General features: G+C 32.6%; 11 protein-coding genes across 11 annotated transcripts in view; 2 read left to right on the forward strand and 9 right to left on the reverse strand.

The window, feature by feature from the left end:
• Positions 1 to 15,387: 15,387 nt before the first annotated feature.
• Positions 15,388 to 15,993, reverse strand: LOC133295130 (pathogenesis-related protein PR-1-like). Its single transcript, XM_061493927.1, has one exon. It carries the CDS (start codon positions 15,991 to 15,993, stop codon positions 15,388 to 15,390), a length of 606 nt encoding a protein of 201 aa, XP_061349911.1.
• Positions 15,994 to 17,778: 1,785 nt separating this feature from the next.
• On the reverse strand, positions 17,779 to 18,384 carry LOC133295136 (pathogenesis-related protein PR-1-like). Its single transcript, XM_061493932.1, has one exon. The coding sequence runs from the start codon at positions 18,382 to 18,384 to the stop codon at positions 17,779 to 17,781; it is 606 nt and encodes a 201-aa protein (XP_061349916.1).
• A 1,787-nt stretch (positions 18,385 to 20,171) lies between these two features.
• Positions 20,172 to 20,777, reverse strand: LOC133295135 (pathogenesis-related protein PR-1-like). Its single transcript, XM_061493931.1, has one exon. It carries the CDS (start codon positions 20,775 to 20,777, stop codon positions 20,172 to 20,174), a length of 606 nt encoding a protein of 201 aa, XP_061349915.1.
• Positions 20,778 to 26,383: 5,606 nt separating this feature from the next.
• On the reverse strand, positions 26,384 to 26,971 carry LOC133295125 (pathogenesis-related protein PR-1-like). Its single transcript, XM_061493922.1, has one exon. The coding sequence runs from the start codon at positions 26,969 to 26,971 to the stop codon at positions 26,384 to 26,386; it is 588 nt and encodes a 195-aa protein (XP_061349906.1).
• Positions 26,972 to 32,349: 5,378 nt separating this feature from the next.
• Positions 32,350 to 33,581, forward strand: LOC133295098 (pathogenesis-related protein PR-1-like). Its single transcript, XM_061493894.1, has one exon. The coding sequence runs from the start codon at positions 32,659 to 32,661 to the stop codon at positions 33,259 to 33,261; it is 603 nt and encodes a 200-aa protein (XP_061349878.1). The 5' UTR covers positions 32,350 to 32,658; the 3' UTR covers positions 33,262 to 33,581.
• Positions 33,582 to 35,795: 2,214 nt separating this feature from the next.
• Positions 35,796 to 36,395, reverse strand: LOC133295131 (pathogenesis-related protein PR-1-like). Its single transcript, XM_061493928.1, has 2 exons — positions 36,293 to 36,395; positions 35,796 to 36,241 (listed from the first exon to the last, which is right to left on the reverse strand). The coding sequence occupies exons 1-2, from the start codon at positions 36,393 to 36,395 to the stop codon at positions 35,796 to 35,798; spliced, it is 549 nt and encodes a 182-aa protein (XP_061349912.1).
• A 4,183-nt stretch (positions 36,396 to 40,578) lies between these two features.
• On the reverse strand, positions 40,579 to 41,152 carry LOC133295124 (pathogenesis-related protein PR-1-like). Its single transcript, XM_061493921.1, has one exon. The coding sequence runs from the start codon at positions 41,150 to 41,152 to the stop codon at positions 40,580 to 40,582; it is 573 nt and encodes a 190-aa protein (XP_061349905.1). The 3' UTR covers position 40,579.
• Positions 41,153 to 47,500: 6,348 nt separating this feature from the next.
• On the reverse strand, positions 47,501 to 48,257 carry LOC133295129 (pathogenesis-related protein PR-1-like). The gene has a single exon (XM_061493926.1). The coding sequence runs from the start codon at positions 48,252 to 48,254 to the stop codon at positions 47,748 to 47,750; it is 507 nt and encodes a 168-aa protein (XP_061349910.1). The 5' UTR covers positions 48,255 to 48,257; the 3' UTR covers positions 47,501 to 47,747.
• A 7,532-nt stretch (positions 48,258 to 55,789) lies between these two features.
• On the forward strand, positions 55,790 to 57,432 carry LOC133295108 (flavonoid 3-O-glucosyltransferase-like). Its single transcript, XM_061493905.1, has 2 exons — positions 55,790 to 56,288; positions 56,579 to 57,432. The coding sequence occupies exons 1-2, from the start codon at positions 55,790 to 55,792 to the stop codon at positions 57,430 to 57,432; spliced, it is 1,353 nt and encodes a 450-aa protein (XP_061349889.1).
• Positions 57,433 to 61,364: 3,932 nt separating this feature from the next.
• Positions 61,365 to 62,799, reverse strand: LOC133295139 (transcription factor MYB36). The gene is made up of 3 exons (XM_061493936.1): positions 62,664 to 62,799; positions 62,345 to 62,474; positions 61,365 to 62,181 (listed from the first exon to the last, which is right to left on the reverse strand). Exons 1-3 carry the CDS (start codon positions 62,797 to 62,799, stop codon positions 61,365 to 61,367), a joined length of 1,083 nt encoding a protein of 360 aa, XP_061349920.1.
• Positions 62,800 to 69,328: 6,529 nt separating this feature from the next.
• The window catches only part of LOC133295055 (uncharacterized), a 12,460-nt gene continuing 9,699 nt past the window's right edge, over positions 69,329 to 72,089 (reverse strand). The window contains exons 4-9 of the mRNA XM_061493834.1: positions 72,059 to 72,089; positions 71,780 to 71,927; positions 71,541 to 71,663; positions 71,361 to 71,448; positions 69,717 to 70,219; positions 69,329 to 69,626 (exon numbers count right to left, since the gene is read on the reverse strand). The exon at positions 72,059 to 72,089 is cut by the window's right edge and continues 133 nt beyond it. Of these exons, the coding sequence (XP_061349818.1) occupies positions 70,053 to 70,219; positions 71,361 to 71,448; positions 71,541 to 71,663; positions 71,780 to 71,927; positions 72,059 to 72,089 (557 nt within the window). The 3' untranslated portion in view covers positions 69,329 to 69,626; positions 69,717 to 70,052. The remainder of the gene's footprint in view (positions 69,627 to 69,716; positions 70,220 to 71,360; positions 71,449 to 71,540; positions 71,664 to 71,779; positions 71,928 to 72,058) is intronic.

Here is a 72,089-nt window from a genome sequence, read left to right on the forward strand (position 1 = left end):
TTCAAAGTTTGATAAACAAAAAGAGAACTGGGCTTCAAAATCTCTAACTTAGAGGATACGATCAAAGTTTTCGCGGTTCACACACATACACACAATTTGTGGCTTAGTCAAATACTCAAATATGTTTGTGGTGGTAAAAACTACTAGAGAGCGGGGTACGTAAATAAACTGCAACGAAAATTAAGGTGAAGTCACGCATACGTATATTTTGGTGTTTAGTCAAATATGTTTGTGTTGGTTAAAAACTACTTAGAGACTGGGGTACATAAATTAGCTGTCACGAAAATCAAGGTGAAGATTTCAAATAAATTAGCATTATATGCAATTAATAGAACTAATAATAGGTCTAAAACTTTTTAAATTTACACAATCATACCCCTCTCCACACAATTATATATTTTGGGAAAAAGACTTCTCATGTTGCATGAGAAATCTCCTCTCCTATCACTCTCACTTCGATGTCCGTGCCAATCACTTTTCTATTTTTTATTTTATATTTTAAGGTGGGCCCACCTCTTTCTCTCTCTGTAGGAAAACTTGCATTTCTCATGCAACATGAGAAATTGCAAGCCCATATATTTTTTATCTGATAATTTTTTCTTCTTCAAAATCTACGATTAAATTGAGAGTTTCTATCATATAATAAAATATTATATTAATATAAAATTATTTAGTAATTCATTAATAAACATTAAAATCAACATAATAATACTATTGAAATATATAAAAATAAGAATTATTTGATTATATTATTATTTTTATTTATTTTTATAAGATTTGATATAAAAAAAATTAAGAAAATGAATATTTATAACTATTAAACTACATTTTATATAGTTAGATTAATAAAAATTACATAATCTATTGAGCATGGCATCACTACTTTACTTCATTGTTATTGTTAATTTGTTACATTGGAATGTCGAATGTGGACAACAGATTTTGGACATAAGTGACTTGCTTCATGAGACACGTGGAATTTTTCTGGAACGTACTATGGTGGGCACTAGCATCCCATAATGTGGACAAAAGAACTCACGGGCACAACGGAGACCAAAAACTCACGGGAGAACCTTCAATCATCGATCTCACAGAATAATGCAAAATTCCCCCTCCTTCATCCCTCTGATGCGTTTCACTTACGCTCAACAGACCCACAACAACAACCTGATACATTAAAATATTAATCCCTCACTTATCTATTGGCGATTGTTTCTCACAGCATCTAAATTGCAAGTGATTTAACTCTCCACAACACTCAGCCAGTCTCCAACCACACATTCTTGAACTAAGTTCACATATAAATTAAGGTGCAAACCTAAAAATTCTGTGCCACACACAACACTAGGTAATCAATCTAGTTCGAGTATAGAAATGAAAGCCTATTTGGTCATTTTCTTGTTCCTCATGAGTCCTTAGCAATAAGTATATTGGTATAAATTATACGAATGGATATACCTGTGGGAATTATGATCTCCATATTCTTGAAAGGAGAAGAGAAAACTCAAACTTATGTATTTCTGATAGGTACAGAAGCTTATATACAAACTACAATTGAAGGTACAGAAAGAGTAACTAACTAACAGTATTAATAACTACTTTAACTGTCTAATCTATAAGAAGCTACTTCATATAAGTGGAGGTGACGTGGCTTCTTCTATATGTGACTCCAATATCCCCCCACAAGCTGGACTAAGAATGTTTCGTAGACCAAGCTTGCCAATAAGAAGATGAAACTGAGAAGGATGCAGGGGTTTTGTGAAGACATCAGCAAGCTGAGATGAAGATTGAATGGGGAGCAGATGTATAGTACCATCATTGATGCGTTCTCTAGTGATATGGCAATCAATCTCTATATGCTTGGAGCGCTCATGGAAGGCAGGATTCTTAGCCAAGTATATGGCTGAGATATTATCACAGAAAACGAATGCAGGTTTAGAAACAGGGATGTGAAAGTCTTGTAATAAGAATTTCAGCCATTGTATTTCACAGGACATCGAAGCAAGGGCTCGATATTCAGCTTCTGCTGAAGATCTAGAGACTGTATTCTGCTTCTTTGATCTCCATGATACCAAAGAAGTGCCCAAAAAAACGCATAATCCTGAAACTGAACGCCTTGTGTCTGGGCAACATGCCCAATCGCTATCTGTGAATTCTGATAATTGCAATGTATTGTCAGATGGAAAGAAAAGACCTTGTGCTGGAGATGACTTGATATATCTCAAGACACGATGTGCGGCTGCCATATGCAAAGTAGAAGGTGATGAAACAAATTGACTCAGTTTGTGTACTGCAAATGATAAGTCAGGTCTGGTGGTAGTGAGGTATAGCAATCGACCAACCAGCCTGCGATATTCTGCTGCATCTGGAATAAGATCAGAAGAATTATCAGCTTTTCGAAGTTTTTGAGAAGGCTCCATTGGGGTGGTAGCTGGCTTACAACTGAGTAGTCCACTATCAGACAATAATTCAAGGGCATATTTTCTTTGATTTAGCACTATTCTCTGAGCAGATTGAGCAACCTCCAAACCAAGAAAAAATCGAAGGTTCCCCAAGTCTTTTATTTTAAACTTGGAATCCAAAGATGCTTTGACATGATTAATTTCATCCAAGTCGTTTCCAGAAAGAACAATGTCATCCACATAGACTAATAAAGCTGTGAAGGATGAGTTGTTGCTTTTGATGAAAAGAGAATGATCAGCAACAGATTGCTTATAACCCAGGTCAATCAAGGTACATGACAGCTTCGAGTTCCACTGACGGCTTGCTTGCTTAAGCCCGTAGAGTGACTTCTGAAGTTTGCATACTTTGGGAGGAAAAGATTTAGCAAATCCATTGGGAAGATCCATGTAGACTTCTTCATTAAGGTCTCCATGTAAAAAAACATTATTTACATCCAGTTGCATTAAGTGCCAACCTTTTGAGGCAGCAATGCTAAGAAGAATACGCACTGTGGTCATTTTAGCTACTGGTGAGAAGGTCTCCATGTAATCAACACCTTCTGTTTGGGTATATCCCTTGGCAACTAAACATGCCTTATACCTTTCAACACTGCCATTAGCCTTGAGCTTTATTTTATATACCCATTTGCATCCTATAATATGTTTATCAGATGGACGATCAACAAGTGTCCAAAGTTTTGTTGTGTTCCAGTGCATTGATCTCAGTTTGCATTGCATCTCTCCAACATTCATGTTTGGCAGCTTGTTGATAGGTTCTTGGCTCAGTTTGAGTCATGGAATTGCAACAAAACTGAGTAAATTTAGAAGAACATGCATTATAGGATAATACCTCTGACAATGGGAATTTAGTAGAAGATTCTGCAGTTGAGGCAGATGAGAAATTGCAGTGGAAATCTTGTAGATAGTGAGGTTGACTTCTATTACGTGTGGATCTCCTTAAAAGTTGAGGAGGATCACAAACAATGGCTTCTTCATGTGGCTGAATAGGATTAGCAGGATTGGCAAGTGCATCTTGCTGTGGAATCTCATAAATGGGAAACTCAAGTAATGCTTTGTCAGGAGAAAGTTCAGAAACATTAGCTTTATCCTTGAAAGGAAAATATTCTTCATAAAAGACTACATTTCGTGAGACAAAAATATTATGTGATAACATGTCATAGAGAACATAGCCTTTCATACCTTCTTGATATCCAATGAAGGTGCATCTTCTGGCCCTAGGAGAGAATTTGCTTCTTTGTGCAGTCAGAGTACTGGCATAACACAAACAACCAAAGACCCTTAAATGATTGATGACAGGAGGCTTATTGTAAAGCATGGAATAAGGGGACTCATTATTCAACAGTGGAGTTAAGAGTCGATTAATCAAGTGTGCAGCTGATGTGCCTCTGGCATATATGGTTTTCCAAGACAAAAATATTAGATTTTAAGTCTATTTGTAGTTATTTTTACACATAGTTATTTTATATTTTGATTTTTATTATCTCAGTTTTATTTCTCACTTTTTATTTATTTTTATATAGGTTTTAGCAAGAAAATACAAAAAAAATCCAAAAAAGAGGAAAACTGATCGTGTCATGGGCCATTTTCCAGAGAAGCCACGCTATATCGCGTGGACCATCGCGTGGTACCGCGTGGCCAACCCAGAATTTCCAGATCAAGCTATCATACATTGACCAGAGTGCCCACACGATGGAGCGCGGGAAGTACGAAAGTTGCGAATTTATGAGGGTATTTTTGGAAAAGTGGAAGAAATGAGATAAATGTTATGCTCCATTGGTGTTTGGCGGCAAACACACATGGGTGGAGGCTAGGTTTTGGAGAGTATTTCAGAGAGAATTCATTCTTCTTCATCTTTTTTTTTTTTATCTAATTTCTATTTTATGTTGGATTCTTGTATAGCTACCATGTCTATGGCTAGCTAAACTCCTTTGTTGTGGTTAGGGTCACAAGCCCTTGTGAACCCCTGATACGATGGATTGAGTTTTTATACTTTTATATATATCTTTTATATTTCGTTTCTACTCTGATCGTATTGATATCATTTTTATTAGAATTGATCAATCTAGTAGTTAATGGTAATTTGGGGATTAGGGCCAACAAGAGGAATCTGCGGCTTTTAATCTAGAAAGGGGGTAGAACGATGGTATGAATGCGTTCTAGGGATAGACGTATTTTGTATTGCAGACGTTTAATTTATCGATCTCTATGCTTAATTTTATATAGAGAACCTCAAGGAATTAGGGCTCCATATGGGATTAAAGGGTTAATTCATCAAGGAATTGAGGGTTAACTATTGATATTTTATCTGATAAATTGTCTGATTATATTTATATATATTGGTATTTGAAATCAATCCGGAGTAAAAGGCGGGGATCATCGGTGAGTGTTCTCTAACTACAGCGTTTTCTCTCATATTCTCTAAACCTTTTTCCTCTGTTAATTCCAATTAATAGAAAATCAAAAATACTTTTTAAATTGCAATTCAATTTCTACACAAATCCTGACATTCGTGTCAAAACGTCTTGAATCTTTTCATTTTAAAAGGATAGATTTTTTTCTGATATTAGATACACTCCTTGTGGGTTCGACCTTTTCGTATTACTATATTACTTGCGCGATCGGTACACTTGCCGAATAACGCCAGCAGCATGTTTGACAACAAAACTCCAAAACTTAGGGGGTAAGTGTGATTGGAAATATAGAGCCCGTGAGACATTCAAAACATGTTGATGCTTTCGTTCAACTCTTCCATTTTGCTCAGGTGTGTCTCAACACAACTGTGTTGGTGTATAATGCCCTTCTGATGATAGAAATCTGGCATATTAAACTCACTTCCATTATCACTACGCAGCACCTTTAGTTTAGTATCAAATTGAGTCTCTATGTAGGCAATAAAATAATGCAGTTTAGTTCGGACTTCTGACTTTGTCTTTAACAAAATAATCCACACATATCGAGAGAAGTCATCTACAAGAGTTAGAAAGAACCGATGACCAGATTCGGAAGGTACACTATATGGACCCCATATATCCACATGTAAAACATGAAAAATTCTATCACTTTTACTGGTACTGATAGGAAAAGGTAACTTTCTTTGTTTAGAAATATGACATGTGTCACAAGGTTTTACATCATTACATGAAATGAATGGAAATACAATAGACATTTGCCTTAATGCTTCATGAGACAAGTGTCCCAAACGAAAATGCCATAATCTTGCATCAGCAATTTTCTTGGCTGAGAAAGCTCTTTTATTCTGAAAGCTTTTATTTGAAACTGAATTTGGAATTGAACTCGAAACAGAATGAGTCTTCAAGCATGGTTGTGGTTGATCAATCACATATAATCCTCCCCTGAGTTCAGCTGTACCAATCATCTTCTTGGTATTGACTTGATTAATCAAGCATGAAGACTTGAGAAAAGTTAAGTAGCAAGCTGTGGTTTTAGCCAATTTGGAAACAGAAACCAGATTAACTTTGAATTCTGGAACATAAAGAACATCAATCAAGTGCAATGAATTGGGCAATAAAACAGTGCCACAAATAGATGTTGTAACTTGAGCTCCATTTGGTATCATGATGGAAATTGGGGCTATTTTTCGTAATGAGCTAAAAATAGGCTTTATTGAACAGATATGATCTGTTGCTCCTGTATCCAAGATCCATCGAATATATGCATTACCTGAACAATCATGAAATGTGAGTGTTGAAGAAACTGAATTCAGATTAGAAGCAGATGCTGTGGTAGCTAGATTGCTAGAATGAACTGACTTATCATCTTGAAGTTGAGTGTTCTGCAAGACGGTAAGTAACTTCTGGTACTGATCTTGTGATAAAGAAACACCAAGATCAATTTCATCATTGGACCCATTGTTCTCATTGGAGAAATCATTATCTTGCTGAACCAGATTGGCAGCTCCTCTTGGCTTCATACTAACTTTATATCCCGGAGGAAAACCATGAAGTTGATAGCAAGTTTCAATGGTGTGGTTATTTCGCCCACAATGAGTACAGATTTTGGATCCACGCCCTTGGCCATGAAAATTTGGAGGATTCTGTTTTCTTTTATCTGCAAAATTCCTCCTAGTAATATTTGACATGTTAGGGAGAACACGAGATAACAAAGATAATTCACCTTGTGAAGAACCTTGGGAGTTGGGTTGGAATTGTCTCTCTTGCTGAGCTACTAAGGAGAATGCTCGAGTAATGTGAGGCAAAGGGTCCAGCATCATAATCTGAGACCTGACATGAGAAAACTGTTCATTCAGTCCCTTCAAGAACTTCACTGTTTGATCTTGGTCTCTATGGTTTCTTATCTGCTCAAGAAGACCACAATTACACCGAAGATTACAGCGGCATACGGGTAATGGACGAAGATTTTCAAATTCATCCCATAGAGTTTTCAACTCAATAAAGTAATCAGTAATATTCATTTCTCCTTGTTGAAGCTTATTAATGTCTTCCTGAATATCAGAAAGTCTGAAAATATCAGATTGGCTGAAACGATTCCTTAGATCGATCCAGACATCTGATGCACGATCCATCCAAAGAATAGATTTCACGATTGATTTGTTGATGGTTCTGTGAATCCACGCAAGAACCATGATATTGCAGCGTTGCCATGCTGCAAACAGAGGATCATCATTGGCTGGCTGAACAATGGTGCCATCAATGAATCCAAGCTTGTTCTTGGACAATAACGCCATGCTTATCGCTCTTGCCCATGTATGGTAATTCCTTCCATCGAGTGAAGGAGTGACGAGAACAATTGATGGATTCTCGTTTGGGTGTAAAAATAAGGAGTGACCAGGATTAGTCAAATATTCTGGAATGGGATTAGCCATTGTTAATGCAAGCAAGCTAGAAACAATTGGCAAGAAAGGAAAGAAAGAGAGTTGCAGCAGAAGAATGGATATCAGAGGCTAAAGCTCTGATACCATATTACAAACAGGTAATCAAAGAAGGAGAAAGAATTATGATCTCCATATTCTTGAAAGGAGAAGAGAAAACTCAAACTTATGTATTTCTGATAGGTACAGAAGCTTATATACAAACTACAATTGAAGGTACATAAAGAGTAACTAACTAACAGTATAAATAACTACTTTAACTGTCTAATCTATAAGAAGCTACTTCATATAAGTGGAGATGACGTGGCTTCTTCTATATGTGACTCCAATAAATGGGAATGATTATGGGTTTGGCTTTAATCATTAATCAGTTCTTGAAACAATAAGTTAAAAGTATCATGAAAGTAAAGGGTATCATTAGTTGGGGACCGTTGCTGCTTGAGGTTATGTTGGTTAATTAGTTGAGTCGAGACTGAAATAAAATATTTATCCTCCCATGTGAAATATATCTGATTGTACAATATGCCGGCTTGAGTTGTATGTATATGACTTGTTTTCCAGGTAGTCTTGTTTATTTACCATAATTTGTGGACAACTGATTAATTTATATATATATCCTCAAACTCAGTCCATTTTTAGATCCATTTGTTCCCATCTTTTGTAAATGAATAAAGTTTACCTACCCATAATGTGGACTAGGACTACACTAATATATATGTTCCCTGAAATATTTGAGACTACATATCTTCTCGTACACTTTAAAATTAGTCTCAATTTAAACAAAAATCCTTTTTAACAGCGTAGGTTTACTTTTACCTCAGGAAATATGGGGCTTTTTTTAGCGTTAGGGTAAAAAATCCAAAAAAACGCTTCAAATTTATTTATCGATTTTTTTTATACATGAAAAGAAATAAAAGACAAATCAAAAAAATAAAGACATAAAATAAAATACTAGCACTTTCTTTTCTGAGAATGAGAAATACCAGTCACATGCGCATGGAGAAAAAATTTCAACGAGCTAGGACCGTTCGTCAAAGATAACAACATATTGTAAATCAGAATTATTGAAGGAAAAATTGGGCAAAAAAATTAATTTATTACTTTTTTAATAAAAAATTACGAATAAGTAGTCGTTTTGCAAAATATTACGAATCTATAGTACCCAAACACGCCCACATGGGGCGTGTTCTCGTGGAGAGAGACACGCCTATGTGGGGCGTGAGCTACTGAAGGGGACACGCCCAATGTAGGGCGTGAGTGGCAGGAAAGAGACACGCCTCTTATGGGGCGTGAGCTGTGATGGTAGACACGCCCAACATAGGCGTGTTCCACTGGAAGGTCACGCCCAATCTGGGCGTGAGTGACTAAACTGCAGTCTATTTAAACACCCACCCCCTACACACTTTTCACAACTCTCTCATTGTTATGTTTAAACTCTCTGATAGTTTGCACTCGTTTACTCATATTTTGTTTTATCTTTTTAAATTTTGATTTTGAAAATGAGTGCGAATTCTGATACTATTCGTGTTGTTCTATATTTTAACGGTAGGAAAGAAGAAGGTCGTGGTGGTGTTATTTTTGTAGGGGAGAAAAGGCCATCACGTATTAAACGGAACTCAACGGTTGCTGAGCTGCATCAGAAAATACGTCAAAAATTATGTCTTCAAGACAACCAATCGATCACTCTAGTCACGACAAGATTATGGCAATGTGAACAATACATTAGCTTGCAAGTGGTCGATGACGAAGACATCAATATGGTAATGGAAGAGTTCTTGAACCAGTCCAGAAAGGATTTCTTAGAGTTGTACGTGGATACTACCACCGCGGAGGAAGTTGTTATACCAATGAGGTCAGTTAGGTCTACTTCTCCTCTTAATGCATCCTCATCTGCTGCTCCTGCTGTTAACATGTATGAGGAAGATGAACATGACCCTACTTGGGTTATGGATGAGGAGTATGACGAAGATGATGAGGAAAATATTGCAATGGAGGATCGTCTTCTTGCAGAGGATGCGAGTGCATCAGACAATGACGAAGAATGTGGCAGGTCTGGTACTGAACTTCAACCATGGCATGATTTGGGGGAGTCTCGTATCGTTGTACATCATGACACAACATCGAGTCAAGTACCAGAACATCCTGAAGGTATGCTATCAATTAATATACTGACAGTTTGGTTGTTGCAATTTTTGATTAAGAAAATAATTCAATTCTATTATTATTATTACGTAGTACATGTAGGCGATGCACCTGTTGATCCTTTTTGGTCAGAAATTCCACATTACACATATATTGATTGAGATTATCCGAGTGAGGCACAATCATGGACGCAGAGTTCGGGTTCAATCCAGGGTCCATGGAAATTGGGAGAAAAGTTGTTTGTTAACCAACAATTTACATCCAAAAAAGAGGCTCAGATGGCAATCAAGCGCTACCTCATGAAGGAGCATCAAGAAGCAATTGTGGTTGAGAGCACTCCCACAATTATACAAAGTCCACATACGGTAATATAATTAAGTAATTTAAAAATTACATACCTGAATATGACTCATACATGCCACGTGTATGAACCCAGCCTGTGTCAAATAGTCAGCGACAACGTCTCGTATATCATCATGATGGGGTCCCCCCTGAAGTTTCCCTCGCCTCGTCTTTAACCCCCTGACCTTATCCTCGTTCCACACAACTTGTGAAACGTGACTACGTTGTGTCCTCTTACGGAGTACCTCCCACCTATATGAGCCAGGAAGTACATGCGTACAAGGATCGGATGGCTCAAGATCACCATCGGATCCAGAGCGCGAGGACTCTGATGAAGACGAATGGGCCATAATAGAATACTACTACAAATGAAAAAGATGTACCCAAATTACTATTGATATTATATTAATTTACACTAAATAAAATTTAATTGCACTTAAGTAAATAGCATTTAACTAACTTCAATTGTTATATTAATTTCAATTAAATTAGCATCATTGACAATTAATTCATTTAACATTAAATTATTCTAAAAATATATTTCAAAACATTAAATAATTCAAATTCAATTTAAATTAATATTGCATACGGTATTCTTTTTTTACAAACCCTAATTATAATGTGGTTAATTGAAAGGTCAGTATGTTTGCAAGTGTCATTCATAAAAAAATATTTATTGTCACAAACTAATTTCTAAGTGTGTAAATAAGTCATAAAACCAACATATACCAATTTAGAAGTAACTAATTAATTTTTAAGTCCATATCTAATACCTAAGTCACATCACAATTCTCTTACATAGGTCACTAATATTTTTCTAACCCCCTAACAATTAAATAAAGTCACAAATATTTTTCTAACCCCCTAACAATTATCTAAGTCACTAATAACTATCATATATTAATTGCTGTTAATAAAAAAAATAAACAATAAATAGGGACTTACATGAAAGAGAGATAGAGCTTCGATGCGCAAAACCCTCCAAAAGAAATGTAGAGAGAAGGAGGAAGAGGAGGTTTAGAGAGAGGATGGGAGGGTGGAAATGAGGTAAAAAAGTGAAAAACCAATATATATAGACCACGGAGAACACGCCCATCAGGGGCGTGTCTCTCTCCTGCCACACACGCCCTATGTTGGGCGTGTCTACCATCACAGCTCACGCCCCATAAGAGGCGTGTCTCTTTCCTGCCACTCACGCCTTACATTGGGCGTGTCCCCTTCAGTAGCTCACGTCCCACATGGGCGTGTCTCTCTTCACGAGAACACGCCCCATGTGGGCGTGTTTGGGTGCTATAGATTTGTAATATTTTGCAAAACGACTACTTATTCGTAATTTTTTATTAAAAAAGTAATAAATTAATTTTTTTGCCGGAAAAATTGGCTAAAAAATCAGCAAGGAGATTCTTCAAAATGACATCGTTTTAAGATTAAAAAATTAAAAAAATTATAATGACAAAGACTAATATAATCCTGAAATAAATTAGAATTACAAAAATATATTTTTCTCAACCTCTAAGAGGACCTTTGGTATTGGAGAAATTTTTTTATGTCCAAGAATCATCATTTACAAGAATATGCCCAGAAAATAAATTTTTCGAAAATGTGATTAAAAAATTATTTGGCAGCTTAAAATATTACTGGGAATATTGATTCAAGATTACTAATTCTATGTTTGGTTGGTTATTAAATATTACTAGGAATGTTAGATAATTTTTTAAAAAAATAACCTTATCATTTTCGACTCTCTCACTCTCAGACAACACACACAAGGGAGGCCGTAAACGACATTCTTGGCTGTTGAGCTTTATTATTTCCATTTGTTTTGTCTTTGTCTTTCTTTGTCCCTTCTTTGTGTTTCCTTGTTTGTTTGGGGCTTTGCCCCTTTTGATATAAAAAAAAATGGATGTTGTCACAATGGTCCAAAGCTGGTTCAGAAATGGGTGCTGAATATTTCTCTCACTGTATTAGGATTTGACAAAAATGGTTGTTGCATTTGTTCAAGATCTGGAAAGCCCACTCCAAATAAGCCATTGAGACCACTGTTCGAGGCTAATCAGAACGGAGAACTGAACCATTGGAGTAGCGAATGTTGATGTTGACTACATCGGCGGCTTTATGCTCCGTCGCCCTCTCAGCTGTAGCGTCACCTCCCATGGCGTCCTTGTCCCAAGTAAGGGAGGTGAATCAGGTTTTGTCACGATGATGGCCAATGTAGGTGGAGAGAAGAGAGGAGGGACAGACTAAAACAGTACAAAAGAGAAGGGTTAATTTGGTCCACAAAATTCTGTTCTTTTTTCACTTCCCCGAGCAAAAAATTATATCACATAATCCATGGACTTCCTAGTTCCTAACATGGTAGCCATACCAAAGTTTTACACGCAACAGCAAAAACTGGCAAAATATTTTACCCGAGAAAGCTTTCTATTTTTACCTACCAAATGTGACATTATAATTCTCCCTACCATACATTCCAAGGAACTCAAAAATAATCTGGGCACCAAACTGGCCTCTAAACGAAATCGTTTTGGGTTCATTAGAAATAATTTATCTCTATTTACAGGAGATACATTAAATCCTATATTAATAATTTTTACATCATATTTTTTAATATATCCGGTCACACGATGACAATCCAGAATCCCTCTCTTTTATATTCATTGTATCATATTGCTGATTGAGGGGCCCAAATCTCTAATTCTTTAATTGTGTTGATATCGGTGTCATACAAGTAATCTCTTTAAGCCTAATTTTTTTTTAAATATGATTTATATGCATCTCCTCTCCAAAAAGCTTCTCGATCGAGATTAGTAACTAAAGATATTACGACTTCGAAAGTAAAGTCCTTCTTGTAGGAGTTGGGTTTGCAGACTGCAATATGCAAACTCCACAGACGTGACAGTTTTTATTGAAAATTGGTAGCTCGTATGCACTACAGCGATTATGATATATACTCAATTTCTTCTTCTTCTATTTCCTTTTTAAGTAAATGTATACTTAATTTCAGTAAAGGTAGAAAATAGAAAATAAAATGTAGATCAGAATATGACGGTATAGGTTACAGCATTTTAGTCATTGTGGTAAACATACGCGTATACTAATTTTACGAGCATCCAAAATATAATTGAGCTTGCAAATTACTACAAGTAACATATTAATTAGTGGGGATGGAATTAAATGGGATCAATCATTGTAACTTGGTCAAGACAGAAATTAGGAATTAAGAATATAAAGAGGGCCTGCCATAACACAGCCCACTGTTAGTACTTATTAGCACGACACAAATCATGGGATGGCAAAACGTATTACTGGGTTGGATTTGTGACGTAGAAAGGTTTGATCCGTAACTAAATTTAATTTGAAATGACATTTATTTATTTACGAGTCAAAAATTAACCTTGGAATACGACATGTCATGAGTCACAGAGCATGAGTTGAAATCAAAAATCAAAAATTTAAATTTTTTAAACAATTATAATAGCAAGAAAGCATAAATGGAATGTGTGGGTTGAATCCTGATCCCGGTCATGTTAAAATTATAAAAAAAAAGTCGATATATTTTTTTTGGACCAAAAAAAATTCAGGGATTAACACATAAATCACCCCGTAAAAAAAATGATAATAATTCGTGTTATTTTTGCAATGCATTTTTTTGGCATGTCATGTCGCGCGGGATGAATGACAGATCATCTCAATCAATTTTACCACCCATATTGATTCCTAATACTATATATAGTAAATTTTTACGAAGCCTTGAAAGATAAAAATTCCAAAAAAAAAAAAAAGAGAAGTATATAAATTAATCATTATATTAATGAAACGATAATGGAGATTTGAGCAAGGAGAGAATGCTTTACTACTTGCTTCGAACTTGGAAGAGATGTAAACGTAGTGTGTGTATATATAATATAAGGCAAACCCTAGCATCAGAGACTTGATGAGAATGAGATCTGCGTCGCTAACTGTTGTTTCACGTGTGTAGGCTAATCAGGCCGGGATTTCCTTTATTAGCAGATTATCTGCCATTTTTATTTTCCATGATTGAATAGTGTGTGAAGATTTTAATATTTTAATCAATGTAAAACTCCAACGATGGGATAATTAGCATCAGAGACTTGATGAGAATGAGATCTGTGTTGTTAACTGTTGTTTCACGCGTGTAGTCTAATCAGGTCGGGATTTCATTTTTTAGCAGATTATCTGCCATTTTATTCTCTATGATTGAATAGTGTTAAAATAGAAGATTCTTTTTGATTGAAGCAATACAATTACAAATCAGAATTATGCACCAATAATGCACACACAAAAAAAAAATTATGCACCAACCATGTAAAAAAATAAAAAAAAATTATGCACCAACCCTAGTACAAAAAATATGATAAAGAAATTTTACCTGAAATGAAAATATAATAAATAATATTTAAACTCGAGTCAGGTGTTGACACGTGTCACATTTTTAAACTCAGAAGCCTCTGAGTTCTGCGTTTGTGATTTGATGTGTGATTTAATTTAATCAAATGAGATGTCATTGCGTAGATCTTGAAAAGTTATGTGGAATCAAAAAAAGAATTACCTGAATTGGATACCTGAGTCAAAAGTTATGATTAAATTATTATTTTTTTTTTTGGAAAAAAAATGACATGTGTCAACACCTCATGAGAGACGCCCCATTGGAGCGTCTCCCCTTAGGGTGAGACGCCCAAATGAGGTGTCACATGTGACACCCAAGAGAGACGCCACATTGTTCAATAGATCCGTAATTATTTCCAAAACTGTAATAAATGCATAATTATTTTATTAAAAAACATTAATTACATTTTTTTGCCAACTTAGGATTTAAGAATATCAAGAGGGCCTGCCATAACACAGCCCACGGTTAGTACTTATTAGCACGACACAAATCTAGCCCCATGGGATGGCAAAAGGTATTACTGGGTTGGATTCGTGACGTAGAAAGGTTTGATCCGTAACTAAATTTAATTTGAAATGACAATTATTTATTTACGTACGAGTCAAAAATTAACTTTGGAATACGACATGTCATGAGTCACAGAGCATGAGTTGAAATCAAAAATTAAAAATTTAAATTTTTTAAACAATTAAAATAGCAAGAAAGCATAGATGGAATGTGTGGGTTGAATCATGATCCCGGTCGTGTTAAAATTATAAAAAACTTCAATAATTTTTTTTTAGACCAAAAGAAATTCAGGGATTAACACATAAATCACCCCGTAAAACAATATGATAATAATTCGTGTTATTTTTGCAATGCATTTTTTTGGCTTGGCATGTCATGTCGCGCGGGATATTGAATAACGGATCATCTCAATCAATTTTACCACCCATATTGATTCCTAATACTATATATAGTCAATTTTTACGAAGCCTTGAAAAATAAATATTACAAAAAACAGTTGTAAACGATAATGACATAGATAATCATTATATTAACGACACGATAATGACATATATAAAATAGTTGTAAACGATTTAATGCAGGAAACACAAGTCTAGGAAATAATTAAACCAACAAGGCAAACAGATAATGAGTACTCTGTCACATTGTTGAATTATGTGACTCGCTAATCGGGAATATCAGTAAGGTCTTTCTCCAATGTAGTTGCCAGGAGGATGATAATTGCAAGTGATGAAGGTACCCTGATCACCAGAGCAGGCAACGCTAGCGCAGCCAACCTTCCTAGTGTTGTTCCACACAATCTGAGTATAATGACCACACATTTGTCCTTCATCACAAGAATTAAGATTGTAATCGTAATATTGCTCCTCTTCGGCCCAAAGCTTGACAGCTTGTGCTGGGGTCCACCCAGCTCCGCCACCCCAGAATAGGTTCTCACCGTATCGCCCGTTGGAATGCTCAAGGGCGCAGTCATTGCTTCTCTGGTTTGCATACCACTGTGCGTAGCGTGTTAGCTTTGCGCTCCACACCAATGGTGGCACTCTGACCTTGGACCGTGCAGCATTATGGGGAATCAAGAACTGGCTTGCAAAGCTTCTTTCTTGTTCTTGTTCTTGGTCTGGGTAAGCATTCTGGGGAATTGAGAATTGTTCTGGAAAGCTTATTTGTTGATTTTGGTCTAAGATCCTAGCATGGGTGGTTGTAACAAGCAACAGAAACAGGGCGACAGTGATGGTGATGAAACACATCAGGCTCATAGAGCGTGTGGAACTGGACTGGCTCATTTTGGTGTGGCTAGCTATGGAGATTTGAGCAAGGAGAGAATGCTTTACTACTTGCTTCGAACTTGGAAGAGATGTAAACGTAGTGTGTGTATATAATTTAAGGTAAACCCTAGCATCAGAGACTTGATGAGAATGAGATCTGCGTCGCTAACTGTTGTTTCACGTGTGTAGGCTAATCAGGCCGGGATTTCCTTTATTAGCAGATTATCTGCCATTTTTATTTTCCATGATTGAATAGTGTGTGACAATTTTAATATTTTAATCAATGTAAAACTCCAACGATGGGATAATTAGCATCAGAGACTTGATGAGAATGAGATCTGTGTTGTTAACTGTTGTTTCACGCGTGTAGTCTAATCAGGTCGGGATTTCATTTTTTAGCAAATTATCTGCCATTTTTATTCTCTATGATTGAATAGTGTTAAAATAGAAGATTCTTTTTTATTGAAGCAATACAATTACAAATCAGAATTATGCACCAATCATGCACACAAAAAAAAAAAATTATGCACCAACCATGTAAAAAAATAAAAAAAAATTATGCACCAACCCTCGTACAAAAAATATGATAAAGAAATTTTACCTGAAATGAAAATATAATAAATAATATTTAAACTCGAGTCAGGTGTTGACACGTGTCACATTTTTAAACTCAGAAGCCTCTGAGTTCTGCGTTTGTGATTTGATGTGTGATTTAATTTAATCAAATGAGATGTCATTGCGTAGATCTTGAAAAGTTATGTGGAATCAAAAAAAGAATTACCTGAATTGGATACCTGAGTCAAAAGTTATGATTAAATTATTATTTTTTTTTTTGGAAAAAAAATGACACGTGTCAACACCTCATGAGAGACGCCCCATTGGAGCGTCTCCCCTTAGGGTGAGACGCCCAAATGAGGTGTCACATGTGACGCCCAAGAGAGACGCCACATTGTTCAATAGATCCGTAATTATTTCCAAAACTGTAATAAATGCATAATTATTTTATTAAAAAACATTAATCAAATTCTTTTGCCAACTTAGGATTTAAGAATATCAAGAGGGCCTGCCATAACACAGCCCACGGTTAGTACTTATTAGCACGACACAAATCTAGCCCCATGGGATGGCAAAAGGTATTACTGGGTTGGATTCGTGACGTAGAAAGGTTTGATCCGTAACTAAATTTAATTTGAAATGACAATTATTTATTTACGTACGAGTCAAAAATTAACTTTGGAATACGACATGTCATGAGTCACAGAGCATGAGTTGAAATAAAAAATTAAAAATTTAAATTTTTTAAACAATTAAAATAGCAAGAAAGCATAGATGGAATGTGTGGGTTGAATCATGATCCCGGTCGTGTTAAAATTATAAAAAACTTCAATAATTTTTTTTTAGACCAAAAGAAATTCAGGGATTAACACATAAATCACCCCGTAAAACAATATGATAATAATTCGTTTTATTTTTGCAATGCATTTTTTTGGCTTGGCATGTCATGTCGCGCGGGATATTGAATAACGGATCATCTCAATCAATTTTACCACCCATATTGATTCCTAATACTATATATAGTCAATTTTTACGAAGCCCTGAAAAATAAATATTACAAAAAACAGTTGTAAACGATAATGACATAGATAATCATTATATTAACGACACGATAATGACATATATAAAATAGTTGTAAATGATTTAATGCAGGAAACACAAGTCTAGGAAATAATTAAACCAACAAGGCAAACAGATAATGAGTACTCTGTCACATTGTTGAATTATGTGACTCGCTAATCGGGAATATCAGTAAGGTCTTTCTCCAATGTAGTTGCCAGGAGGATGATAATTGCAAGTGATGAAGGTACCCTGATCACCAGAGCAGGCAACGCTAGCGCAGCCAACCTTCCTAGTGTTGTTCCACACAATCTGAGTATAATGACCACACATTTGTCCTTCATCACAAGAATTAAGATTGTAATCGTAATATTGCTCCTCTTCGGCCCAAAGCTTGACAGCTTGTGCTGGGGTCCACCCAGCTCCGCCACCCCAGAATAGGTTCTCACCGTATCGCCCGTTGGAATGCTCAAGGGCGCAGTCATTGCTTCTCTGGTTTGCATACCACTGTGCGTAGCGTGTTAGCTTTGCGCTCCACACCAATGGTGGCACTCTGACCTTGGACCGTGCAGCATTATGGGGAATCAAGAACTGGCTTGCAAAGCTTCTTTCTTGTTCTTGTTCTTGGTCTGGGTAAGCATTCTGGGGAATTGAGAATTGTTCTGGAAAGCTTATTTGTTGATTTTGGTCTAAGATCCTAGCATGGGTGGTTGTAACAAGCAACAGAAACAGGGCGACAGTGATGGTGATGAAACACATCAGGCTCATAGAGCGTGTGGAACTGGACTGGCTCATTTTGGTGTGGCTAGCTATGGAGATTTGAGCAAGGAGAGAATGCTTTACTACTTGCTTCGAACTTGGAAGAGATGTAAACGTAGTGTGTGTATATATAATATAAGGCAAACCCTAGCATCAGAGACTTGATGAGAATGAGATCTGCGTCGCTAACTGTTGTTTCACGTGTGTAGGCTAATCAGGCCGGGATTTCCTTTATTAGCAGATTATCTGCCATTTTTATTTTCCATGATTGAATAGTGTGTGACAATTTTAATATTTTAATCAATGTAAAACTCCAACGATGGGATAATTAGCATCAGAGACTTGATGAGAATGAGATCTGTGTTGTTAACTGTTGTTTCACGCGTGTAGTCTAATCAGGTCGGGATTTCATTTTTTAGCAGATTATCTGCCATTTTTATTCTCTATGATTGAATAGTGTTAAAATAGAAGATTCTTTTTGATTGAAGCAATACAATTACAAATCAGAATTATGCACCAATCATGCACACACAAAAAAAAAATTATGCACCAACCATGTAAAAAAATAAAAAAAAATTATGCACCAACCCTCGTACAAAAAATATGATAAAGAAATTTTACCTGAAATGAAAATATAATAAATAATATTTAAACTCGAGTCAGGAGTTGATATGTGTCACATTTTTAAACTCAGAAGCCTCTGAGTTCTGCGTTTGTGATTTGATGTGTGATTTAATTTAATCAAATGAGATGTCATTGCGTAGATCTTGAAAAGTTATGTGGAATCAAAAAAAGAATTACCTGAATTGGATACCTGAGTCAAAAGTTATGATTAAATTATTATTTTTTTTTTTGGAAAAAAAATGACACGTGTCAACACCTCATGAGAGACGCCCCATTGGAGCGTCTCCCCTTAGGGTGAGACGCCCAAATGAGGTGTCACATGTGACGCCCAAGAGAGACGCCACATTGTTCAATAGATCCGTAATTATTTCCAAAACTGTAATAAATACATAATTATTTTATTAAAAAACATTAATTAAATTCTTTTGCCAACTTAGGATTTAAGAATATCAAGAGGGCCTGCCATAACACAGCCCACGGTTAGTACTTATTAGCACGACACAAATCTAGCCCCATGGGATGGCAAAAGGTATTACTGGGTTGGATTCGTGACGTAGAAAGGTTTGATCCGTAACTAAATTTAATTTGAAATGACAATTATTTATTTACGTACGAGTCAAAAATTAACTTTTGAATACGACATGTCATGAGTCACAGAGCATGAGTTGAAATCAAAAATTAAAAATTTAAATTTTTTAAACAATTAAAATAGCAAGAAAGCATAGATGGAATGTGTGGGTTGAATCATGATCCCGGTCGTGTTAAAATTATAAAAAACTTCAATAATTTTTTTTTAGACCAAAAAAAATTCAGGGATTAACACATAAATCACCCCGTAAAACAATATGATAATAATTCGTGTTATTTTTGCAATGCATTTTTTTGGCTTGGCATGTCATGTCGCGCGGGATATTGAATAACGGATCATCTCAATCAATTTTACCACCCATATTGATTCCTAATACTATATATAGTCAATTTTTACGAAGCCTTGAAAAATAAATATTACAAAAAACAGTTGTAAACGATAATGACATAGATAATCATTATTTTAACGAAACGATAATGACATATATAAAATAGTTGTAAACGATTTAATGCAGGAAACACAAGTCTAGGAAATAATTAAACCAACAAGGCAAACAGATAATGAGTACTCTGTCACATTGTTGAATTATGTGACTCGCTAATCGGGAATATCAGTAAGGTCTTTCTCCAATGTAGTTGCCAGGAGGATGATAATTGCAAGTGATGAAGGTACCCTGATCACCAGAGCAGGCAACGCTAGCGCAGCCAACCTTCCTAGTGTTGTTCCACACAATCTGAGTATAATGACCACACATTTGTCCTTCATCACAAGAATTAAGATTGTAATCGTAATATTGCTCCTCTTCGGCCCAAAGCTTGACAGCTTGTGCTGGGGTCCACCCAGCTCCGCCACCCCAGAATAGGTTCTCACCGTATCGCCCGTTGGAATGCTCAAGGGCGCAATCATTGCTTCTCTGGTTTGCATACCACTGTGCGTAGCGTGTTAGCTTTGCGCTCCACACCAATGGTGGCACTCTGACCTTGGACCGTGCAGCATTATGGGGAATCAAGAACTGGCTTGCAAAGCTTCTTTCTTGTTCTTGTTCATGGTCTGGGTAAGCATTCTGGGGAATTGAGAATTGTTCTGGAAAGCTTATTTGTTGATTTTGGTCTAAGATCCTAGCATGGGTGGTTGTAACAAGCAACAGAAACAGGGCGACAGTGATGGTGATGAAACACATCAAGCTCATAGAGCGTGTGGAACTGGACTGGCTCATTTTGGTGTGGCTAGCTATGGAGATTTGAGCAAGGAGAGAATGCTTTACTACTTGCTTCGAACTTGGAAGAGTTGTAAACGTAGTGTGTGTATATATAATATAAGGCAAACCCTAGCATCAGAGACTTGATGAGAATGAGATCTGTGTCGCTAACTGTTGTTTGACGTGTGTAGGCTAATCAGGCCGGGATTTCCTTTATTAGCAGATTATCTGCCATTTTTATTTTCCATGATTGAATAGTGTGTGACAATTTTAATATTTTAATCAATGTAAAACTCCAACGATGGGATAATTAGCATCAGAGACTTGATGAGAATGAGATCTGTGTTGTTAACTGTTGTTTCACGCGTGTAGTCTAATCAGGTCGGGATTTCATTTTTTAGCAGATTATCTGCCATTTTTATTCTCTATGATTGAATAGTGTTAAAATAGAAAATTCTTTTTGATTGAAGCAATACAATTACAAATCAGAATTATGCACCAATCATGCACACACAAAAAAAAAAATTATGCACCAACCATGTAAAAAAATAAAAAAAAATTATGCACCAACCCTCGTACAAAAAATATGATAAAGAAATTTTACCTGAAATGAAAATATAATAAATAATATTTCAACTCGAGGAAAAAAAATCTACCATTATTAATTATCTACCATTATTATAATTAATAATGATTTAATTAAATTTAAATTGTAAAAAAAATCTCTATATTTATAAGCACTTTTAAACTACGTACCGTACTTCAGATAAGACAAAAGAAGTATATTGTCATTAATTATATTATGTTTATAAAACTTTATTATAATAAGATATATTTTCATTTCATTTATTTTAATTAAAAAAATATGCAAACTAAACGTTAATATATAATCTAAAAATTACTTAAAAATCGTTTTATATTACTATATCTTGATGAATTGTTGTAAATATTTACAATATATCGAAGTGCCTAATGTAGATGAAACACTAAATACTTTTGAATTATTATAAAATATATAATCTTGTTATCAAAAATAAAATAAAATATATATAATCTGTATCAAAGAAGTTTTCAATTCAATTCAAGAATACGTTTTAGATAAAATTATCAGATAAAAAATTATTAAATGTTTTGTGTAAACCGTCTCTCATATTATGCATAAAAACTTGAGTATAGGTGTATAGCATTAGTATTTCATTCTTATTGTTACTTTTGTTTATGTGTTTATTATTTCTCAACACACATAAAAATGTATAGGCTTCATATTTTTTCTTTTTCTCTCTTTGCCTTACTTAAGTCCACATGAGTCCTACACATTTAAATTTTATATGTGTAAAAGATAAATTTATCTTTTACAATATGAAAAACATTATACTTTTATTTATTTGTATGTGCAAAATTGATTTTGGTATTAAACGACTTGCAGATAATTAACCGATTTAGTATCACTAATAGAAAAGTTATAATTTTCGACGAAATTTTTTCACTAAAAATAGATTTCGAGGAAATTTTTTGACGAAAAACGAATTCTGTAAAATTTTTTATTAAAAATAAATAAAAAAGAAATTATATTTTCTAATTTTCGATAGAAAAAGAATTTCGTCAAAAATGTTATAAAAAAGAAATTATATTTTGTGAATTTTTCGACGGAAAATGAATTCCGTCCAAAACTATATAAAAAATAAATAAATAAAATTTATATTTCTTAATTTTCGACGAAAAATTAATTCTATCGAAAAATTTATAAAAACAAATAAAAAAAGTTATATTTATGAATTTTTTGATAGAATATTAATTCTGTCGAAAATTTTATAAAAAATAAATAAATAAAAATTATATTTTGTGAATTTTTTGACAGAAATTATATTCCGTCAAAATTTTCATAAATATAATTTCTTTTTTAATTTATTTTTTACAATGATTTTTGAAGGAATTCATTTTCTGTCAAAAAATTTCTACGGAAAATGAATTCCATCACAAACCTTATAAAAAAGTAAATAAAATATATTTATGAAGTTTTTGAAGAAATTTATTTTTCGTCGAAAATCATTGTAAAAAAATAAATCAAAAAAGAAATTATATTTGCGAAAATTTTGACGGAATATAATTTCTGTCGAAAAATTCACAAATATACAATATATAAGTGAAATATCTTTTCATTGTATTTTTTGTGGAATATTGACCAGATAGCCATATTTATGATATCTTTTACCAATATTCTACGCGAACAAATTTTTTCTTCCAAACTGCTACGTTGAAATTCGCTACGTCTTGTTACGAACTTGGTAGCTAATGTGTCCAATTTTGCTACGACTTGTAGCGAACTTGGTAGCCAATAATTTCATGACACCTGGCAGAAAAATTAACTGGACTAAGTTCGCTACTAGGGATAGCTGGTAGCAAACTTGGTGGGCTATATGGCACAATCCCATTGTCCGATCAGAATTAATGTACCAATCACAATAAAAGTTATTACTGGCAGAGAAAATTCCTATTTAATTAATGTATCAATCATAATTAAAGTACTAATCACCAATCACAATTAGTGTACTAATGAGATTAATTTTGATTGTACCAATCACCAATCACTTTGGAAGGCCATAACTTTTGATTCGGATATCCAAATCAGATGATTTTTTATTTTATTTCACATAACTTTTTGAGATATACTCAATAACACATCATTTTTTATATTTTATCTCTCACAAATATCATTCGAATTTGTAACAATAGAAAAAAATAATTAATGTACCAATCATCAATCACAATTAATGTACCGATCACCCAATTTCAGCTTTGATACATTTTTTATATGTTAAGTAAATTTTTTAAATTATTATCATCAATTTTTTTTTAAAATTATACATATTTTCACCTATTTTATAAATTTATTTATTTTACATATTGTCACATAATTAATTTATTTCAGGGTTATAATAGTCTTTTTTATTATAATTTTTTAATTTTCAACCCAAAACGACATCGTTTTTGAAAAAAATATAGATAACTTATCTACATTCACCGTAGAAACATTAAATCCATAAAAATATCATAAATTCGATTTAAGATAGATTTTGGTTTCTCTACTTGCGTAAAAATATTTAAGGGTTGAATTGAAATTAAGTTGAAAATGATTAAAATTGAAAAGTTGGTTTTAAATTTAAATCAATTTTGATTCTCTGTACTAAAATAATTAGACAAAAAAATTCAACCAAATTTATTTTATTAAGAAGATATTAACTGAGAGAAGATCAAATTATAGATTAAAAGAGTTATATTTTATCTTAAACACAATAGCTTTGGTACTATTATAAAAATAGACCTTTGATACACAATTTGCATATAAAAAATATGAAAGAAAAAATAAAATACTTTGAATCAAAGACCAGAGCTGAACGTGAATGTCCCACGCACAGTACTGAATCTGAAGATAAATTTCTTGTATGTTTTATTTTTATATTTTGAATTGCATTTGATTCCTCATAATAAATTATTCTTCAAATTTTGAGATTGTGAATTATCTTTTACGGCAAAATTATTATTAAAAAAATTATATTTATTTAAATTGAAAAATATTTATTTTTTTAAAGAATATAATTTTATGTTATTTTAGACAAAATAACATGTTAATTAATATTTAACTTTACTTCTTCAAATTTATATTTATTTAAATGAAAAAATATTTATTTTCTTAAAGGATATAATTTTGTGTTATTTTAGATAAAATAACATGTTAATTAATATTTAACTTTACTTCTTCAATTTTAATTTTTTTAATTAATATATCATTGGAAGAATTTTATTTCTTTGATGTTTGTGTAAATATTTGGACACATGGCAACCGGAGACAAAATGCTTAAACATAATATATATGTGCAAATTATAAAAGGTACTGCCACGTGGCAGTGTATTCCCCTAACAAACTTGCACAATTGAATAATTGTTTTAATTAATTTTTGCAATGAGTAATTAACCCTAATTAATATGTGATGGGTATTTGAGTTATCATGATTGATGTAAGTGTATTGATGCAAATGTAAATCAATTCGATTATTGGTTTTTTTTTTTTGAAAGTCTAAATCTATTTATGATATTTCATTTATTTTGACTGATTATGAAAACGAATTAATTAAGTCTAATTAGCATCCAATTGATATTTGAACTATCATATGATTGATTTATATAATATTTTAAAAAAAGTAAAAAAATTTAATTGAACATTTGATTATATTTTTAAATTTTTGTCTATCAACCTTTTAATTATGGTAATATGTTTTTAAAAAAGATATAATTTTTTATTTGAACATTTGATTATATTTTTTTCCCCATCAACTCTTTAATTATGAATTCTTCCATGATGCTAAGAACAAACATTTTAGCATAAACTATAGAAAACCGAATCGCTCCATGCACATCACTTATGCTTAATAACAGCCGGGTAACAAGGAAATATTATTCATATACCAAGAAAAGTAGCAATATTATAAATTACACAAAGTCATCAATTCAAAGAATAAATTTTAATATAACATTAGCAGAACTCATCAAGTGGTGATGGCTACTCTTTATTCTCACACTCTATAACATTAGCAGAACTCATCTAGCTAGCTCTTGATCCAAAGAATGCTCGACATCCATTTCAAATTCTACGCATAGCTGCACATTCCGTAAACACATGAACCTCCAGTGTTGCACTTGTTGCCACATTTCCCACAGTTTTTCTTGTTATAAAACTCATTACGTGCTATATGTATACATGCATTTGTATGTGTAGCTGGATTAGAATTAGTATTAGAGGGTACAGTGCTTATGTTACGGAGAATTTAGTTCCTCATGAGTCCTTAGTAATAACTTGGTCAAGACAGAACTTAATTAGGAGTTAAGAATATCAAGAGTGCCTGGCTTAATACAGCCCACTGTTAGTACTACTTATTAGCACGACACAAATCTAGCCCCATGGGATGACAAAACGTATTACTGGTTGGATTCGTGACTTATAAAGGTTTGATCCGTAACTAAAATTGTTTAATTTGAAATGACATTTATTTTTTTTAAAGTCAAAAATTAAAATTGGAATACGACATGTCATGGGTCACAGATCGCATAATTAAGTCGAAAAACAAAAATTGAATTTTTTAAGTATTTTAATTTTTTTTAATTAAAATAACAAGAAAGCATAAATGGAATGTGTGGGTTGAATCATAACCCAGATCGTGTCAAAATTATCAAAAATTTCAATATTCTTTTGATCAAAAAAAATATACTCAGGAATTAACACATAAATCAACCTGTAAAATGGTATGATGATAATTCATGTTATTTTTACAACGCATTTTAACGTGTCGCATGAGCCGAATAACGGATCTAGATCCATTTTACCACCTACTGATTCCTGATACTGTAGTCCATTTTTACGAAGCCTTGAAAAATAAAAGTTCCAAAAAAAAAAAAAAACAGAGAAGTATATAAATTAATCATCATATTAATCAAATGATAATGACATAGATAGAAAAGTTGTAAACGATTTAATGCAGGAAACACTGGTATGAGAAACCATTAAACCCAAGAAAGTATCACATTATTGAATTATGTCACTGGTCTCTTTTGGGTTTGAGGGAATGATCTCAGTAAGGTCTTTCTCCAACATAGTTACCAGGAGGATCATAGTTGCAAGTGATGAACGTACCCTTATCACCAGTGCAAGTAACACTGGCACAACCAACGTTCATTGTGGTGTTCCACACAATCTGAGTATAATGTCCACACATCTGTCCTTCAGCACAAGAATTAAGGTCGTAATTGTACCATTGCACCTCTTCAACCCAAGCGTTGACAGCTTGTGCTGGGGTCCACCCTGCTCCGCCACCCCAGAATATATTTTCACCATATGGCCCGTTGGAGTGTTCAAGGGCACAGTCATTGCGCCTTATATTCGCATACCACTGCGCGTAACTTTCCAGTTTTGCGCTCCACACCAATGGTGGCACTCTGACCTTGGACCGAGCAGCATTCTGAGGAATCACAAATTGATCTGCAAAGCTTCTTTCTTGTTCTTGATCTGGGTAAGCATTCTGGGGAATTGAGAATTGTTCTGCAAAGCTTATTTGTTGTTTTTGGTCTAGGATCCTAGCATGGGTGGTTGCAACAAGCAATAGAAACAGGGTGATGAAACACATCAGGCTTATAGAACGTGTGGAAATGGAATAACTCATTTTGATGTGGCTATGGAGATTTGAGCAAGGAGAGAATTTGGAAGAGATGTCAACGTAATTTTTATATATATAATACAAAACCTAGCATCAGAGACTTGATGAGAATGAGATCTGCGTTGTTAATTGTTGTTTCACGCGTGTAGGTTAATGAGGCCGGGATTTCCTTTTTCAGCAGATTAGCTGCCATTTTTATTCTCCATGAATGAATAGTGTGTAACATCTTAATATTTAATCAATGTAAACTTCAACGTTAGGATAATTTCATATTTAAAATCATACGAAAATATTGGTAGATGAGAAATTTTTTTGTTCCTGGAATCACTATTCCTAGGGATATGATAGGAAAATGAATTTTTCAAAAATATTACCATTTGATAGACCTAGATTGTCAATAATTTCTTAGAATATGGGCTGATTATATAAAACTAACATTTAATGAATTTTTCAACAACAAAAAAAATGATATGTCATAAAAGGGTCAAAATGATCAAATTCAAATTTCACAAATGAATTTGACCGGTCTCAAATGGCTAGGGCTTTAACAAAGATAATATTTTAATCATGAAGATATTAAAGCAGGATTATTTATGTCTTATAAATTATGTAAAAAATTTCCACCATATGGGAATCCAAAAATACCATCCATCTGGTGGTACTATTTCAAGAAAATCTTATTCACAATTTTAATTTCCAATAATCTCATTTTTTCAGTAAAATATTAAGAATACTTGTACCTAACACGGATAACTAGGATTCCCAATGTGAGTTTCCTGAAAATTTAAAATTTATCCTTCCACCAAACGACCTCTAAAAAGTATATATAAAATCCTATCTCTTATACATCATTTCCTAATATAATGAAATTAAAACACAAATAAAAAGAGTAAATTAATAATTACAATAATCAATTCTAATTAATAAAATACTAAAACTGATTAATCTATTCAATCTCTAATATTAAGGCTTTGATTTCTTTCCTAAAATATAATATTTTGTTTGATTGAATCACTACAATTACAAATCAGAAATATGCACCAAACCTCAGTACAAAAAATATGATAATTTTTTTTACCTGAAATGAAAATATGATAAATAATATTTAAACTCACGCAAGAAAATACTCTCCCATTATTATAATTAATAATGATTCAATTAAAAGTAAATTAAAAAAATCTGTACATTTTTAAGCATTTATAAACTATGTACCGTAATTGAGATAAGACAAAAGAATGATATTGTCATAAATTATATTATGTTTATAAAAAATTATTATTATAATATATTTTCATTTTATTTATTTTTAATTTAAAAATATACAAATTAAACGTTAATATATATAATCTGAAAATTACTTTAGAACTTGTTTTATATTACTATATCTTGATAAATTATTGTAAATATTTACAATATATTTTTTTTTCGAAGTGCCTAATATGGATGCATGTAGATGAAACACTAAAAACTTTTGAATTATTGCAAAATTTTATTTATATAAGCTATATAGAATACGTTTTCAATTCAATTCAAGAATAGGTTTAGATAAAATTATCAGATAAAAAATTATTAATTGTTTAGTGTAAACCATATGTGGGAGTGAGATAAGATTCTTTGACACTGGTGTCAAATTAAAATGATTATAATCTATTCGGTCATATTTATTAATAAATTTTTTATTCTTAATAAATTATAACCAACAAATTAACAGAAATCAACATTAATGGTGTCAACTAATCCTCTCTCTATACTAATATTACCATCATATTATGTATAAAAACTTGAGTATGGGTCTAGCATTAGTATTTCATTCTTATTGTTACTTTTGTTTATTTGACTGTGCAAAATTGATTTTGGTCGTAAACGAATTGTAACTAGGGGTGAAATTGGGTCGGATCAGTCTACAGGGGCATACGGCTCGACCTACGTTAAGTTAGACCCGACCTAGTATATTTCATAAAATAGGCTAGGCTTGTGTCTTGAAAAGTCATGTTTCACAAGGCCTGGTCTCTAAGCCTACAGGCTGGCCTATATTGTACTATTTATTTATAATAAAATAAAATAGAATAAATATGCATTGAAGATAAAAACAAAAGATATAATTTTTTTTTTTTATAACAAAAACAAAAGATATAAATTTAATCAATTGCAATTATTTATAACTTAATTATATTCCATTATATTTTAATATAAATCTGACTTTATTTCTTATGTATGAGGAACTAACATCTCAGCATTTTAGATTGTGTATATGAATATATTAACAAGTTTTTGGGAGAGGTTATACTTACTACAAGCATCATGATGTGTTTGCTGGATTCATGTAGTAATTTTAATTTACATAGTATGGATTTGTTTGTTTGGATCTGATGAAATATATGTTATTTAGTTTGAGCATTTTGCTTTTGAAAGTGACTTAAATGCAGATTCTATGAGTTTTGTTGTGAATTATGATTCTGTTTAATTTGGACGTTGAAATTATGATTTTTGATTTTGCAACAGAATTTGAGTATTTTGTAAAGTTGATTCATGATTTAACTTGAAAGTTAAAAATTAACAGGCTAACGGACTAGGCCAGGCCATCTATTTTTTTTATAAACAAGCAAAATCAGGCCAACAGTTAGACTCGTATCAGGCTTGAGCCAGGTCAAATTAAAATTTTTTGGCACAGGCTTGGACTTTTCAGGGCAAAGCTTGAACCAGCCCAACTTACTTTCACCCCTACTTGTAGCTAATTAATAACCAAACTTTGGCTCATAAACACAAAAGTATTGTACACGCTTTCTTAAAAAGATTATATTCGGGGGAATTCTTGGTAGAATTCTTTTCAGAGGAAGAAGAGATTCTTCCGATTTAGTATATCGAAAGAATTTTATTGCTTTGATGTTTGTGCAAATATTTGGACGCATGGCAACCGGAGGTAAAATGCATAAACATAAGAGTGAAATGCTATAATCTATGCCGTAATATGAGCTGATCTATATTTTGTTTTCTAATTTCTCCCATTATTGAATACAAGTGTATATATATATAATACAAGTATATATATATATATATATATATATATATATATATATATATATATATATATGTCAGCTTAAAGAAGAAAATGAATATATATCAAAATTGTTGTACAACAATCCACATTGATTTAAATGGTAAAATATTATTTCTTTTAATCACAGATTTCGAATTTGAGAATGAAAAAAAATTGTTTTGGGAGAATTCCCCTATAATGGGTCTCATAATATTTGAATTGAATTAGTGAGGTAATCACTAAACCGGTAAATATATTTAAAAAAACTACAAAACTACAGTAGAAAATACAAGCTATGAATTTTCTATAAAAACTGTCACGTTTGCAGCTCTATGCAAATTATCCAACCACTTAAATATATAAAGGAAAAGATTATATTTACAAAATTTTTGTTTGCAAACTCTTATAATTATATTATATTTTATCAGTAAGAAACTCTTGAGTGAAATCTTACCAATAAGATATAGTGTAGTTTATAAGTTCATAAAAAAAATTATGAATATAAACCTTCTGAAAGGCTTAAGACTTAAGATTAAAAGCATACTTGTATAACACAGATGTGGAGTCCATTAGAAAATTAGAGAATTATATAAATGAAAAACATAAATGAAAAATGTTTTAAAAATTATATAAAAAACTTTATATATATATATATATATATATATATATATATATATATATGAGGTAGGATCCTTTGACACCTCATCTGAGAGCCGTTAGATCAAAAAAGATCAACGACTATGATTTGTAAGCATGTGACACCATTGATCTTTTTTAATCTAACGGCTCTCAGATGAAGTGTCAAATTTAGATTTAGATTTCGGTATGATTTAGGTTGTTGACAAGTCTTGGAACTGTCCTTAAGAATCACCTCATCAATGGTGTAACTGTGTAAGTACAATTTCTATTGCCTCTAAGGCTTTGTTTTAGAATTTGGAGAGGAAGGGAAGAAAGGCAATTCAAAAGGAAGGAAAGAAAATTGGAGGATATTACCTTCCCTTATTTGAGAGTTAAGAAAATGTAAGATAGAAAAATGAATGGTTAATGAGATACTTTTACCATTTTAACCTTTTTTTAATTAATATAATTGTTATATTTTATAAATTAAATTAAATTTAAAATTTTTAACAAAATTATTTATGTATTTTTCACACTACTAAAAAAGATGATATTTTCTACGAAATTTCTACGTTGCAAACGAAAAAAATTCTATCGAAAAATATTTTTCGATGAAATACTTTTCGTTCAAAGGCGACGGAAATTTTTATCTGTACAAAATTTTGACGAAATTTAGTTTACGTCAAAAGTTTTAACGAAAAAGATTTCTTAAATATTTTCGACAGAAAAAATAATTCCGTCCAAAAATTTTGACGAAATATTTTCCGTTCAAAATTTTTTATGGAAATGTGTTCCGACGAAAATTTCGACGAAAATTTTTTTGGTCAAACTTTTTGAGGGAAATGTTTCTATCGAAACTTTCGACGAAATTTAGATTTCGTAAAGAATTTTGACAAAATATTTCTTCGTCGAGATTTTTTGTAGAAATATTTTTCATTAAAAACTTTTACGGAAATATTTTTTGTAAAAATGTTCGATGGAAATGTGTTCCATTGAAAACTTTGAGGAAAATATCTTTCTTTGAAAAATTTTACGGATTTTTTTTGTCAAAATTTTAAGGGAAATGTTTTAACGGAATTTGAATTCCATAAAGAATTTTGACAAAAAAAAAAAAGTTTCGTCGAAATTTTTTACAAAAAAATTTTTTGTCAAAAAATTAAATGGAAATTTTTTCCCTTAAAAATTTTGATGGTAATGTTTTTGTCAAAAAATTTGACGGAATTATTTTCTGTCGAATTTTTTATATGGAAATGTGTTTCATCAAAAATTTTGACAGAATTATTTTTTGTCAAAAGTTTCAACTGAATTTAGATTCTATCAAAAGTTTATGTGAGTATTTATGACAAAATCTTGTTACGTCTCCAATTTCGACGTAATATGATTTTCGTCAAAAACTTCATCATTATTTTTGACATAATATTTTTCGTTAATAAATTTTGTCTATATTTAAGGCTTTTTGAATACTGTCATATTTAAAAATAATTCACATTTATATTATTTTCATATTTTAAAATTAAAGGTAGATAAATAATTTTCAATATTTCTAATGAATTTGTTATTGTTAATTTGTTACATTGGATTGTCGAATACGGACAGCAGATTTTGGACATATAAGTGACTTGCTTCTTGAGACACGTGGAATTTTTCTGGAACGTACTATGGTGGGCACTAGCATAGCATCCCATAATAATGTGGACAAAAGAACTCACGGGCACAACAGAGACCAAACTCACGGGAGAACCTTCAATCATCGATCCCAGAGAATAATGCAAAATTCCCCCTCCTTCATCCCTCTGATGCGTTTCACTTGCGCTCAACAGATCCACAACAACAACCTGATACATTAAAATATTAATCACCCACTTATCTATTGGCGATTGTTCCTCACAGCATCTAAGTCGCAAGTGATTTAACTCTCCACAACACTCAGCCAGTCTCCAACCACACATTCTTGAACTAAGTTCGCATATAAATTAAGGCACAAAACTCAAAATTCTGTGCCACCCACAACACAAGGTAATCTAGTTCGAGTATTGAAATGAAATCCCATTTGGTCCTCTTCTTGTTCCTTATAGTCACCTTCACTGGCAACACTCTCTCAGCCAATCCCCAATCTACTTCTCAGGTTCCTCAACATGACCAATTGACCCAGCAGAAAAGGCTTGATAATGAGACCATATACAGGGTTTCAAAGCAATTATGCTGGGGCTGCATTGCAGAGTCACTAGAATTCTTGTTCAGGCATAACATGGTTAGAGCAGTAAAGTGGGAGCTTCCACTTGTGTGGGACTTTCAGCTTGAGCAATATGCAAGGTGGTGGGCTACCCAAAGGAAAGCAGATTGCAAGCTTGAACATTCTTTCCCAGAAAATGATTTCAAGTTGGGAGAGAACATATATTGGGGTAGTGGCTCAACATGGACGCCAACGGATGCTGTAAGAACATGGGCCGATGAAGAGAAATACTACACGTACGCGACTAACACTTGTGAAGCTGGCCAGATGTGTGGCCATTACACTCAAATTGTGTGGAAGAGCACCAGAAGGATTGGATGTGCACGTGCTGTATGTGATAGTGGAGATGTGTTCATGACTTGTAACTATGACCCTGTCGGCAATTATGTTGGAGAGCGACCATATTAAAATTATTACGTGCTATGTATACCTGCATTTTTATATGTAGCTCGATTGGAATTCGTATTAGAAGGTACAGTGCTTATGTTATGGAGAATTTAGTTCCTCATATGAGTCCTTAGCAGTAAGTATATTGGTATAAATTGTAGGAATGCATATATATGTGGGAAGTGGGAATGATTATGGGTTTGGCTTTAATCATTAATTAGTTCTTGAAACAATTAATAAGTTAAAAGTAACAAGAAAGTAAAGGGTATCATTAGTTGGGGACCGTTGCTGCTTGAGGTTATGTTCGTTAGTTGAGTCGAGACTGAAATAAAATATTTATCCTCCCATGTGAAATATGCCGGCTTGTGTTGTATGTATATGACTTGTTTTTCAGGTAGTCTTGTTTATTTACCTTAATTTGTGGACAACTGATTAATTTATATATATATATATATATATATATATATCCCCAAACTCAGTCCATTTTTTCCCCATCTCTCGTAAATGAATAAAGTTTACCTACCCATAATGTGGATTACACTAATATATATATGGGATAGGATATTGTGACACACAAATAATGTTACGCACAATGTTACGACCACATCTTAACCGTTGATTTCCGTCAATCAACGGTTAATATTTGAGACTACGTATCTTCTCGTACTCTTTAAAATTAGTTTCAATTTAAACAAAAATCCTTTTTAATTAACAGTGTAGTTTTATTTTTACCTCAGGAAATACGGGGCTTTTTTTAGCGTTAGGTTAAAAGATTCAAAAAATATTGTAAGTTGGTGAGGCTTCTAATTTATTTATCGATTTGGTGAAGCTGGATCTAACATCTTTACTATTGTAATTATCCTGTCCAAATTTCACTCCCTTTCCTATTTTCCTCATTTTATAATTTATTTTACGTAAATAACAAATAATATTTAATAATTGTATAACAAACTAGTTCATACAAAAACTTAAACAGTTAAATAAATGTTATATTAATAATTTTTACATCATATTTTTTAATATATCAGGTCACACGAGCTCATAAATCCATAAAACTTAAAAGATGACAATGAATCCCTCTCTTTTATATTGATTGTACCGTATTGCTGATTCTGGGGACCAAATCTCTATTTTTTAACTCAGCCCTAATTATTTTTCACATGAGAATAATCTCTTTAAGCCTTAAAAGAAAATTAATATAATTTATATGCATCTCCTCTCCAAAAAGCTTCTCGGGATTACGTAACTAAAGAAAATTAATATAATTTATATGCATCTCCTCTCTTTAAAGTCCTTGTAGGAGTTGGGTTTGCAGACTGCAATATGCAAACTCCACAGACGTGACAGTTTTTATTATAAAGAATCTTGAGATACACCACCCCAAAAGCTAGTTCAAAGGGTGAGAGTGTCCAAGGTCTTATAAAGGCTACATTAGTTGCACATACAATACAATGTGAGATTATATATCTCAACACGTTTGAAAATTGGTAGCTTGTATGCACTACAGCGAATATGATATATACTCAATTTCTTCTTATTCTATTTCCTTTTTAAGTAAATGTATACTTAATTTCAGTATAGTAGAAATTAGAAAATAAAATATAGATCAGAATATTACGGTATAGATTACAGCATTTTAGTCATTGTGGTAAACATACGCGTATACTAATTTTACGAGCATCCAAAATATAATTGAGCTTGCAAATTATTACAAGTAACATATTAATTAGTGGGGATGTAATTAAATGGGACCAATCAGTGTAACTTGGTCAAGACAGAACTTAGGAGTTAAGAATATCAAGAGGGCTGGCCTGCCATAACACAGCCCACGGTTAGTACTTATTAGCACGACACAAATCAAGCCCCATAGGATGGCAAAAAGTATTACTGGGTTGGATTCGTGACATATAAAGGTTTGATTCATAACTAAATTTAATTTGAAATGACATTTATTTATTTACGAGTCAAAAATTAACATTGGAATACGACATGTCATGAGTCACAGAGCATGAGTTGAAAGCAAAAATTAAAAATTAATTTTTTTTTAAATATTAAAATTGCAAGAAAGCATAAATGAAATGGGTAGGACTGTAGGTTGAATCATGATCCCGGTCGTGTTAAAATTATAAAAAAATTCAATATTTTTTTTGGACCAAAAAAAATACAGGGATTAACACATAAATCTTCCGTAAAACAATGTGATAATAATTCGTGTTATTTTTGCAATGCATTTTGGCATGTCATGTCGCGCGGGATGAATAAATCAATTTTACCACCCATATTGATTCCTAATACTAGATATAGTCAATTTTTACGAAGCCTTGAAAAATAAATATTCCAAAAAACAAAATAGAGAAGTATATAAATAAATCATTATATTAATCAAACGATAATGACATGGATAAAACAGTTGTAAACGATTTAATGCAGGAAACACAGTTCTAGGAAACCATTAAACCCACAAGGCAAATAGATAACGAGTCAGCCAGCCAACGCATCATATATTGAATTATGTCACTGGCTACTCCACTTTTGGGTTTGAGGGAATATACATATCAGTAAGGTCTTTCTCCAATGTAGTTGCCAGGAGGATGATAATTGCAAGTGATGAAGGTACCCTGATCACTAGAGCAGGTAACATTAGCGCAGCCAACCTTCCTAGTGTTGTTCCACACAATCTGAGTATAATGACCACACATTTGTCCTTCATCACAAGAATTAAGATTGTAATTGTAATATTGCTCCTCTTCGGCCCAAAGCTTGACAGCTTGTGCTGGGGTCCACCCAGCTCCGCCACCCCAGAATAGGTTCTCACCGTATCGCCCGTTGGAATGCTCGAGGGCGCAGTCATTGCTTCTCTGGTTTGCATACCACTGTGCGTAGCGTGTTAGTTTTGCGCTCCACACCAATGGTGGCACTCTGACCTTGGACCGTGCAGCATTATGGGGAATCAAGAACTGGCTTGCAAAGCTTCTTTCTTGTTCTTGGTCTGGGTCAGCATTCTGGGGAATTGAGAATTGTTCTGAAAAGCTTATTTGTTGATTTTGGTCTAAGATCCTAGCATGGGTGGTTGTAACAAGCAACAGAAACAGGGCGACAGTGATGGTGATGAAACACATCAGGCTCATAGAGTGTGTGGAACTGGACTGGCTCATTTTGGTGTGGCTAGCTATGGAGATTTGAGCAAGGAGAGAATGCTTTACTACTTGCTTGGAACTTGGAAGAGATGTAAACGTAGTGTGTGTATATATAATATAAGGAAAACCCTAGCATCAGAGACTTGATGAGAATGAGATCTGCGTCGCTAACTGTTGTATCACGCGTGTAGGCTAATCAGGCCGGGATTTCCTTTTCTAGCAAATTATCTGCCGTTTTTATTCTCTATGATTGAATAGTGTGTGACAATTTTAATATTTTAATCAATGTAAAACTCCAACGATGGGATAATTAGCATCAGAAACTTGATGAGAATGAGATATGTGTTGTTAACTGTTGTTTCACGCGTGTAGGCTTATCAGGTCGGGATTTCATTTTTTAGCAGATTATCTGCCATTTTTATTCATTGAATAATGAATAGTGTTAAAATAGAAGCAATACAATTACAAATCAGAATTATGCACCAATCATGCACACACACACAAAAAATTATGCACCAACCATGTAAAAAAATAAAAATAAATTATGCACCAACCCTCGTACAAAAAATATGATAAAATTTTTTTACCTGAAATGAAAATATAATAAATAATATTTAAACTCGAGGAAAAAAATCTACCATTATTATAATTAATAATGATTTAATTAAATATAAATTGAAAAAAATATTCTCTATATTTATAAGCACTTTTAAACTATGTACCGTAATTCAGATAAGACAAAAGAAGTATATTGTCATTAATTTTATTATAATAAGACATATTTTCATTTCATTTATTTTAATTAAACAAATATGCAAACTAAACGTTAATATATAATCTAAAAATTACTTTAAAAATCATTTTATATTACTATATCTTGTTGAATTGTTGTAAATATTTACACTATGTTGAAGTGCCTAATGTAGATGAAACACTAAATACTTCTGAATTATTGTAAAATTTTATTTATATAATCTGTATCAAAGAAGTTTTCAATTCAATTCAAGAATAGGTTCTAGATAAAATTATCAGATAAAAAATTATTAAATGTTTAGTGTAAACCGTCTCTCATATTATATTCTCATCATATTATGCATAAAAACTTGAGTATAGGTGTATAACATTAGTATTTCATTCTTATTGTTACTTTTTTTTATGTGTTTATTATTTCTCAACACAGATAAAAATATATGAGGTTCATATTTTTTCTTTTTTTCTCTTCGCCTTACTTAAGTCCACATGAGTCCTACACACTTAAATTTTATATCTGTTTAAAATATAAATTTATCTTTTACAATATGAAAAACGTTAAACTTTTATTTATTTGTATGTGCAAAATTGATTTTGGTATTAAACGAATTGCAGAAAATTAACCGATTTAGTATCACTACTACAAAAGATATAATTTTTGACGGAATTTTTCAACGGAAAATAGATTCCGTCGAAATTTTTTGACGGAAAATGAATTTCGTAAATTTATTTAGTAAAAATAAATAAAAATTTAATTATATTTGTGAATTTTTGACGAAAAAAGAATTCTGTCAAAAATGTTATAAAAAATAAATAAATAAAAAGTATATTTGTGAATTTTTCGAAGGAAAATGAATTTCGTCGAAAACTTTATAAAAAATAAATCAAAAAAAAATTATATTTCTGAATTTTTCTATGGAATATTAATTTCGTCGAAAACTCTATAAAAAATAATTCAAAAAAAATATATTTGTGAATTTTTCTATGGAATTTCATTTTCCTCCAAAAAGTCATAAATATAATTATATGTGATCTATTTTTTATAATGATTTTCGAAGAAATTCATTTTCGGTCGAAAATTTTCGACGGAAAAAGAATTCTGTGAAAACCTTATAAAAAAATTAAATCGTAAAAGAAATTATATTTATGAAGTTTTCGACGGAATTCATTTTTCGTATTTTCGACGAAAAATGAATTCCGTCAAAAACCATTGTAAAAAATAATTTGGATTGAAAAATTCACAAATATACAATATATAAGTGAAATATCTTTTCATTGTATTTTTGTGGAATAGTGACCAGATTGCCATATTTATGATATCTTTTACCAATATTCTATGCGAACAATTTTTTTCTTCCAAACTGCTACGTTGAAATTCGCTACGACTTGTAACGAACTTGGTAGCTAATGATATAGTAACAAGTGACACACATTCACAGGAAAAGCTGACTTCTACGTGTTCAATTTCGCCACGACTTGTAGCGAACTTGGTAGCCAATAATTTCGTGACACGTGGCAGAAAAGTTGATTGGACTAAGTTCGCTACTAAGGGTAGCTGGTAGCAAACTTGGTGGCTATATAGCACAATCCCATTATCCGATCAGAATTAATGTATCAATCACAATAAAAATAATTACCGGTAGAGAAAATGGCTATTTAATTAATGTATCAATCATAATTAATGTACCAATCCCCAATCACAATTAATGTACCAATGAGATTAACTTTTGATTGTACCAATCACTAATCACTTCGGAAGACCATAACTTTTGATTCAGATATCCAAATCAGATGATTTTTTATTTTATTTCTCATAACTTTTTGAGATTTCGCAATAACACCTCATTTTTTATATTTATTTCTCACAAATATCATTCAAATTTGTAAAAATGGTATAAAAATAATCAATGTACCAATCACCAATCACAATTAATGTACCGATCACCCAATTTTAGCTTTGATGCATTTTTTATATGTCAAGTAAATTTTTTAAATTATTAGCATCAATTTTTTTTTGAATTATACATATTTTCACTATTTTATAAATTTATTTATTTTACATATTGTCACATAATTTATTTCAGGGTTATAATAGTCTTTTTATTATAATTTTTTAATTTTTCAACCTAAAACGACGTTATTTTAGGAGTATAGATAACTTATCTATATTAATTGTAGAAACATTATATAAGAACCCGCACCGTTAATTAAGGAAATTGATCAGTTAATTATGAGTTTAATGAGATAATTTCATAATTGACCCTAATAATTATTATGAGGCTCTAATAATTATAGTAAGTGAGTAATAATGCTGAAAGTCGCTTTTCTGACGAAAAGTGCAGATACCGGTTCTGCTAGTCGGTATAAATGCGTACCGATAAAGTATCCCAGAAAATTATAATAAGTACTTGATAATTACTAGAATAACATGTAGGACTTGTAAAACGAGTTTCAAGTTAAAATAATGAGAACTGGTACCAGAAACTGGTAATGGCTATGGAAAGCGCGTACCAGAAAGTGCTCGAAAAAATATAAGAAAAATATGATAATTTTTTCGAGCCAACATGCGAGCCAACCCTAACCCAGCTCGGGTCGGGTTGGATTGTGTTTTATGGCTCGTTTATTTTTCGAGTCAACCCTAACTCGACTCGTTTTTTTCGAGTTGAACGCGGATTGGATCGGGTTGAGCTGGGTTGGCCCGTTTTGCCAAGCCTAGGACCTGCCATAACACAGCCCACGGTTAGTACTTATTAGCACGACACAAATATAGCCCCATGGGATGGCAAAACGTATTACTAGGTTGGATTCGTGACGTAGAAAGTTTTGATCCGTAACTAAAATTAATTTGAAATGACAATTATTTATTTACGTACGAGTCAAAAATTAACTTTGGAATACGACATGTCATGACTCATGAGTCACAGAGCATGAGTTGAAATCAAAAATCAAAAATTTAAATTTTTTAAACAATTAAAATAGCAAGAAACATAAATGGAATGTGTGGGTTGAATCATGATCCCGGTCGTGTTAAAATTATAAAAAAATTCAAAAAAAAAATGTTGGACCAAAAAAAATTCAGGGATTAACACATAAATCACCCGTAAAACAATATGATAATAATTCGTGTTATTTTTCAATGCATTTTTTTGGCATGTCATGTCGCGTGGGATGAATAATGGATCTCAATCCATTTTATCACCCATATTGATTCTTAATACTATATATAGTCAATTTTTACGAAGCCTTGAAAAATAAAAATTCCAAAAAAAAAAAAAATAGAGAGGTATATAAATTAATCATTATATTAATGAAACGATAATGACATATATAGAGAAGTTGCAAACGATTTAATGCAGGGAACACAGGTCTAGGAAATAATTAAACCCACAAGGCAAACAGATAATGAGTACTCTGTCACATTGTTGAATTATGTGACTCGCTAATCGGGAATCTCAGTAAGGTCTTTCTCCAATGTAGTTGCCAGGAGGATGATAATTGCAAGTGATGAAGGTACCCTGATCACCAGAGCAGGTAACGCTAGCGCAGCCAACCTTCCTAGTGTTGTTCCACACAATTTGAGTATAATGACCACACATTTGTCCTTCATCACAAGAATTAAGATTGTAATTGTAATATTGCTCCTCTTCGGCCCAAAGCTTGACAGCTTGTGCTGGGGTCCACCCAGCTCCGCCACCCCAGAACAGGTTCTCACCGTATCGCCCGTTGGAATGCTCGAGGGCGCAGTCATTGCTTCTCTGGTTTGCATACCACTGTGCGTAACGTGTTAGTTTTGCGCTCCACACCAATGGTGGCACTCTGACCTTGGACCGTGCAGCATTATGGGGAATCAAGAACTGGCTTGCAAAGCTTCTTTCTTGTTCTTGGTCTGGGTCAGCATTCTGGGGAATTGAGAATTGTTCTGGAAAGCTTATTTGTTGATTTTGGTCTAAGATCCTAGCATGGGTGGTTGTAACAAGCAACAGAAACAGGGCGACAGTGATGGTGATGAAACACATCAGGCTCATAGAGCGTGTGGAACTGGACTGGCTCATTTTGGTGTGGCTAGCTCTGGAGATTTGAGCAAGGAGAGAATGCTTTACTACTTGCTTGGAACTTGGAAGAGATGTAAACGTAGTGTGTGTATATATAATATAAGGCAAACCCTAGCATCAGAGACTTGATGAGAATGAGATCTGCGTCGCTAACTGTTGTATCACGCGTGTAGGCTAATCAGGCCGGGATTTCCTTTTCCAGCAGATTATCTGCTGTTTTTATTCTCTATGATTGAATAGTGTGTGACAATTTTAATATTTTAATCAATGTAAAACTCCAACGATGGGATAATTTCATATTTCAAATCATATCAGGTTTTGTGAGAAATTTTTTTGTCCATATAAATCGTGATTTTTAGGAATATGTTAAAAAAATGAATTTTTTATCAATATTATCAAAAAAAAGCTATTTGATAAGCTAAAATATATTCTAATTAACGTTAATTGACTCAAGTTTTCTCATTCTATATGTTCGGTTGATTGTCAATGATTTCTATAAATGTGATCTGATTTTAGATAACTAACATTTGATGAATTTTTGAACAAAAAATTATGATATATCACAAAAGTGTCAAAATGCGGCGTTGGATATCCAATCCAAATTTCCAAACAATCTTGGCCGTTCTCAAATGAATTTGATCGTTCCAAACGGCTAGGGCTTTAACAAAAGAAGGTATCTTAGTCATGGAGATATTAAAGTATGGTTGTTTATGTCATATAAATTATGAAAAAAAATTCCCACCATGTAAAAATCCAAGAATACCCCCCACATAGTGGTATTATTTTATCGGAATCTTATTTACAATTTTATTTTCAAAAAATCTCATTTTCTCATTAAAATGTTAAGAATTCTTGTACTAAATATGGATAAATAGAACTCCCAGTATGAGTATAGAAAAGTATATAAAAAATCCTATATCGTATACATCATTTCCTATTATAATGAAATTAAAACGCAAATAAAAAGAGTAAATTAATAAAGGGATAAGATATTTATCATAGCACCACTAGGGTTAGCCTAGTGGTGTTGGGTGTGTTTAGGGTGTATTAGGTGTGTGGTTCAATTCCCTGTAATGTCCAAAAAAATAAAATTATCAGATAAAAAATTATTAATTGTTTAGGGTAAACTGTCTCTGGGGCAGGATCATTTGACACTGATGTCAAATTAAAAAATTTGATATCAAATTTTAATCCGTAAATCTAACAATTATAATTTATTGCATTACACTTATTAATTAATTATTAATTCTCAATAAATCATAACCATCAAATTGATGTAAATCAACGATAGTGTCAAATGATCCTCTACATATATATATATATATATATATATATATATAGGGTCAGGATCATTTTACACCAGTGTAAGTTACACTCTCAATCTTGTACGTTGATCCCATTTATATCTAAGGGCTCTAAATTTTTAATAATATGAGCCATTGGATACAAGTTGATCAATGATCAAGATTGAGTGTAAGACTTCTAACTCTTACACCAGTATAAGAATATCCTGCCTCATATATATATATATATATATTATGTATAAAAACTTGAGTATAGGTCTATAGCATTAGTATTTCATTTTTATTGTTACTTTTGTTTATTTGAATGTGGAAAATTGAATTTGGTCGTGAACGACTTGTAGCTAATTAACCGATTTAGTATATCATTGATGGAGTTTTATTGTTTTGATGTTCATGTAAATATTTGGACACATGGCAACCGGAGGTAAAATGCATAAACACAATTTACGCAACATAAAAAAAAAAAAAAAATACAGCCACATTGCAGTGTATTATACTAACAAATTAAACTTGCCAATTGAAGTTCTAATTAATTTTAGAATGGAGTACTTAAATATAATTAATATGTGATGTTTATTTGAATTATCATGATTGATGTAAATGTATTAACTCTGTTATTTGAAATAATTGTTTTGATTAATTAGATTTTTGGTTTTTTTGGGATAAAATTTGAATTCCGATTTAAAAAGTCTAGATCTATTTATGATATTTCATTTATTTTGATTGGTTATGAAAAGGAATTCATCAAGTCTAATTAGCATCCAATTGATATTTGAATTATCATAATTGATTTAAATGGATAAATTGTGAAATTCAAAATAACTATTTTAATCAATAAAACTCTTGGATTTACGAATAAGTAATCAGAAAAATAAATAATGTTGTTCAATCCCATTTGCGTGATTAAAAGTTAAATCCCATTTTCATCGACTTGATTTTTAAGTTGATATATACTTAAATTTCAATAATGGTAGAAATTAAAAAAGAAAATACATATAAACTCTTATTGCGGTATCATTTATAGCATTTCATTCTTTATGTTTGACATACGCATTTGTTAATTAATATTTATGGCAACAAAAACAAAAATGAGCTCGCAAATTGCAGATAACATATTTAGCGGGCATGTAATTAAATGGATCCAAATCATGTAGTTTGGGCCAAACCTGAACTTCGGAGTTAAGAAGATGAAGACGACCAGCTGTCCAGCCATAACACAGACCATAAAGTTATGACTTGCAATGCAAGTATGACACACATCTAGACCAGTGTAATTGGCCTAATAGTAATCCTCAAAAAATTAAAACTCCAGAAAACAAAAAGGAATGATATAATTATTGATTATATAGACATAGGGCATGATGCTTTAATGTAGTGTCAAATTTTAAAATTTGACATCAAATCCTGACAGTTTTTTTTTCTTAATCGACTGTTATAATTTTCGCTAATCAAATTCATTAATTAATTATTAATTCTCAATAAATAATAATTATTGATTGACGGATATTAACGGTTAGGATTTGATGACAAATTTTAAAATTTAACACCGGTGTCAAAGAATCATATCTCTATAGACATAAACATGTTAGAGAATAATATAAATAATTAAAAAAATCATCACCCAACAGATTAAGCTTTTGGATTAAATTCATTGGTATCAGAGCTTCAGTGATCACAAGGTCATAAGTTCAATTCTCATCGCCCTCACTTTCTTATAGAATTAAATAAGCACAAGGTAAACCAAAAATTGGGCTTATATAATATACACGCTTCAAATCCAAAAAACTATTATATGAGGAAGTGTGTTATAGAATAATATAAATTATTAAAAAGACTTGCATCTACTAACTTAAGTTTTCGAGCTGAATTGATTATTTAAAAACCGAGAAAGACTAAATAATTTAATCGAAGAAAACACTAAGAAACGAGTAAACCAGGGACTAAGAAGTAAGAAACCCTAAACAACACAACAATAATTATTTTAAAAATTAATATTAAATTCATTGAGTCAAATAGTAATTAAAATCAGTAATGACTATAATTAATTTAATATGGTTTTTTAAAATTTATACAATTAAATTTAAAAATGTCAAATATTAATAATTATAATTTAAAAACTGGTTTTTATTTTTCTTTCCCCTTCTTTTGAATATGGTTTACCTACCCATAACGTGGATTACACTAACATATAATTAGTATTTGAGTCTACCGTACTCTTTAAATTAGTTTCAATTTAAACAAAACTCCTTTTTTATAATGTACAGAACGTAGTACTGGTTTTTTGTTTTTTGTTTTTTACCGTTCAATTATATTTTCTCTCCCATTATTCCCTCATCATATAAATATTAAATAGCATCATAAATAATAATTAATATAAAATAATTAGGATCATAAATGACTGTTATTATTTTGTTAATTAGCATTAAATTCATCGCATCATTTATTATTTCGAATTATTACAAATTCGAATAGTCAAATTTACTGTAGATAGTAATAATTTGATAAATTTATAAAATAATAATTGAATTATTTATAATTTTATATATTAAATATTAATTATTGTTTATAATGTTAATATTTATATCAATGAGGGACGAGGAGCAGGAGAGAGAGGACTTTGTGCGAAATTATCACTGATATGACAGTGTCAACAGTTGAAAATAAGTGAGAGAGAGAGAGAGCGAGAGGGTCTAGCGATATAGCACGCTACATCACAACGTGCTTACCCACATGGCTCTGTCTCAAAATAATTCAACTAAAACGTGTGGGTGTAAATTAATTTGATAAATCTGAAAAGGAGACTTTTCTAAAATCTAAAAACTATAGCAAGTTGAGAGGGGGTTTATATTGGGGGATCATCATAATTTTTTCTATTTTAATAAAATAAAATAAAAAGTATCTATCTGCATTGTTTTTAGTTTTTCGTTTTGAAATCTATGTTTTAGCTGCAAATAATCCACCAGTAGCATGTGGGACAATCTCAGCTAAACGGTACAAAAGTCCTTGCTCATCCAACACATTGACATTAAACACAACAAACCTGTCAAAAAAGTTATTACAATTTATGTCCCATTGTAGCGGCTCACACTGAGGAGATAAACGGGTGCAATTCCAACAAAAGTGGTTCATCTTAATTTTATTTTTCTTCCCCTCTTTTAGGTTCCTTTTCATATTAAAATAATTGTTTTTATTATATTATCCAACATAAAGAGTTTTTTTTTTTACTTCAATTTGTGCAACATTTTATTTAGTCTACATATTGATTCATGTAAAGAATCTTGGGATGCACCACCCCAAAAGCTAGCTCAAAGGGTGAGAGTGCCCAAGGCCTTATAAAGGTCATATTAGTTGTCCATCCAATCAATGTGGGACTATATATCTCAACACGCCCCCTCACGCAAGAGCCCTTTAGGCTAGAAGCATGGAATTGCACAGGCCCAATTTTTGGTTTACCTTTTTTGTACTTTTTATTTTTAATTCCACTTTAAAGTGGGGGACGGTGAGGCTCTGATACCATATAAAGAACCTTGAGGTCACCACCCCAAAAGCTAGCTCAAAGGGTGGGAGTGTCCAATGCCTTATAAAGGCCATATTAGTTGCTCATCCAATCAATGTGGGACTATATATCTCAACACGCCCCCTCACGCAAGAGCCCTTTAGGCTAGAAGCGTGGAAATTGCACAGGCCCATTTTTGGTTTACCTTTTGTGCTTTTTATTTTATTTTTAATTCCACTTTAAAGCGGGAGACGGTGAGGCTCTGATACAATATAAAGAACCTTGAGGTTAATTCATTAACTATTTTCACATAATTATTTAACGAAACCACTTAACAACTATTATATTAATGTCATAATATCAAGTGCTGAAACAATAAAAGAAATTAGGATGGAGGATCGGCCCTAAACTCAAATAAAATTTCTTTGTAAGTATTATTTCTATTTTTTCTGTTATACATATTATTATAGTTGCAGTAACAAAACTCATACCGATAACCGATATTTAATTGCATGTAAGAACCATCTCTATTTTTTTTTCATAAAAATAGTTATATTTTATAAGAAAAAATATATATTTTAGTTTTATTTCCTTTACAAAAGGTTTTGGCTTTGACATTCATATTGTATTTAACTATAATGTTAAAATATAAACCTTTCATATATCACAATTAAGTTCAGCTTTAATAAAAATATAAAGTATTTTTTATATAATTTTTAAAACTTCTAAGTAATGAGTTAGACGTGCCAACACGATGATTTGACCCATTTTGCCGCTATAGCTGAGAATTTTTAGCTCAACCCAATTGACCGGGGCTAAACTGCTTATTCAGTGACCGAATTTTCAAATTCTCTAATCGAGTCAACATATGTGTTATACACTTATCCGTATACAAGCATGCTATTAAGCCATGAAAAATCAAAATTAATATAATTTATAAGCATCTCCTCTCAAAAAGCTTATCGAGATTACCTAATTGAAGATAGGGAATATTGTTTCTTAAATTATAAAAAATATTCACCTTCATGTAACACACAAAAAAAATAAATCACTTTTTTCTTTTTCTTTTTAATGAATTTCATTTATTTTTTTATATGTTGTCTCATTCAATATGAAAAATAATATTCACTCGACCATATTAAAAATGAGGAGAGTTATATTTATAAATTTTTTGTTTATAAACTCTTACAAATTATATTATGTAAAATTCCCGTTAAAAATATGAAAGTAAAAGTTCATGTAGTAGTAGTACTTGGGTTTGCAGACTGCAACGTGCGAACTTCGCATGCGTGACAGTTTCTATTGAAAAATCTTAGCTTGTATCCACTACTACGATTTTGATATATACTATTTGTCTTCTTCATCAACTACTTTTTTTAAGCTGATATAAAAGTCGAAATTAAAAAATAAAATATATATCAGCACATACATTACATATATACTTGTTTTCAACAAACGTTACAACGTGCCGTGAAATTGGCCGATTCCTATCAGTATTCTGAATTCTTACCAAGCCTTAAAAAAACAAAATTCCAAAAAAGAAAAAAGAAGAAGAAAAAACCCATATAATTATGTATTATATTAAACAAGCAATACAGAGATAGAAAAGAGCTACATGATTGACTGCAGGAGACAGGCCCACAAAACCATTAAACCCACATGGCAAACAGATAATGAGTGAGCCAGCTGAGCATATGGCTACGACGTCATTATGACATTATTGACTTGTCTCACAGAACGTTGCTCTCCCATTGGGTTTGAGGGAATCTCAGTAAGGCCTTTCTCCAAAGTAGTTACCAGGAGGATGGTAATTGCAAGTCATAAATGTACCCTTATCACCGGAACATGTAACGCTAGCGCAGCCAACTTTTCTAGTGGTGTTCCACACAATTTGAGTATAATGTCCACACATTTGTCCTTCAGAACAAGAATTAAAGTGGTAATTGTACCATTGGCGCTCTTCGACCCAAGCACTGACAGCTTGTGCTGGGGCCCACCCAGTACCGCTACCCCAGAATATGTTCTCACCGTATTGCCCGTTAGAATGCTCAAGGGCACAGTCGTTGCTCCTCTGGTTTGCATACCACTGTGCGTAGCGTGTCAGTTTTGCGCTCCACACCAACGGCTGCAATCTCAGCTCGAACCTTGCAGCATTTTGGGGAATCAGGAACTGGCTTGCAAAGCTTCTTTGTCGCTTTTGGTATGGGAAGGTGGCATTGGTTGTTGTGATTAGCAACAGAAACAGGGTCATAGTGATGGTGATGAAACACCTCATGCTCACAGTACTGGAATGTCTCATTTTGAAGAGTGGGGAAATGCTTTACTAATTGGCTTGAAGAGTTGTAGATGTAATGGACTTATATATAATAAGGGAAATGCTGCAGCAACATATTTAACTGTTTGGTCCTAGTGGCATCCATGTTCGGTAATGATTAATTGATTGCCATTTGCCACTTTCTATTAAAAGAAATATACTTAATTAAAACCATTGTCAGTTTTATTTTTCTAAATTTTCATTGGCCCGCTATTCTTTCCCGCCCAAAGAGGCCGAATTCCATTTTTTTTAGCACGTTAGCTACTTTTTCTGTTATATATGATTGGAAGATGTGTAAGAATTTCAACATTTTAATCGGAGTCGTTGAGATAATTTTATATTTCAAATTATATTCTATTTTATACTATTATAAAAATATGTTGAGAATGGTGTTTTATTTTATTTTAAAATTAAGAGATTTAATATTTCTAATATAAAATTGGCTGAACACTTAAATTCAGGATTTTGTACGAACACCTTATGAAATATAATAAATTAACTTTATATCATATATAAAGATAATAAATCATGCCATTGTTAATTTACGCAGGAGGAGCTCAAAATTGAGGAGTCCAATAATGATAGGTTAAGTAAGGAATTTAATAAACAAATAAATAAATTTGATGTCACATTTTGATTAAAAAATTTCAAATATTAAATTTATGGATCATTTTTTTATTTTTTTTTGGTAAATAATTTATGGATCATTTTACTTATACATTCTTTAGTTTATTTTTATTTTATGTGAGATTTAATTACTTATCACTCACACTTGCAAATTGCAATTTCAATAATCTAGATGAACAAATGGTCTAGCAGTGTTCCATTATCTCCAAATATTATTATGATTTAATTAAACTTAAATATAAAAATAATATAAATACTCTTAATTTTTTTAAGCACTTATCAATTATGTATTGTAATTTAAATGAGAAAAAAATATATCCTGTAATCATATTTTGTTTATAAAACTCTTATTTAAATATATTTTCATTTTATTTATTTTAACTAAAATAATATATGCAATTTAAACTTTAAAATATAACATAAAGATTATCTAAGACTCATTTTATTATCACATATTTATTGATTAGTTGATTATATTTAGTAATTTTAAAAAAGAGATGCTTGTATTCATGCAAGACTATGTCTTATACCATAATTATAATCACGAACAGACATAATTCGTATCAATAATATGACTCGCGATGTGCACTGTGCAGTGTGGTGTGTGACCATTAATTTACATCATATGTATTTTAGAAGGCACCACTCCAAATATCATATTTTGAGAATTACTAATTAATAAACATTTAATTACCGAAATAATTAAATATTTAACAACTGATAATTAGTAATATCATTATTCAAAGAGAGAGAAGGAATTTCGTAAAGTAGAGAATTGTCTTGGATGCTTATGCTTGTGCACATTTTACGCCTTGATCCTTGGAGTCTCAATTCCCGCCTGAGTTATCGGAGAAAGAAAGAAGAAAACAGATTACGTCCCCTAATCATTGTAACTTACGAATTAATCAATTCCCGCGATGGAGGGAAAACCGGAGAATCATGGAGGTACAATAAAAGAGGGTCAGACAGACTAATCCCAAAAGTTTCTATTCTGTCTGGACTTTGCAGATTGTCGTGGGAGAAAAAAATTAATTTAATATATTTTAATTAAATAATTACGTATTTATTGCAGTTTCGAGAATAATTACGAATTTATTGCATACGGTAGGGGAAGACGCCCCAATGAGGCGTCTTTCATATGGTGTTGACACGTGTCATACTTTTTCCAAAAAAATAATAATTTAATCATAAAACTTCTGAAAGCCATAACTTTTGACTCGGGTATCCAAATCAGGTAATTCTTTTTTTGATTCCACATAACTTTTTGAGATCTACGCAATGACATCTCATTTGACATATTTTATTTATCACAAACACAATTTTATTTCTCATTTGACTAGAATCTGAATAGAATCATATCGGCATTTGAATTATAGAATGACATTACTATTTGCATTTATGTTTAGATTTGAATCATCAGGTTATTATTTACATTTAAGTTTAGATTTGAATCATAACGTTGGTATTTGTATTTTGTAATTTTGTATAGCTGCCTTATTCATTTCTATACAACTATTCATTTGTATTCATGGTGTTTTTGTATAGCTGTCTTAAATTAGAATTAAAAATGCACCATGATTTCCGTCACAAGACGGCGTCATTTCAGTGAACATTAGACAAAGTTGTCTAAAGTAACTTTAGAAAAAAACGAACCATTTGTTTATTTTCTTAATTTTTTTGTCATTTATGCAATTCGAATCACAATTTGAATTATAGAATGACTAAGATCTAACTAGAATCATATCTACATTTGAATTATAGGATGACTAGAATCTGACTAGGATCATATCGGCATTTGAATTATAAGATGATGTTACTATTTGCATTTAAGTTTAGATTTGAATCATGACGTTATTATTTAAGATGATGTTGCAAATGAAAAGACTACTATGAAAATACTACAAACACTATATATGGGAGGCAATTTTAAATTATGTTTGTGAGAAATAAAATATATCAAATGAGATGTCATTGCGTAGATCTCGAAAAATTATGTGGAATCAAAAAAAGAATTACCTGATTTGGATACCTGAATCAAAAGTTATGGTCTTCAGAAGTTTTATGATTAAATTATTTTATTTTTTGAAAAAAATATGACACGTGTCAACACCATTGGGGCGTCTTCCCCTTAGGGTGAGACACCTCACTGGGGCGTCACAATGTACAATAAATTCGTAATTATTCCCGAAACTGCAATAAATGCGTAATTATTTAATTAAAATGCAATAATTAAATTTTTTTTCCTTGTTGTGGGCCTAAAAATGAACTCTTTCTTCGAGTCCTTTAGTTTGGTGAAAAGAGTAGTTGAATAACAAAAACGCAACAAAATACCGTATTTCTACTTGGCATAAATTTTCAGTATACAAACCAGTGTATTCAAACTTTAAGTTAATGGGTTACCGATTAAACCAATAGTAATACTGATTCAACTACTTGAAATATATATAATAAAATATAGCAATATAAAATGGGGCAGGATATATTTATCACAAAAAAAGTTTACCATATTTACAACCAACTTAATTACCGTTGATTTTCGTCAATCTAACGGTTATAATTTATTAGATTTATTGGGAATTAATAATTAATTAATAAATGCGACCAAATAATTTTCAATAAATTATAACCGTTAGATTGACGGAAACTAACGGTGATTAAGTTAGTTGTAAAGATGGTAAACTTTTTTGGTGGTAAGTATATCCTTTTCCATATAAAATTAGAAATAATATGGCCAACAAATAAAGTAGGTTTAATGGTAAGTGTTTTAAGTTACAATCCATATAGTTAAGGTTCAAATCCTAGGATTTTTTATTCTTTTACCCTTCATTAATTAAAAAATAATCATTTTGGCCCTAACCTAAAATATTCTACCAATCTGCCAATGTTTAATCAATTACAACACTGATTAAACCACAGTTGTTTAATCGATTAAATAACGCCATAAACGTTTTTAAAAAATCCTCATTTGGCAGAGGGGGTTATAATCGATACCCTAATCGATTATAACCAAACATTTAAGCTCCTAATTCGTGATTTTGTCCAAAAAATTTCTCCAATCGTGCGATGGGTTCACAAAGCAACAACAATCGCTCATTCCTCTCACTTATTGTTATTATTCATCGATTTTTTTGTAAAAATTCTCCCCTTTTTGTGATTTATGATCCCTAGTTTGATTCGCTATTGTTTGGTTCGATTGACTTGTGTGTTTTACTTTGATTCTTAGGTTTAATGGTTTTTAGTTTAGGTTTAGTGCTATGTACATAGTTTAGGGTTTAGGTTTCATAGCTTTTGTTTTTTTGGTCGAATTTGATTTCTAATTTTTGTATTTTTTTTTACTATACTTGTTGATAAATTATCATGAGTTATTGTAGGTTTCCGTTGTTATCAACTTATCATGGCTGGCTGTAGATGATTTTCAAGGAACACCGATGGCGAAAGAAGGACCAAGCAACGCCAGGGCCGCCTTTCTTCTTTAGGGCCACAGGAGCCTAAGACTAAGTTTGTGGACCTCCCATTTGGGTATTTGCTTAATGATGATCCCTCGCAGCATGCGCGATTTATGGTTGATCTTGCTAGCAGATCCATTTGTCAGCCAAAGTCATTGGATTTAGCATTCTTTATATCGGAGGGATTTGACATAGTGACATTGTTGGAGGTGTCACATATGAGAGTGCTGGCTGAGATATTGTGCCCATATTCAGAGGTTATGGTGTGTGCCTAATACTATAATCTCAGCTATATACAGGGTGAGCTGAGGTCTCGCATTTATGGAAAGGATATACTAATGACCGCTCCGATATGGACAAAGTTATTAGGGTACGACTTTGATGCTTAGCCTATAATGGAGTATGATGCGGATAATAATGCCCCAATTCCTGGATTTATGCGGGATGATTTTGTGGAAGAGGTCAAGAGGCGTGATTTCAGGCGTGGGCATAATGCTATTTATACTGTGGGGTTGCTTAGTGTTGATGCCTATATCTTGCACTATGTCATCACCCACATATTGTTCCCTCGAGCTTTCAATCATTCGAGGGTGCTGGAGGGTGACATTCTATCATGTGGGCTATCCGTCACGACATACAGGTGAATTGAAGCACTATGTTTGTTGGATGATGTTTAAAGCCAAGTATAGGGGTGCACTTCCATTTTCCTTTCTGGTTCAGAGGATATTAAAGCATTTTGGTGTTCCCATGGAGACTGGACGGTTGAAGACGCTCTTAGGCTATAATTCCAAGTTTGGTCAACGTCTATTGGAGCAGTGCAAGATCTTCAAGACTAGGGCATGTGTGTGGCAGTTTTCAAGATAGGTTGAGGCTGAGGTCCCTGAGGTTGCCCCAGATGCACATATGGTTGAGGCTGAGACGGATGACGACGATGAGGATGATCATGCTAAATTGGAGGAGATAGTTGAGCCTGAGGGTAGATTCACCTTTCATGATGTCATGAAAGGCATCAATGCCACACTTGGGAGTATAGCAAAGATGGAGGTTAAACAAAAAAAGAGGTGGACAAGTCATATAAATAAGGGGAATGAAAGGTTTATGCACATTCATGATCGCTTCAAGGGCTTGGAGGATAGGTTTGGTCGTCTGGAGCTTGCACGAAGACGAGAGGCTGAGGAGGCAGCAGGTGATCACGAGCAGGGGGTTGATGTCTCAGATGAGAGAGATGAATAGATTTAGGGTTTTTTTTTTATGTTTGTAGTGTTGTTCTAAGATGTTCATGTATTTTTCGTTTATTTTATGGATTTTCTTTTTGTGCCGAACTTTTGATGTAATGAAATGGATGTCTATTTTCGTTTATGTTGTTGAAGTTTTAACATATTAGTTTAGGTAAAAGAAGAACCACAAATGAGGTTTTCTAGTCCTAAAAGACCATCTTTTATCCTAAAACATCAAGAAGACGCACAAATGAGTGCAACTAGTCCTAATATACCAATACATATGAAATGAATCAAGTTTAGGTACTTAAAGAAGCTAAATAATATTTTGGTACGTCAAAACCAACTTTAAACTCACTTTTGGTACATTAAGGGAATCAGAAATGCACGTAGGTTTTGTGAGATCACAAAGCCCTTCCCCAAGTCAAAAAACCCTAAGATCATAAGTGTAGAAACACATTGGACAAAAAAAAAACTATTGAAAACAGATCCATATGGTTAAAATCACTGGTTTAATCGATTAACTCATACTAGTGTAATCGATTAAACAATGTAATCAATTAGACCAGTATGGGTTAATCGATCACACTGGTGGTTTTAGCCATATGGTTCAATTTCCACGAGATTGTTGGGTTTCACACTTGAGGGGGAGATTGTTGGAAGTATTCAAGTGTGATGAGTGCCACATTGGTTGGTAACGAGCTAAGTAAAGAGTATATAAGTGGATTCTTCAGTGTGCAGCTACAAAAAAAGAGTATATAAGTGGAAGGATCCATGAACCCAATGCCTTAAGGTTTTGGGTTGAGATGTGGTGTCGGACCCACTTGGTGTAGTTGATCCACTTAGTCCATTGGTGGTGGTCCCCCGCCACGAGCTTTCTATGGACCTGCGTGACACTTAAAACACAATTTTTTTAAACTTTTATGTTAAGTATGAAAATGATATAAGATTTTTAAAGTGCAAAAATTATCTTTCAATATTTGCCATGGAAACTGTTGAGATATATAGTCCCACATTGATTGGATGAGCAACTAATATGGCCTTTTTAAGGCCTTGGGCACTCTTACCCCTTGAGCTAGCTTTTGGGGTGGTATATCCCAAGGTTCTTTACATGGTATCAGAGCTTGAGATTCGATCCTCACCGTCCCCCGCTTTAAAAAGTGGAATTAAAAATAAATAAAAAAAGCACAAAAAGGTAAACCAGAAATGAGCCTGTGCAATTTTCCCGCTTCTAGCCTAAAGGGTTCTTGCGTGAGGGGGCGTGTTGAGATATATAGTCTCACATTGATTGAATGAGCAACTAATATGGCCTTTATAAGGCCTTGAGTACTCCCACCCCTTGAGCTAACTTTTGGGGTGGTGTATCCCAAGGTTCTTTACAGAAGCCACGACCTATTGCTATAATTCTGAAGGCGCAAGGCTTGCCTGATTGGCTGCACAATCAAGGGACTGAAGTACATAGTAGTTTATTTTAATTTTGAAGTTTGAAGAGTGATGATACTCGCACCACATGATTTAATTGCACTAGTCAGAGGCCTCAGAGGCTAAAGGAATTCTGGGAAAGGACAAGAACAAAAGGAAAGGTTATTTTATGGGCTACCCATTTGGAAATCCTTGAACTTCCGCTAAGTGTATATGGTATAGGTAAAATTAAATATCTCATATTTACTTGGAAATTTAAGATTTAAATAGATCCTTACAGCATCAGAAGAAAAAGGGAGAATGACTAAATTTCAAGGTCCCTTTTACTATTTTTGTTGGTAATTGTGGCTATACTTAGGGTGTTTTTGTTAAATGCAAGTTATGCATACACCAACAAAGAAAACAAAAACGAAAACCGAGCCTCCTAGCTCGTTGTTAACAGGTAGTCTCTGCAGAAGAAGATTATGGTTATTATTTTGGAGATTAGTGGATGTTTTGTTTTTCACATAGCTGTGCCTGTGAGCAGTTAGTTAGGTTGAAAAAGAGCCCCCTTTGCACCTTTGACTCAGCACGCACATTGATCGAATATTCAACACGCTCTTTGCACCCGTACATAACAGCCTTCAAGGTTGTTAACATTCTCCAACTAAATGCATGCAAATTTCGCTGTGTTTTCCTGTCTTCTTGATCACTTCCTCATTGAAACTTCATGGCCTATATAAATAGGTAACCATAAAAACTCTCAAAAGGGTAAACATAGGAGAGGACAATCAATCTACACAACATGAAAGTTTTCCCTGTTTGTGATGACAAACATGTGGCTGTTATGGCGTGGCCATTTGGGACTCATGCAGGTCCACTTCTTAACCTTATTCAAAGGATTGCAGCTGAGGCTCCCGAAGTCACATTCTCATTCTTCAGCACAAGCAAATCCAATGCCTCCATATTCTCGTGGCTGAATGATCAAGAGCGTAGAAATATAAAGCCTTATAACGTGTATGATGGGTTACCAGAGGGTTATGTTCCTTCGGGGTACCCACTTGAACCCAGTAATCTGTTCATCAAGGCCATGCCAGGGAACTTTAGGTGTGCCATTGATGAGGCAGTGGCAGAGACAGGGAAGAAGATTACTTGCTTGGTTTCTGATGCGTTTTATTGGTTTGGTGCGGATATGGCAGAGGAAATGCATTGCAAGTGGGTTCCTCTATGGACTGCAGGGCCTCACTCTGCCCTTGCCCATGTTTTCACCAATCTTATCAGGGAAAAGATAGGCATCAATCAAGGTAAGAACATTTTCTATATATTATATTTCTCCTTTCTCTGTTTTTATATCTTGAGTCCCAAAGTACATAAGCTTATATTTATAAGCAATTAAATATACATGTTAGGGAAAGTGCTTATATAGGTCCTGAATCCTTATAGTAAGCAAATTTGAATTTTATAATATACAAACACATGTACACGAACAACATTTCTTCAATTTCAGTGTGTTGGTATATAGTATTGGATAATTTAGGTAGTTAATCTGAATAATAAGAATTTGAATTTTATTTTATTTTTTCTTGTTTTGCAGCAAGTGATGACAAAAATCTCGATTTCATTCCTGGTCTTTCTGCGGTGAAAGCTTCTGAGTTGCCTGAAGGGGTAGTGGGTGAAATAGAGCAACCATTTTCAACTATGATACACAAAATGGGACTAATGTTGCCACGGGCAAGCGCGGTTGCCATAAACTCATTTGCTGACGTAGACCCTTATATTGTAAATGAGCTCGAATCCAATGTCACGTTGCTATTAAATGTTGGTCCTATCACATTGACAACCCCACAACCTAATATTCCGGATGAGCAAGGTTGTCTAGAATGGTTGAACAAGCATAAGAAAGCCTCAGTAGTGTATATAGCCTTTGGAAGTTCGGTAATGCTTCCACCCCATGAGATAATTGCGGTAGCAGAGGCCTTAGAGAAAGGTAGGTATCCATTTATTTGGTCATACAGGGGAAATCCTGAGAAACAATTGCCAAAGGGATTCGTGGAAAGGACTAGAACACGAGGGAAGGTTGTTGCATGGGCTCCCCAAAAGGAAATACTTAAACATCCATCAACTGGTGTGTGTTTGACACATTGTGGGTGGAATTCAGTTTTGGATTGCATAGTTGGTGGTGTGCCAGTTATTGGTAGGCCATTTTTCGGAGACCAGAAGATAAACATAAGGATGATGGAAAGTGTATGGGGGATTGGTTTGGGAGTTGACAATGGGATTTTGACTAAAGAAGCCATTCTGAAAAATTTGAAATCAATCTTAAGTTACAGAGGAAAGCACATGCGGCACAACATACTAGAACTCAAGGAGAAAGCAATGAAAGCAATTGAACCTCATGGTAGCTCTACAAGGAATCTCACTACTTTGATATATCTTGTCACGAGTTGAAATTTAATATCAAAGTTTGGATACTAGGATAGCTAGCTATCTCGGACTAAAACGATTTTCATTAGCTCAATGAATGTGCATCATTTGGGCCGACGCAGAATTTGGGAGGGTTTTCATTGTACTACTGAACTTGTATATATATATATATATATATTAAACAAATAATTATCTCTGATTTCTGCACACTTTAGAACGCTTAATTTGATGTTAATTGTTTATATATAGGTTGATGTCTTGATGATTTTCAAGAATAATTCTCTCACTAAAAGTTAGAAGTATTTTGAATTACTCTATAAATCTCTCACTAAAAGATGAATGTAGGCTGAATGATTAAGATTTAATGTAAAATTTGTTACATTCGTATAATTTACTTTATAAATTTTAGTAGTTAAATTTCTTTTGCATTTAATTACTCAGCAGATCGATCTATTTATATATAATGACTTTAATTTTTTAGTCACATTAGTTATGCCATGTAAAAGGAATCAACAATTAAGATTAAGAATATAACTTAAGTAAAATTTTATATATTTATAAGGGGAGTTACATTTCTCTACCAGAAATTTATCATGCGATCACGCACTTACGTGGTGTTTGGTTGAAGATTTCTTAAAATTTACCTATGCAAATCAAATTGGCAAAGTAAGAAAGCAATGTTTGGTAGAAGATTTTACAAAATTTCTCTAGGTATTGTATTGGTATAGCATTTCTTATTTGTTCATGGAAAGCAAGACAAAATTACTATTTAGAAAGACAACTTGAAGGTGGTATTTTACATTTAGCTAGCTAAATGACAAAAGAGCAACCCACTAGTAGACTTAAATACCCTCATCTAAGTGCCAAGGTTTCACTTTTTTTATGGAGTTATATTTGTAATTTGAAGTTATTTCCCCATCTATATTTTACATCAAACTAAACATAGACTTTATAAATCTTACCTAATTTGCCCGGTAAAATTTTTTCTAACCAAACAATTTTTTTATATTTTCCTACCAAACTCATTTTTCAACTATTTTCCTATCAATTACATTTCTCTAGTATTCAAAAAATTTCTTCTCAACCAAATACCGTTTAAAGGCATCCAAAAGAATGTATCAAATCCGACGAACCATCAACTTTCTAGGCCCATAACAGCAAAAGAAGTGGTTGCGGGTTTCGTTTCGTGACCCATAAAAATAGAAGTAAGAATATAGGACTGTTTGTAATAGCTTATACATTGATAAAGTTTAGCCCTTAGCTAGCTAGAATTGTTCTTGGGAAGATGCCCATTGATTTATTATTTTTTTTTAACTTGTTTTTTCCCCAGTTATTCTTTTAAAAAATATTATCTCCAGTTAGAAAATGAATCCTATTAATAGAAATTGAATTTCTTAATAATTAGATTTTGTTTTCCCGATAAAAAAACTATAATTAACTGTAAATATCTCTAAAAAAGAAAACACTAGATAGTTAATTTTTTTATCAAAATAAGTTCACATTATTATCTTTGAGTTTTAAATAAATAGATGATCCCATCACTTTAAATTATCTAATAACTAGCTTTCAATCTTGACGAATTCTTTCCATTACTCTAATTATGTGCTTTATATGGCTCTTACAAATTAGTTTAATTAAATAGTTATGTAAAAGTAGCAATAGTATTCATATTTCTTTTTCCCGATAAAAAAACTATAGTTAACTGTAAATATATCTAAAAAAGAAAATACTAGATAGTTAATTTTTTATCAAAATAAGTTCACATTATTATCTTTGAGTTTTAAATAAATAGATGATCCCATCACCTTAACTTATCTAATAATTAGCTTTCAATCTTGACGAATTCCTAGCATTACTCTAATTATGTGCTTTATAGGGCTCTTACAAATTAGTTTAATTAAATAGTTAGAGTAGGTGATATTTACAAATTTTTTTGTTTACAAACTATACTATCTTCTCCTGGGAGAACACTAATTTCACTATGTTTTCTCGGGAGAAGATAGTGTAATTCGTAAAAATTTATCAAAAAAGTTTGTGAACGAATCATTCCTCAAATAGTTATGTAAAAGTAGCAATAGTATTCATATTTCTTTGCACTGATAATACACGCACACACACATATATAGATAGGATTATTTGACACCAGTATCAAATTTAAAATTTGACATCTCATCTGAGAGCCGTTAGATCAAAAAAGGTCAAAGAGTCGTTGATCTTTTTTGATCTAACGGCTCTCAGATGAGATGTCAAATTTTAAATTTGACACTAGCGTCAAAAGATCCTACCTCATATATATATTTATAGGGGAAAGATCCGTTTACAAACTTTTTTTACAAGTTACACTAAATATGACCGGTAATACACTCTTGATTGAAGTGAAGTATGACCGGTCATACTTAGTGTAGTTTGTAAAGTTCATAAACAAAAAAGTTTGTAAATATAACCTCCCATATATATATATATATATATATATATATATATATATATATATATATATATATATATATATATTACAAATTACACTATCTTCTCCCGGGGAGAACATAGGGAAACTAGTGTTCTCCCCGGAGAAGATAGTGTAGTTTGTAAAAGTTTGTAAACAAAAAAGTTTGTAAATATAACCTGCCCCTATATATATATATATATATATATATCCAAAAATTACAAAAATAAATAAATAAAATTGATCAAACATTTCATAAAGGTGTTAGTAACCAAAACCACATTCTTCTCACAACGGTACAAAGATAAAATACTTCAACATAAACATATTCTTGGTCCAAGAAGACAGTACACCATAAACATGCAAATTATATTCGCATTCAGTTTGTTGCCAGAAAAAATAGCATTATGCATAAAAAAGGAAAATACAACATCTTTAAAGTATGTACTCTATAATTTAATTTCAATACGTGTACTGTCAAGAGTGGAAAAAACGGGAGCAGGCTGCAAATGACAAACAAGGAAAGCTGCTCGTAGGTTTACTGTGGTCAAAATGGATAGTTTGCCTGTGCTTTGGCATGATTGCACCTTGGGAAAAGCCATTTTTAGCATGATTAAAGATTCTTTGGGATCTTTATTAAGTTGTAACTAGGAGTAGGGATCTTTGTTTAACACACTAGCTTGACATTTCTTGTGAAAGAGCTATCGAAGCCAATGAAAATCCTGTTCATATACCTTCAATATTTTTGTGAAAATTCCAATAAGGTAATGTTCATCTAATTGTGCAAAACAAACAGCTGAAGATGATCGCCTTTAGGTCCAGAAAAAGATCACGAATGCAATGCATTGTACAACTTTCTATTTTTTTTATTGTTATATCCATAAAGCTCAGAAAGCCAGCCTTTTCTGCCAACCCTTGGAACCGTTTGATATATATTTATTAAGAGAAATATATTTATAAAAATTTTGTTTATAAATTCTTACAAACTCAACTATGTATTCCCATAAATAAATTCGATTGGGAATGTATTTCGATGAATACATAATGTAGGTTATAAAAGTTTAAAAATTTGTAAATATAACCTATCATATTTACCAATATATAACACAGCAAGTAATTATACATATATATTCAGTAGTAAATCTATAAAATGCATATTTTTTTGCACATATCATAGATTAATTATAATTTATTGGTTTCCCCAATCCCGATGGAGTAATCAAGGTTCTGCTGAACTCGTAATCACGGTCGTAAAGGTGAGTTTTAGTGCATTAGAATCTCATTTAGCTTCAAGTTAATGGAACATTTATTTAAAGCTTAAAGGATTTTATATATCAAGTGCCTTAAGTTTGTTGTTTAGAACAAACTGATTAATAGTTTCTACATCACATCACTCAAACATCGATTTACATTATTATATATTCACGATGTTGTTTACAAGACCTGTTACTCATACTTCTCTTTCCCCATCTTATGAGACCAAGACAACAAATTAAGATAGCCAGATAGTTAACTACAGAGTGTAACCTAGTTCATAATCTTGGAACATCCCTTCTGGCAGAATAACTGGAGTATTCGGTGAATCCCAGGAGTTTGAGGATGCTGATTTGGTGTCAGAATCATTGGACCACCAAATGAAGCTGTCCTTTGAACCATTCATCTCTCTGAAACAATCAAATTGAGCCATGTGATCTTCCTGTGGTATGTAACCCATTGTTCTGTTGTTTAGAATTTCATCTAGTTCAGTTTGCAGCGCACCAAGTTGCTGAAGTCCCACATTAGTCTTCTCAACAGCCTCTGCTCTTGGTGCAAGACTTGAATGCATTGGATTATTCCCAGAAGCAATGAAAGGAACTGAACTGTTGTTCAAGGAATTCCCCAAAAGATCAACCTGTGGGTTATTGATCTTTGCATCATCTTGTTGAACTACATCACTCCTAGGAGGTTTATAGAACTCATCTTTTTGTCCTTCCCCAACATGAGGGAAAGGCAAAGCATTTTGCATCACAGGGTTAGAGCTATCATTTGAAGATTGCAGGCTTTGGATCATCTTTTGTTGGAAAGGATGCAATTTTGGCCACAGTGCAGGATTATTGTAGAAAGAGAAAGGGTTTTGAAGGCTTTGAAGGTGCATATGAAGTTGGAGTCTTTCAAGAGCGGAGCTACTTAAGCCATTTGAATATGAGTTTTCCTCTATTCCTTTTGTGTCTTTTTGGTTGATGTTAGATTGTTTGCGCCTCCCAAGCAGTTTCTTCTTCAATCTAGTGTTCCAATAGTTCTTGATGTCATTATCTGTCCTTCCAGGTAACTGAGCAGCAATAATGGACCACCTAATACATAGATATGAAGTTGAAAAATATGTTCACTTTCTAGGAATAACTAAAAGAAGCATGGAGAGATTCTAGTGACAAAGAAAAAAAGACAAAACAATTATGTTGAAAAACTACAGCAAAAAGCTCGCAGATAGAGATGAGGGTTTTCAGAGAGAAGGACCTGCTGCCAATGCTAATGTAAAGGTTGCAGATGATGTTGTCTTCTTCTTCAGTAAACCCACCATGTTTGATATTAGGTCTCAAGTAATTTAACCACCTAAGTCTGCAACTCTTTCCACATCTCTTGAGCCCTGAGAATTTTTTGTATCCATCAAAGAAGATTTTGCAATAATCGATGATATATTATTATATTCAAATTTCACCTTTCCAAAGCCAAACCATGTTCAATCAGATTACTCTCAGACTCAAATATATATATATAAATATACATACTCTAATTAAGAAGATAAGAAAAATGTAAAAGAGAGAGGGTGGTGTACCAATTTTCTGAGGAAGAGCAATCCAATTGCCTCCAGTTCCATTATTTTCAATGTAGGCTTTTAGTGCAGCATCTTCTTCGGGAGACCAAGGTCCTTTCTTCACGTTGGCCTTGTCACAGCATGGAGCTCTACCCATCTTTTTTTGTGTTGTTATGATCTCTCTAATTAGGTTTCTCTCAGGTAATGCTTTCTGGCTTCTTCTTTTTTGTTGAAGCAAATATTAAGAGATGGCTTTTGTGATATTGTTGGGAAACTACTGCGAAGGAAGACCATCATTTATAGGTCATAAGAGTGGCTGATGTGATGCTTAGAAGGACAAAAAGTCTTACACCTCACCCTCTCTCCCTTTCCTTACTAGCTATATTCAACTCCTTATTTTTCTTCTAGCTAGGGTTTATTCATCTCTCTTCCTTTTTGGATTAGTTCGCTCATCCGCGTATAATTATGCATGCAACTGGACAAAAGTAACATAAATTTTCTTCTTCTTTTCAATAAAAAAATACACTGCTTTTCATTGCTTTATTAGTTTAATGCTTGAACCCGGTGCTACAAGTTTTTGATCAAAAGAAGTCTCCATCCTCTTAGTTTGTCGGCATTATCCTCGAAAATGTTCCATTGTCAAAGCCATCACAACTATGCTATAGCCTTGTTGTATTGCCAGAAAAATGTACGACCTGCTGCTCATTGGCAATTAATTCTTAAATTAAAATATGGAGATATTATACTTATAACCTATTTTCTTTTACAATCTGTTATTATTGATTGTTGGTTCAAAATCAAATCAACAATTTTTATTTAATGTCATTTTATAACCGTTGATTTGATTATGATCTAACAACCAAAGATGATTGGAAGAGTTTATAAGGAAAAATTAAGAGGTTGTAAATATAATCTCCCTCTTAAAATATATATAACCTTGTGTAATTAATATTTAACTTAAGGATTCTTATGGAGAAAATGGGAGATAAAATTATCTCCAGCAATCTTAAAACTACGTCATTTTAAGTGTTCGGGAAATTAACGAAGGGTATATTGGTAAAATTTATATAACAAAGAAATAAATAAAATTCATAAAATATCCTTCATTAATCCCCTCAATTCCCAAAACGACGTAGTTTTGAAGTTGCTGAAAATAATTTTATCTCCTACGGCAGGAGAAATATTTTTTTTTCCAAAAAAACAAATACATTTAAGAATAAAAGATGAGCTCAGACAATTAAAAATGAAAATTTCTGACATATATCATATTTAAAAAGGCAAAAAAAAAAAAAGGAAGAAATGTTGTAACATACATTTTTTTTTCTGGGGGTGAATAATGAAGCATTTGCATTTAGCCAAAAAAATAAAAATAAAAACTGTTTGATTGCACATGTGATCTGCAGAAGGACATGCATGTGCTTGCGAACTTTTTACTTTTTCCCTTTGTTCTCATCAATGTTGGAACATTTTCCTTTATAAGTCAACCGTGAATTTCATTCTATGACGCTTGCCTTTAAAATTGAAAGAATATTGCGACAAATTGGTTCATAATGGATTGTACGGACATTTCTCTCTCTTGAAATGGAAAACATGATATTGTGGGAAAGGTTCTCTGAATATTTTAGATCCACATAAATAGCCAGTGATATTTCTTTTTGAAGGTCTCAAAATATACACTATAAAATGTTAAGCAATTGAACTGTTTATAGGAAACCAATATATATATATATAGGTTGACGAATATATATATATATATATATATATATATATATATATATATATATATATATGTTGACGAACTGAATATGAAAGCTAGAAAAACTATAGTCAATGCCTTGAAAATGTATCCGTCCTTGTTTGCTTTCACCACAAAATCATAACAAACTGATACTTATTTGAAACTACACCAATGAAAACTGGCATCTTTTCCGTCATGACAAGATATTTATCGTACGAAAGTTCATGTTCTTTCACTCGAGTATATATCTTCTCAACCGGCCTATAAAAACCAAAGTCTCTAAGCTTGAATTCTTGACATGACATATGAATTAGGGAGGAAAAATTATTCTTAAACATTCTATGCCACCTTTCATCGATTTGAGCTTTTTTTTTTTCTTAAATATCAATAGGTGTACGTCCAAAATCTCAACAAACTCGATTAATCCAATTTTAATCTCGACCTTTTTCAGGAATTGCAACTTCTAAAAATCGAATTTATTATACTTTGGACAAGTCAAATCCTAATATCTATCACTAGACCAACAACTATTGAGTAATGAATTGAGCTTTTAGGAGACACATACAAGTTCAACTATATAGAATTTTCATAATAGTTTATGTTGTATAGAGAGATATATGATTTTTTGATATCAGTGTCAAACTTTAAAATTTGACACTAAATCCTAATTGTTGATTTTCGTCAATCAACGATTATTATTTATTGGAAATTAATAATTAATTAATAAATTTAATTTGCAGAAGTTATAACCGTTGATTGACACTAATGTCAAAGAAATCTCTCTCTCTCTCTCTCTCTCTCTCTCTCTCTCTCTCTCTCTCTCTCTCTCTCTCTCTCTCTCTCTCTCTCTCTCTCTCTCTATATATATATATATATATATATATATATATATATATATATATATGGGTTCATATTTTCTTATGTTGCATGACAACATAAGAGAACAAAAGTAGAGACAAAATTAAATGTAGGTCCCACATTTTATATTAGAAAAGAAAAAAAATTAATTGGCACGGAAAACGAATTTGTGCAGGAAATTTTTGTACTCTCCTATTGACGGAGAGCATGATTTTCCTATATATATATATATATATATATAGTCCCACATCATGTATTTCAAGTTGCATATACCCAATAATTCTATAGATAATATAACCTTCGCTATACTACACACATGGTTTATTCCAATGTTTCTTTCATCTTGTTACTCTACAGTTTAATTATACATCTATGCTTACTAAGTAACTATTTCTTGTAAAAATAGGCTATATAATCCTTTTTTTTTCAAAGTTATAGAAGATCAACGTAGATATTCTGGCTCTCCAAACAGCTTATCATAATTGAAAGAAAGCCTTGGAGCTCGGGATTGGTTGTGCAATAATGGAACTATGAGATTATAAAAGTGGAAATGAAAAAGTCAAACATTTGCTAAATTAATCGATTTACCTTTATTTATTTGGTTCTTTTTTTTTTTTTTACTTTTTTTGGGCTAGGAATTAGTTGGTTTATTATCAATAAATTCTTTTTAATTTTTCATTTTTCATTTTTATTTTATTTTCTTTTGTTCCTTTTTGACAAGTTGGGTAGGACATGCTAAAAACAATTAGAAACTGTATCAAAACAAGAAAAGTAGTAAAACCAAACAGAAAGGTTTTTGCAATTCAATATTTTTCTGAAGTAGCACCACTCATTGACCTTGGTTTCCTAATTTAATACTTCATCTAGTGCTTTTTTTTAATCAAGAAGCAGGAAAATAAAGGTCTGGAACCGCACCCACCTAGAAATATAACAAGGGGAAACCATCAAATTCAAAAAGCACTAAGCTCCCAAATATATAAACATTAATATCTTTATCATTAAATAGTCTCGGATCTTTGGGACGAAGATAACATGCTTCTGCTTGTCTTACTCCTTAACTAAGAATCTTTGCATTGACGCTGTATTTCTTTTTCTTCTTCAAGAAAAAGGTGAAGAGAAATGGGGAAAAGAATAGTGCATTTCATCATCAAGAAGACCAATTTAGTGTAACAGCTGGGGAACACAGTTCTGGTGAGAGGATAAACATGGAAGACCATATAAAAAATAAAATTACTGTTAATTATTGATGCAAACTTGATTTATTGATATACGTCGAGTATCAATTCTTGTGAACAATATTATTTGATATAACTAATGATGGCCCGTGCCTTAAAGCAGGTATTCTTACAATTTTAATTGAATGATTATTGTAACATTTTTTTGATTTCTTTGATTATATTTGCACAATCAAATGCTCTATTTACTTTATACTTAATAATGATATTAGAATGATCATCATTATGAGTTTAAGTTTTGGGTTAATTAGTTGTATTATATGATTTCACCACTTGTGAATATGCCTGTGCCGGGATTGAACACCCACCACACAACCATATTTTTGGTGATTATGAGAAATAAAAATAAAAAGCACAAATAACTTGATTTGCTTTTGGTACCCATTATTAGCTTCTATGGCGATCCAAGGAAAGATAATTTTGCTATCATGACACGTGGGATTCTCTTTGTATTTAACAGAATTAAGATAAGCATTGATCAAATAAAGTCGTTTTAATATAAAAATAGCAAGGGATTTCCCAGAAAGATCACACTCTTTTATATGTCGTCACTAGGGTTGACAAAGATGCTGTAGACTTGGAAGCCAATTTGTTTTTGCTAACAGAGTTCTCATTAATTCTTCTTTAACTTTCCACTAATCACTAGTTGCGGGAGTCCAACGAATACGTGTTAGTGCTAATAAATAAATAAATAAAAACCAAACTGTTACTATCTCTCTTTTTAAATTAATACAAATAGGATTATAAACAGTAGGATGAAACCGAACCAATTTTTTTGAAAAATCGAATCAAATTGATTTAAATGGTTCGGTTCGAAAATAGTTCGGTTCGGTTCAGTATGGAATCGGTTGAGGTCGATCCTATTTTGAAAAGAAAAGAAAAGAAAAATAAAATTTTAAAAATAAAGTTATAAAAATTAATTTGGTTCGGTTCGGAAACGATTTCGTTCTTAAACCGATTCGGTTAATGAACTGGTTCTTTAAAAATCAAAAATCGGTTCGGTTCATGAACTGATTTTTAAAAATTGATTATTTTAAGTTCAGTTTAATTCATGATTCGATTCATTTTTTTAATTATTTTGCACACCCTCGTAAACAGACGCCGTTACGTTACCGAACTCATCTTGGTCTTTAACAACCGCCGCCCCGCCCCCAAGAAACAAATGTCAAATGGTAAACTCCTTAAGTTACTTGGTTCAATAATACTGGTAACAAACCCATATATTTAATACCTGGACCACATCTAAGTTTTTAAGTAAAACACATAATAATTATTGACTCTTAAAAATAAAAACCTCAATAACTAAATGCAGAATATTTCAACTTCGAAGTTCTAGATTTAAATCTCATTATAATCGAAGTACAGATTAAATATATCAGAGAAAGGAAATAAGCAACTCCATAAGAAACGAAGTTTTAAATTTCTTAGTAATTCAAATAAAATGTACAATGACATCATTATATGCAAACGAGTAATGCCATTGTCATGTAACTTTATTTTTTGTTTACCTTGGGTTGAGATTGAACTTTTTTGATTAGAAAATAAGGATAACAAAGGGCAAATTCTAGAGCACTTGATCATAAACTCTAATATTATGTAATGCAATTAACTCTCCATAAGGTTAAACTGTTGGGTAAAATCACATGAATTGTTTTATTATATATCTCTTGACAACTATATGTATGGACAAGAAAAAAAAATTACCCAAGTTTTAATGATATATGGTTATTTGATAGTTAAAATGGTTGGAACCTCTTTATATCTATGAATCAATCACAATTCACCATGACGGGCACTTTAGAACAAATATCCTGGTTATGTGATATTTTCTTATCCAATTTCATATTCAAATAGATGTTTTATCTATCCAGTATGATAGTCATTTAATTAAACTCTTAAAAAAAAAAAAAAAACAAATAAATTGCAATGTACATGCTTTTGTTGGTGATTCATCAAATAGATTATGGACACGTGTACGAAGTCCGCGTACTTTGACATTTACACAAAAGTCTACCCCGTGTGTTAGGTATGAAGTAGCAGTCCTATTAGAGGGCCAGGGGAGTAGATGTTGATAGTGTCACAGGAATTGACCTTGTGGATTTTCTTCACATTTTGAGAGTTGGTGATGCCACAGCATCTTACTCAAAACTTTATTAATATAATCATTGGAAAACCATTAAAATCCCCTTATTGAAACCGATGATATCTACTTTAGATCGATAAGGGCCAGGCACAAAAAATTTAATTGAGTCAACGACATGTTAAATTTATGATTTTGTCATCTAACAAAGCCTTAATGTGTGATATCAGTTCGTCTTGCCAAAACCATCTCAACGATGTTTTATTTTTTACTTCTTCTTCTTGTTATTGGAGAGTTTTGAATATAAAGAATGCCCAAGAGTTCTGTTATTCTTGAATACCCCCAAATTCCTCGAAAATATGATGATGATCCTGTTATATAACATGGTAACATCAATGTTTTTTTTTTTACGTAGACCATCAACAAAAAACAGTGTGTTTTACTTCGCCAATACAGGTTGTGGTTCTGTGATTCTTACCATTTCCAATATTTGTTGTATTCCCTCGTTAAAACTTGCACAACTTGTAATATGCTAATTCATTCTCCGAATTTCTCAAGCGTTCATTTCAGTAAACCAATAAATGGTCTACATGAGTACACAAGCTGCAAAATGGTACACAGACAGATTCATAGGAAAAAGTCTTAGGTATTATCTGCATTAAAAAGAACAACGACTCAAAGGCACTCATTCTGGGTGGGTAAGAACTTTCTTATGTTGTATGCTCCACATTTGACAAAAGAAGCAGGTCAGGTTGTTACATAAAAAATAACCTTTATTGATACAGCTTCAACAGCCAAAACACATCTTTAAGCATGCATATTCATGTCATTGAGAATATATCATATCAATATAATAAAGCAACTCAAATTAAATGTTTATGACAAATTGAATTTGTTCGATTGTTCCATTTGCAAATAGGAAGCATAATTCGTCATTATCCTCTCCATATGAAGCACAGGAAGCGTGTCGTTGGTTAATTTATGTACACATCCCTCCAGAAGGCATGGTTCCCCCTCAGTTGATGGTAAAACTACTACTATTGCTACCATCACCCTGATCACGTGCAAAAGCCCTGCAGAGGACGATTAAATTCACACTCATTACCAAAAGAAAATATTTCTCTAGCCAGTATTTGGAACTCCACATTAACTAAATCACTCACACTGTGACATTCTGATATTCCACATGTAGCTTTCTTCAGAGCACAATGCCGCTTCTGGGAGGAAATCCATGCTAAAGTGCCATTAACTGCACTAAGGAAAATACCATTAAAGGCAACATTACATAAGATTTTTTAGACTAAACCGAGGCATGATATTACAATATAAGCGTGGATAAGCTTGAATATAGGGCCTTTAAATCCTTTTTTTTTCCCTTTTAAAGCTAAGCTTGTTGGTGCCTTGAACTGGAAGAATCATGCTTCGCCTTATTTCCCTTCTTCCACCAATTCTAGGCTACATACAATGTAAGGGCAATTGACTATTTCAAGATCAATTGACTATTTCAAATTCATTGAAGCAGCCATACTCCTCAGCTTCTTGGAAATTTCTGAAAATGATGGCCTTTCAACAGGATCAGAAGACCAACAACTTTCCATTAGAGACTTCCACTCAGGATCACACCACGTTGGGATTTGAGGACGTAAAATGTTGTTCACAATTCCTCCTGCAAAACAAAGTCAGACAATAGTCAATACTGATATATAGCATATTCTTCTGAACACCAAAATATTCAGAATGCACTTTGAGCCAGATGTGTACAAAGATTAAGCCACTCCATCCTCCTGTCCATCAAAACAGGCAAGTTTTGATTCACTCTCCTGTCTACCCATTACCTAATTTACCTGTAACTTCGTAGCAGAGAATCTCAGGTACAAGTTATATACGAACCTGTTCCCTTCCCAGTTCTAAAAAGTTAAGTTCCTCAGCTACATTAGAATTACATGACCACAGTTCAGGTCCAGCTCAAGTAAGCATTAGAACTAAAAAATATATACCATAAAATCATCACTGGCACCTGATCTTCAATATATACCAACACTATGTTTTCCTTTTTCGTTATCTTTTTACTAAGGGAACTTCTTCAAAGATAAATTTAAATTATCCAGTCTCAAATTCTACATCTCAACAAGGATTCAATGATGTTTCTTATAAAGAAGCTATGTACTAATATCCTCTCATCTGGCAAGCTCAAACAACAAATCTAAACATGACAACACTATGTGAAAGACAGACCACCTAATCCTGTAATACTGAAGCTCCCTGCAAAGTCTGCAACAAGTAACTGACGCATGACAAATTTTGATAAACCTGACGGTGTAAGGAGATTTTCTGTTCTGCAATTAAGTCACAACACACTTACTTCGAACCATTTAGGTGTTTCATATCACAAGATTTTTACAGCAGCATCTAGGATTGGATGCGGAGGAAGTAACTAAGGTAGGCAAATACATGATTATAGACCCGATACATAGACAAACAGACAGAAGGCCCAGAGAAAATTCATAAAGCGGTGAGGAAGAGGATAAAGAGAACAAGAACTGCAAGTTATCGACCAAGAGGGTCAGCCAAAAACAAAATTACAGCAATTCATGTCATTGTTATCTTGCTTGAATACATTGAACCCATATTCACTCCTTACTACAGTTGTCGAATTCCTGAGCAAAATATAATAGAAGAGAGTAACAATACTCTTACAAGCACGTCTTTAACAAGAATGTGAACAGATAGAATCGCTTTACAACCCAAAATATAATATGTACCAAAACAAATTGCTCTATGCAAATATTTTGTTACTTCGATCTCACCTATTATTGAAGCGCAATGCATCTCAGCATAGGGTTCATCCCCTGTGAGTAACTCCCACATGACTATCCCAAATGAGTAAACATCAATCTACAACACAAGCAAGTATAAATGCAAAGAAACATCATCAGAAAAGAAAAGGATATTAGCAATGTAAAGTTGAACAGCTATACCAAGAATACCTTCTCGGACACCATATTGCTTTTCCCGCTGAGAAGTTCAGGTGCCATCCATGGCAAAGTTCCCCGTACTCCTCCAGACACTAGAGTATGCTGTTTAACCTTAGATAAACCCAAGTCACCAATCTGAAAAATTAAACACTGTTTCAATCTCTGCTAGCAGGTTGCTTTTATATATATAAATATATAAAACTTTCTAAAATTTGCATCATGAGTTATTTTATCCTAATTTTCATGGGTACCTTACAGACAGGCCGTTGTGGGTCTCTCATATTAACCAATAGATTCTCACACTTCAAATCAAAATGCACAATGTTCTTTCCATGCAAATACTCCATCCCAAATGCAGCATCCATAGCAATAATGAGCCTCTTACGACGATCTATCGTTCTGTTAAATTGCTCCGAAGAAACAGCATAAATAATATATCATCAGTACACAAGAATTTTCAGATGGGAGAGCACACATTCCAGTGCTTGAAAACATTGATGAAATATAAATTCCTTCATGCATCAAATTACCTATCTTTCTTATGCAAGAACTGTTTTAAAG

The sequence above is a fragment of the Gastrolobium bilobum genome, unplaced genomic scaffold (genome assembly GCF_033153095.1).
Source record: "Gastrolobium bilobum isolate Gb01-03AN ecotype WA unplaced genomic scaffold, APGP_CSIRO_Gbil_v1 utg913, whole genome shotgun sequence".
NCBI classification, from domain to species: domain Eukaryota; kingdom Viridiplantae; phylum Streptophyta; class Magnoliopsida; order Fabales; family Fabaceae; genus Gastrolobium; species Gastrolobium bilobum.

What these genes read in the sequence shown, in the direction of transcription:
- LOC133295136 (XM_061493932.1), bottom strand. Translation starts at nt 18,384, where the DNA reads ATGAGCCAGTCCAGTTCCACACGCTCTATGAGCCTGATGTGTTTCATC.
- LOC133295130 (XM_061493927.1), bottom strand. Translation starts at nt 15,993, where the DNA reads ATGAGCCAGTCCAGTTCCACACGCTCTATGAGCCTGATGTGTTTCATC.
- LOC133295135 (XM_061493931.1), bottom strand. Translation starts at nt 20,777, where the DNA reads ATGAGCCAGTCCAGTTCCACACGCTCTATGAGCTTGATGTGTTTCATC.
- LOC133295131 (XM_061493928.1), bottom strand. Translation starts at nt 36,395, where the DNA reads ATGAGCCAGTCCAGTTCCACACACTCTATGAGCCTGATGTGTTTCATC. An exon ending in AACCACCCATGCTAGGATCT is followed by an intron (nt 36,242 to 36,292) that starts TAGACCAAAATC and finishes CAATTCCCCAGA; the next exon opens with ATGCTGACCCAGACCAAGAA.
- LOC133295139 (XM_061493936.1), bottom strand. Translation starts at nt 62,799, where the DNA reads ATGGGTAGAGCTCCATGCTGTGACAAGGCCAACGTGAAGAAAGGACCT. An exon ending in TGCTCTTCCTCAGAAAATTG is followed by an intron (nt 62,475 to 62,663) that starts GTACACCACCCT and finishes AAAAATTCTCAG; the next exon opens with GGCTCAAGAGATGTGGAAAG. An exon ending in TACATTAGCATTGGCAGCAG is followed by an intron (nt 62,182 to 62,344) that starts GTCCTTCTCTCT and finishes TCTATGTATTAG; the next exon opens with GTGGTCCATTATTGCTGCTC.
- LOC133295098 (XM_061493894.1), top strand. Translation starts at nt 32,659, where the DNA reads ATGAAATCCCATTTGGTCCTCTTCTTGTTCCTTATAGTCACCTTCACT.
- LOC133295129 (XM_061493926.1), bottom strand. Translation starts at nt 48,254, where the DNA reads ATGAGGTGTTTCATCACCATCACTATGACCCTGTTTCTGTTGCTAATC.
- LOC133295124 (XM_061493921.1), bottom strand. Translation starts at nt 41,152, where the DNA reads ATGAGCCTGATGTGTTTCATCACCATCACTGTCGCCCTGTTTCTGTTG.
- LOC133295108 (XM_061493905.1), top strand. Translation starts at nt 55,790, where the DNA reads ATGAAAGTTTTCCCTGTTTGTGATGACAAACATGTGGCTGTTATGGCG. An exon ending in AAAGATAGGCATCAATCAAG is followed by an intron (nt 56,289 to 56,578) that starts GTAAGAACATTT and finishes CTTGTTTTGCAG; the next exon opens with CAAGTGATGACAAAAATCTC.
- LOC133295125 (XM_061493922.1), bottom strand. Translation starts at nt 26,971, where the DNA reads ATGAGTTATTCCATTTCCACACGTTCTATAAGCCTGATGTGTTTCATC.